This window comes from Scomber japonicus, chromosome 15, assembly GCF_027409825.1.
Source record: "Scomber japonicus isolate fScoJap1 chromosome 15, fScoJap1.pri, whole genome shotgun sequence".
In the NCBI taxonomy this organism is placed as follows: domain Eukaryota; kingdom Metazoa; phylum Chordata; class Actinopteri; order Scombriformes; family Scombridae; genus Scomber; species Scomber japonicus.
In genome coordinates, this window is record NC_070592.1 from 25,937,584 (window position 1) to 26,009,672 (window position 72,089).

Below are 72,089 nucleotides of genomic sequence, written 5' to 3' on the forward strand. Positions count from 1 at the left end.
CTCAAGATTCACTTACTAGCTTTTTTATCTGTATGTTTTGCAGAGCTTTCTACCATATCTCACAGTCTTCTACTATGCATAGAACCTGCTCAGGTGTCATCATGTGACCTAAGTATGGAACTTTGTTAACATAATTGCGTGTCATTGGATGTGTAAACTACATTGAAGAAGGTCATGAAATGTAGTCAAAAGCTCTGGAAAATAGGGATGCAACTAAAAGTTATTTTCATTTTTGATTAATCTGCAAATTTTTATATACTGAGATTATATACTCAGTTTATAGTAGGGTCATTTCCAACTGATTAAAGTTTCCAGTTATAAGAATAAAGGGATATTTACTTTACTTATTTCTTTCAAGGAAATTTCTATTTTCATAAAATATACTCACCACTAGAACTAAAATCAAATATTGTTTTTTAAAGGATTAACAGTTAACAGGATTGGCCGTAAACACATTCTTCAGGATACATTTTAACTTTTACTCTTTTATGATATGATGTTTTATAATCTTGATTGCTCTTTCTGTGTTGGACTGCAAACCCAAGAGAGATGGTCACACTGTACATCTCTTTTATTATCAGCAAATTTGCACACTTTCACATAACTGGGTGACAATTTCATAGAGTTTATCATTCGATTTGATATGTCTCTCTGCTGTCACGATCGTATATATATCCAATCCAGTATGTTAGTACATCTCTCTGTACATTTTCTCTTCCATTTTCAAGTCATTTTTTAGTATTCTGCTTCTTTTAAGACTTTGGAGTCAAACAGCAAAGTTCTTCTTGACCCATTTAGAGAGTGGTTATCTCAGCACTTAGTCCTGGTTTACTGCAAAACAACACCTTTTTTCTAAATGTCTGAGATAAGCACATGTGATTCCAAGAAAGTAAATGCTTGCTTATTTTAAATTAACCACTGACTATAATGGGCATGACATTTTCAAATATCTTTTCTCATGCTTTATCAGGCAGTTGCATCCTTAAAAGCTTCTCTTATGCAACTCGTATCAAGACTTGCAGTTTTGATATTATTCAGAATTATTGACAATATATTTTTAATCCTGGGATTTGAGAACTTTTGCTTCTTTTGTTATAAGAAAAAGGTTTGTCGAATTAAAAAAAAAAGTCCCTTAGGTAAAGTACTAAAAAAGGAAGGTACATATTTGATACTGATGTATGGTCAATGGACTGTACATATCGTATATAGCACTTTTCTAGTCTTTTTGACCACTCAAAATGCCTTTACACTACATGTCACATTCACCCATTCACACACACACATTCATACACCGTTGGCACAGCCATCAGGAGCAATTTGGGGTGAAGTATCTTGCCCAAGGACAAATCGACATGTGGACTGGAGGAGCCGGGAATCGACTGCTTTACCTCCTGAGATACCAAAACTCCAGTATTGTATTGTACTTCCTAGATATTGTGCATACTTGACTGATTTATATATGATAAAGTACCACAAATGAATGCCCTACATGGCTTGTTTTGGTGGCAGCAGACAGTGACCAACCAACCCTAAAAGTCAAAATTTTATTGTTATACATGTGTTTTGGTATCCGGGTGGGCAGTAATGGATCTTTTCTTGAAAGGTCTTCTGTCAGGTTCTACTCCGTGTTCAGGATTTGTCAATAACAAATGTTACACGTTTACTTGACAGGTTCTTGAATAGAGTTCGGTTTTGACATTCTCTACACACAACAGCTAAAGGAAATATGTCAGTGCTGGTTGCCAGGTTATCGAGCTCCCAGCATCTATCTCGTCTGTTTCTCCCATTTTCTTTCTCTTGCTCTGTCCGTGGTGCTGAAAGCCTCCATTCACCATCAGTGCAATGTATGTTGCTTTCTTGTTGCTCAGGGTTCTTGGACCTGTATTCCATTTAACATAACAGGCGCGCTCTCAAAAGCCACCAAGGCTTCTTCTGAATAGAACCACTCTCGCTGCTGTTGAGATTACTGTGCATTTTGATCAGAGACAATACCCTGTGCTGTTATGGTCAAAATTACCCTTCAACATTGAATGTGATGGTTTCAGCGGGGGGCTTTTTAAGTTCAAAGATACAACAGACTCTGCTCTGTTAAACACATAGGGGAAGACATGGATGAAAAGACCTGTTTCCATTTGAACATGTTCAACTGACAAGATATGAGTGAATAATTTTAGCTGCACGATTATTTACACAGTGGACCTGCAAGATAGAAGAGTACATACTGTACAATTTGATTTAAAATTATAGGGGTCACTGTGTTTAGAAATAGCCCAGGTAGCAATTTGCAGCATTAATGAGCTCTTATTTAATTGCAAGGCTGTCACATGCTCACAGGAAAGATAGTCTTTTTGTCTTCTTTCTTTCTTTTTTTTTTTTAACTCAGCATCTTTGGACCCTCTTGGTAGACAATCCTTGACTTCTGACAGTTCTTCCATCAAAAGGCTTTTATAACTTTACCTTGTTGCATAACATACCTGCGGCTTGTTCCTGTGTCTGACTGAGCTAGCACAGACTTCACAGTATCTAGGTCAATTTTCTTGACAAGATAATCCTATCTAAACTGTTGTTGGATTAATGGCTAAAATAAACCTGTTGGTGATGGTGGGTCACTGCCTGTTCAATGTATAATCCCACGGCTTTATGAAAGTTTCCAAACAGATGAACTAATTAGGACTGGACTAATGGTGGTTTTCCAAGGTTGATATTGATACTGTTATTTCTATACTGGAACCAGTGAAAGACTGATTTGTGTTGATGCCCCATTGTGAATATTTACCTAAAAAATACAAAGGGAAAAAACCTTGAAGCTGCACTTAAAACATCATTGGATGCTAAAACACATTCTATACCAGCTTCTTAAACAGGACTGAGCTTCCACTCCAGGTTTTACAGAACAAAACCCCTCAAGCTGCTGAGGAAAATCCTCCCACATCATACAGGACAGATGTCACATCAGTAGTGTGTGACTGTGGCCAGTGTCTAGTATTTATTAAAAGGTCATTCTAGACCTGACATTACAAAAAAACCAATACAAAAAAGGTCTGGTTTTTATTATCCAGATTAACAGACAAATCCTAAATCGGTTTGACAAGACAGTTAAACAGATAGAAGCAGGAAAGAGAGACAAGCTGTGAGCTATGATTACAATCCTATTGTATTTAACTTTTAGTTAAAGCCTCTGATCCAAGACAAAGAGGAGCTTCGACATGTGGGTCCCAAAAAAGAAAACTGGAATGATGCCCTGGCTCACCTGGACGTCTACAGTACAGTCCTGCTGAATGCCATGTTTAATACAGAGCAGACAGGGTCACTATAGAGCACATCAATTTAAAGACCTGAAATTAGAGTGGTTAAAGCTACCACTGAGGACAAGGAGGCCAGGTCAGCTGTACTTTATATTCATTTGGAGAGTTAAGTAACAGAGTGGACTTTACATTCTATAATTAAAGTGTACTCACCCTGGATTATGCTGTCACTTGTTATTTGATATGTGAACCAATATTCGCTTTATACTATCTATTATCATCTATTTGAATTGCAGTGTACTAAATGTATTATTTATTATTTATCGTTATCAAGCAGCTGAAGTTTGTTAAGGGCTTGATAATAATGAGTTAATAATAAGAATCAGGTGTGTTACAGTGGGGAGATAACTAAAGCATGCATGGCAGTGTCTCTATAGGAGCAGGGTTGGTGACCACTGGTGTACATGGACATGACATTTTTTTGTGACACTCAGTACAATTTTCAAACTAACGTATTAAGATTTGAAGTATCTTTCATACCTGCACCACATTTTTGCATCGGTGGGAACATGGGAACCATTACAAATTACTGTTAACAAATAACAATGTTTTACCAACGTTAACCTTAAACCTTGGTCATAGATGCCATCTGTCACTAAAACGTGGCGTAGGCACAAAGTATACTTCCAATTGAAATACATTAAAATTATGTTAAGTGTCACAAAAAATAGATTAAACTTTGTGACTATTACACGGCATGCTGCAAGACTGGGTTGGAAGAAGTAATGCCTGTAAGCCTTTTTGGCTTGACACTACACAAATCAGGGCTAATGGTTAGGTTTATTTTGTCTTAAATGTAAAATGCAGATGTCTTACAATAATGTTAACTTGTCAGTCAAGTAAGGCACATCGAATAAACAAAACAACCTCAATCCAATTAGTGTAGGACTAGGAGTAAGCTACATGGGTTGACTACAGAATTACATGTTAGTCACTTCAAATACATACATACATTTTTGAGAAGCCCTGTGGTAGGTATGTTACAAGCTGTTTCCAGTATTTTCTGATGTAATATATTTAAATTTGACAGGAAAATCATAAACAAATACTGTAAAAGCATCAATATTAAACACCCCCATGATTTTATTCCTGGTTTTGAAAAGGCATTGAGACCATTAAGACCATAAATTATTAAAATATGAAAATCATGATCATTTAACTCTAATTTAACTCTTGTCCTCATTATTAAAATCACAGCCACAGCCCTGGTTGTAGCATTGTAAGGGTGTCCTACAGGGCATGACATTATATGTGCAACAAATTTGCTGCATTTAGACATCAATAAATAATGACTGCATTAATTATTAGTATCTTTGTGTATATTTGTCTTGTTCAGTTAAGCCAAGGATGTTACGTTGGGGGAGGGGCAGCGGGGTAATAGGCTTGAACTGATTTAAAATGAAATGCTATTTATGCTGTCAAATGGAGGCTTCAATCATTAATGGTAATCACGGGTGGCACAATTAATTTGATAATGATGTATTGACGTTTAAAAATGCTACATCTGTCAGCTTAAATCAATCAAAGCCATGCAGAAGCTGCTGTTTTACTGTGTTCACATCTCCCCGCCATTGCAGGCATTCCTCCCTCTATGTGCAGAGTCACAGCCTCAGCCCTCAACGGGTGATGATGTGAACGTGTTGGAGGAAATTATTCTTTTAAAAAATAGGCACTATGTTGCTTCTATGAGCTCAATGGCTAAGCTGCACTAGCTCTTGATGCTTACAGATGGCCAACCTGTGGCCCCCTTTTCTGGATATCTAGATTGTGCATATGTGTGTGACTGTATAGCTGCAAGTACACATGAACTCATATGTCATTCCTTTGTTGTAAGAGAGCAATGGGAAATGGGATTTTGCTCCACAGAATGGTGTGGTTATTTAAAGCGAGGCAACACAACAAAAGGGGGAGATGGGGAGAGAAAGTGAGATAGTGAGAGAATGGATCAGAGTCATATGTTTACCTGCCAGTGGTGCTTTTTCTGTGTTGTTGCCATAGCAACAGCGGCTCGCTGTATTCGTGTGTGTGCTTGGCTTGTTTGTGTGTGTGTGTGTGTGTGTGACAAGGGATGTAATTCTGCCTGTCACCAGTGTAGCCTGGAGCTGACTCCCCAGCTGCTGGTTGCCATGAGACCAGACAGACACATCCTCCGCTTCAGTGATAAATCTTTTCTCTTGATGCTCAAATCACTCCACAGATTAGCTTTTTGTTTTTGAGATGTACATGTCAACATAAATGACCACTGCTGTGCTCTGTATAACTCAAAGTGTGATGTACCAATTATTTCAGAAGTAATCTTAATAGAATATCATTAAAATACCAGTGTTAACATCTTCTTAGGGAAGATAACAGGCAGCATTGTTTAAAATGTACTTGGAGTAGAACTCAGTTATTGTACTAGTAATTTTCTAGTAGCTTTGCAACAGTCCAATAGAGCAATTAGCTTGTTTTGGCTAGTCATTTGGACAAACTCAGCAATCAAAGAATTATTGTTGAGTAAACGTGCTGTTTCATTACGGGTTTGTTACTTTACACAGCTTTGTCCATGAATGCTAACAGGACAAAAGCACCTGCCAGTCAATCTGGGCTTTCTTTAACATTTAACATTACCATTTCTTTTGCTATTAGCCATTTAGCTGCCCAACAAGCTAGTTAGCAAGAGCTAGCGAACTAACAAACCACACAAACAGAATACTTTAACTGGACTGTTATTGTTAATTCAGCTAATACCACTCACAACTGTGAGGATTTACATTGAAAAAAAGCTGAAATTATTGATTGATTATTCATGTTTCCAAAGGACATATTTACTGAACTGAACATGTGATTTATACAATACAACATTGTCTCCTTCATTGTAATTGACGTTCCTCCTCTTTAACTTTCTCTTTCTTTCTTTCTTTAATGTAGAGAACTATTCGGTGGAAATGTGACAATGTGCTCTGTCCTTTTTATTGCAGAGAGGGGTCAGGTCGGAATGACGGAAGTAGAGCCGGTGTTGGACTTTGCCTCCTCGGGCCGCTCGGGGAGGAGAAATGCCCTGCCTGACATCTTGGGCTCTCCGGCAGGTGTAAACCCCGGCGACCTGCCTCTTAAACTGGCTGAGCTGTCCCTCAAAGGTGAAGTGAACTATAATTTTTATCATTACAAAACTGAGAGTAAGGGTAAATTAAAACTGCAATCAACTTGTAAATTGAATTTGTAGTTTGTCAGGTATTAGATTGCTGCTACTTGAGTAGAAGTGGAACACTGCCTGCCAAGAATTTTACTTTTTAAAAAATCGTTTAAGTCTTTCAGACAAAGAAAAGAAGATAGGGCTCACTGGAAAAAAACCCAGGTAGCTGGATGTTTGTGCATTCAGCTGTGACAATTGGTCCCTCGCTCCCAGGCCATGGTCCATATATGGCTTTTAGATATAGCAAAGATTTGGGGGTTAAGATTCAAGATTGCTTTGGTCTGAGAATCAGCTCCAGATATAAGCATTTAGGCCTGCTCTGGGCTAGCATTGCTCCTTACAAACCAGCATCATCCTTCAGTCAGTCTGTTTACCATTGTGCCAAATGTAGTCTTGTGTGCTTCAAAATTTAATGAAATACAACTCTGCTTTGCTCTTATTCTATCTTTAAAAGCCTATCTCTGTGATGCATCAAATCTTGAGACTGTTTGCTGGCCAATTCTGTTTGTGCCTGCTGAATAGTTTTAATGTCAGTTAACTTACATTTGGTACATTGTGTGTATGCAAGTGCAAACAACGCACCTACTTGTTTCCCAATGATCCTAGACTTCTGGAGATCATGAAATAAAGCTAAAGCCCCAAATTAGTCCAAGATGTTTGAGCAACAGACTTCGATTGTTACTGGTAGTTTGATAACTTTTTTGGTGTTTTTTCATACAATAGGACCACAAAATGACATTGTTTTTAACTTCTGACAGTCTACTTATTCCCTTTTTGCCCTTGAAATAACCGCAACACATTTCTTATTGTGTCTTTTATGGGTTTTGTGTGCAGATGGTCCAGGAGGGGCCCAGTCACCCACAGCAGAGGAGCCTCCAGCACCGCCGGAGAGCTCCGAGGGGAAAGAGGGATCGTAGGGACTCGTTTATTTACCTCCCGGGAGGCCTGCAGCGATAACCTGAGAGAAGGGATGGAGAACGAGATAGAGGGTGACCTGTGGGAGAAAGAGTGATGATCTGTGGAGAGTCAGTCTGTTTGTGAAACAGCTGAACCACAGAGGGACAGTGACGGACCAACTCCTCAAGGACTGAAGCCAGGAGCTTAGGACTGTTTGGCACTCGGCACTATCTGAAAAGAGTCAGACGTCACTTAGTCATTGACCAGTGAGTGTGTGTGTGTGTGTTATACACTCACCGCAGACTTTACACTGAGAATCAAAGGGACCATGACAGATTGTAAACTGTACACTACTATTTTTGTATGATTTATTTAAAATCTCTAAAGAAAAAGATCTCAACTGTAATATTTACCATTTCCTTGCATTCCCTGCTGATTACTGTTTTATAGTGATGTGTGTTATTTTACATTGACAGTAGTGGGAGCAGCCAGCAGTGGCTAAAAGCATTTTAATTAAGCTGGATACAAAATCATACATGTGAAATAAGAAGACAGTAGATTTAAGAAAAATCTGGGAACTATCTGTGTTGTCTTGCTCATTTCTGCTTTTGATCTACTGTATGTTTGAAACGCTGAGGCTGTTGTACAGTATATCTACATTATAAATGTGCAGTTTTTACCCCACATCACTAGACATTTTGATCTTAGTAATAACGACCAGGGATGTGATCCTTTTTTTTTTTTTTAGGTGTCCATATGGTGTAAGGTGATAACGTGGAAGAGCTGTCCATATCTCGAGACATTCCTTTAGAGAATAGTGTTCCACTGCCAACAATGTACACACTGCATTCATTATAATATTGGGGGAGAATTCTAAGATTTCCTTTTTGTTCTTTGCTCAAGGCTGCTTTTAAAAGTCTCTTCATTTCCTAAACCTCTGAAAATGTGCCTAGTGGCAGTTTACAACCGAAAATGTGTGTTGTGTTATTTCTCTGTGAAGTACTGTTATAGACTGTTTTTGGGGCTACTGATATTTCCTCAATTTTAATAGGAGTAATCTCAACACATCTTTACTGCTTATACTGTAAATGAAAGAAAAAAAAACACTTTTTTTTAACATTCTGTAAATCTGGATTTGCAGATCTTAATATCTGTCAGGAAAAAAGCTGGCACTGTCAGCGTCACCTCGAGTAGGGCTTCTTTTTTTTTCGCAGAGCAAGACGACTCCTTGCACGTGCTTATAGCATCAGCAGCATATGCCTGGCGAACAGGCATGAGCGCAAGCATCGAACAACACCAACCACCGCAATGTGTTTGGAGTGCAGAGAAAAACGCTGGCGCACTCGCCTTCTGCCGCTCCACACGGAGAAAAAGTCTGTTCGCGCTCATCAACACATAAGCAGAGCTGTGAATAAGACACAAGACGGAGAGCAAGAAACACAGCGAGAGTCCACAGTTTGTCAGCTATTCACTCACTGCTACTGTATATACTATATTGTAGTATAACCCGTGTGTGTCATACATGCTGCCTGTATGATTACCAGACTTTATTCACATACTGTACCCACAAGGAAGTGATGTTGTGTAATTGTCTCTATTTGAAGATGTCTTGCCGGTGGCCGTGTCTTTATGTGGATGTGTTTCACAACATGCAACAAGGAAAGCCTGGCGTGCCGCTGCCCAGCCTCTGTTTTTGATGCTGTACTACTACTAATGCTGATAAGAAAGAGAACGTGTTCATGGTCTATCTGAAGCTGTGTGATCAACACTTTTATTTTCGGGGGTTGATGAATCAGAGGTGTATTTTGTAGTGTCCTGATCTCTAAGTGGTGCATATATTTTACTTAGCTGGATCGAATCCCATGTGTTGATTCTATCTGGTGGTGGAAATTGCCATATTAAACCCACAAGCTTTACATATCTGTGTGTTGAATAGTTTCATTTCTATGCAAGGCCCTCAAGCTTGGTGCTTGACTTTTTTTTACTTTCACATTTTTAGAATGCATGCAGCAAGGTATGTTGGAAATAAGGATGGTCTTTCAACGATTATGATGATTTTAGTATCACTGTTTTTAGTCATACTAGCAGCAGGGCTTTGTGGAGAGAAAGTTCTGTTGGTCCATGCACCACTTTGGTACAAAAATAGACAAACAGCTATTGAATAGACAGAATAGATGAATTTTTGTACAAACATTAATATTCCCTCAAGGATGTAGTTTTAATTTGTGCACTACATTGGCACTGGTGCTATGTCCAAATAGATGCAAAATTATGGTAATTACCTCAGCTGCTCTTCGTCCTTAATGCTAATTAGCAAACATCAGCATGCTAAAATGGCCTTGGTCAATATTACCTGCTAAATATATAGCATTGTCAAGGTATGTGAGCATATGGACATTAGCATTTAGCTTATAGCAATGCTGGTTGTAGATAGTTTTCGTCTACGTGAATTCTGGGTGTCTCCAAACTCATTTTGTTGTAGAGAGAATGATCTGTATGCTTGGAGTGAAAGGGAGAGAAGAACTTTAGAAAACGTTTTAACGTAGCTTGAGTTTTGCTATTAGCTAGCTTTTTGTAGTAATGATAAGAAATGTATGTTAGATGGTAAAGGTGATTTATTATAATTATGATGATAATTACAATAATATTGTTTTAGAACGGCTGCAACCAACAATTATCTTCACTATCAATTCATCTGTTGATTATTTTTTCAGTTAATCGATGGGTTGTTTGGGTGGAGGTGTTTCAGGAGGTGGGTCAGGTTGGCATCTAATCAGAAAGTCAGTGGTTGATCACAAACTTCTCCTGTCCACATGTTGAAGCGTCCTTAAGCAAGTCCACATGTTGAAGCGTCCTTAAGCAAGACACAACCCCAAATTGATGGTTGTGCCAGCACTTTGCATGGTAGCTTGCAACCATCAGTGTGTGAATAGGTGAATTAGCAGCAGAAACATTGTAAAGTGCTTTGGATAAGAGTGCAACATTGATGCAGCCATTTACCAGAAAAATGTTGACCACTGTTCAGAGCTCAAGGTTACCAGAAAATATAGACATTTTAGAAGCTGGAATCAGAGAGTTAGGACATTATTTTCTAAAAAAAATTACTCAAAACGATTGGATTTGACAAATGAAATTATTGTTGCAGCCCTAGTTTTAGCTCTTAGACCTGTGAGGGGGGTCTGTGGATGTCACATTGGTGGACTTAACATTCAACACATGGCAAGTTATCTTGACCTCGACTCGCCAGATTGCCATGAAATTCAATATGGGTAATAATGGAGGTTTGCAAATGCTTTCACTGACCTCACTGCCCTTTCCTCTCTCCTCATATTGCTGTCAGGTCAAAGCACCACCATCAGGCCAAATTTTCAACTTCTACACAACCAAACACAATCTCGCACACTATTCATCATTTGTACTCACTGTATTTGTGATGTTTCAGGTAGAATTCAATCCATTTCATGTTCATTTAACTGATGAATGTCTGATGTGTCATCCTCTGACTTAAACATCATCTTTAAGCATAGACTGTATATAATAATGGACCTAATGAAGACCTTCCAGATAAGGAGTATGGGGTGTTGCCTTTAACACTCTGGAAACCTGCTCGCTCAGACCAAAGCAAACTTTAGAGAGCTCTCTGGGAACACAGAGTTCTGTAAAATTGGGATAAAAACATAAAAGGTATAATAATCCAGTAACATTAAACTTGCCAAAATATTGCGACTATAGTCCAACTCAGTGTGGAGTCCCAGCGAAAGCAGCAGGTGAGCCAACTGTGGATCAATCAAGGAGTGTTGAGAAATAATTTCCAACTCAGCAGAGGGCTTGGATTTAGCAATTGAGACTATAATGATTTGAAAAAAATGATTGATACATTTTGAACTGGAGTCAGTGTGAGGGAGGCTTTTTTTTTAAGACAGCATCTAGTGGCCATCAGTGGTATTGCATCTTATGGACCTTCCACATGTTATCTTGTCCCAATACCTTTTCACAGTTATCACTATGTTCATTATTACGTCCAATAGTTTCATATTGAGGAGTATAATGAACATGCTGGAAGGCCTTTAGATATGTGATAATGCAAAATGACCTATTTTCTAAGTGGTATCTACTGACTTGACCTTATATGTTATCTTTGCTTTAATGCACAACTATACAGCAACAACAATCTTATGCTACCTAAAACTGTTGGATATGGAACATGATGACACAAAATGGCAAATCAAAGCATACAACATGGAGAGCTTGACTGTTTTTTATAATGTAGATCATGTAGCCATAATAACAGAACAATGTATTCACTTTTCTTTCTTCTTACTCTAAGCACTACATGGCTGTGTGCTACTTGATCACAGTCCATTTACAGGTACTTGAAATGGCGCCAATCATTTTTACATCTCCTGAATTGTGAAGCAAGAGCATACAAAGAGCACTTGAAGGGAATGCAAGGCGAGACATGCTTTCTTTCTGCTCCTTCTAGAGTGATCCTCTGAGTACACTCCTATTACATAATGCAGCAGTTCCTCTGACCAAACAGCAGATGGAGACATTCACTAAATTATCATTCACCCCACATCATGCTTCCACACGGGAGGATTTCTTTTGTTATGTCTGGTACAAATAAAATGGCTTTAATGCAATTTTTACAAAAACTTTGATATGAATACACTTTCTTACATATAAATGGTGCCTAAAACCATGATTAGAAGGTGTTACTTTTACATCCCTGTACATGGTTTCAGCATTAAACCCAGTGAGGAGTTTGACTCGGACACACCCAGTGTTGTCTCGACGCTGGTATCAATGGTATCAAGAAAACTTACACCTCTGCTTTTATTTTGGTTTAATCACCTCAAATGCTGCTTTCTAACCAGTGGAGGTGGAGATTGGTAGTAAAGGGGGCGAGGGCGAGTGCGTGTTTGGAAGCCACGATGAGTGAACCTTTGTGATCATATGCAGTCTGGTTGTCTGGCTGCGCCCCAGCATCCCTGCTGACAGGAGATGAGACCATACACCCAAGGGTTCTTTGTCTCTGCAGACACAGTGAAGCACTTGTGTGATTTATATTATGTGACAGCAGCTAATACTTATTTCTTTCTAATATTACGAAACAGAAACATCATTCTTTAACACATAGTGACGGCGCTGCTGCACATGGTGTGGTTACGTATTAATCATCATTTATTCATGCTAAACAGAAACGTGTTATCCATTTGTGACTTATTGTTTTTGCTAAAATATCCCTCTGTTAGTCTCCACCTCTGCTCCAAGGCATCCTCTCCTCTGAGATAGTTCCATTTCCCAGACTGCTGCTACGTAACTTGTTGCTAGGGTAACCTAGCCTTGAGTGAAGCTTGGGCCTTATTACATTGTTTCCTATCAGAGAAAGTGCAAAAATGGATTTGGCTTCACTGAGGAATGCAATGTGCATGGGACATAGAGCATATATGCATGATGTCAGATGAGTATGGTGAGATGTGGGGCTCTCCGCCTCTAAAAACTATTAAAAAAGATTGAATAATAAACCAAGATAATAAGTATTTCATGTGGAAGCAATATCTAAAAGTAGCTATGGATGTGGTGCATTGTCAGGACTAAATGCCACAATCATCCATCAACTCACTGTGAACCTGACTGTACACACTTTTACAAATCAGAAATAACACAACAGTGTTTGCAATTCCACAGAGCAGAAGAGCAGCAGAGAGGAAAGCTCTCTGTCTTCTTACATAATTGAATAGCTCGGTATAAGCGGTCAGCTATTGGTTTCCGTTAAGGAAGTTGTCGGGTGATTGCCTCACAGAAATGCACTGTGGTTCCTTTCTCAAGCTGATTAGAGCTGAACGCTGCGTTATCAATCGAAGCTAAGTGAATGAACTACAGCACGCAGCAGCCTTTCCTTTTCAGTCGCTCTCTGTCTGTCTGTGTATCCCTCATTTCCCCCCACCCCATGAGCAGGCCAGGGATGGAGGAATCCAGCTGCTGTGGAGATAGACAGCCAGTGTAGAGAGACATTTACTGTAGAGAGAAAGAGACATAAAGTGATAGGGAGGGAGGTTGGATGATAAGACTGGCACTGAGGCCATGCAGACATGGGTCACAGAGGATGCCAGGCAGGCAGGCAGCCCAGCGAATAGAAAAGCCTTCACGTGGAAGTCAACGTGCCATTTCCGACACACAGGAGCCTCAGGAGGAAAGATGGAGAGAGGAAGAAAAGATAGTAGACATGGGAGAAAGAAAGAGAGAGAATGAGGATAGAAACATGAGGTAGAGAGGAAGATAAATACTTTGTAAGCTGGATAGCATCAGTTCAATAGATTCCTGAGCTGTGACAATGCAGCTGCAAAATATCCAATACATAATAATAAAGAAGAAAGGTTGGAATTGTTCTACATGTTTTTATTGTCGACAAATATGAAAAGAACAAAGCCGACACTGTGAATCCCTCTTATAATTCTCTCCCACTGGTTCCTGCTGAAGATAGAAATCTTGAAAAATTTGTCACAAACTAGTAGTTTCTTTTTTTTTTTTTTTTTGGAAACACCACTCAAACAAAGCATTTGTTGGGGACTATTTTCAGCTGTGGAGTATTACACATACGGCGCTGTAGTGAGTATTTACTTTACATAGTAGCAGGGTGGTCTACGTGGGACTGACTCAAAATAAACATCAGTGCTTATGTTCATCGTGGCTCATTTATGTGATTTTATTGTAGCTTTGAACAACAATAGACAATTTAAAAAAGGCTATATCAAGTTTTGATAAGGCTGAAATGCTCCTCTGGGCTGCATACAGGTGCACTGAGCCTGCTTCTTTTTTAGTTACATATTGATTTCCTTTCTTGTCTGTGGTTCGAACACAATTTGGGAGAAGTGTGTGTCGCCTCTTCTGCGACCTACATTAACCTATAATACCCTTTTCTGCCCAGGTCTTTTATATTTATCTTTGCAAAAGCATAATTCCAGTTTCAACTGGATTAATTAATTTGCTTATCCTTTAGAGCAGGCATGTCCAAACTATTCCATAAAGGTTCATGTGGCTGAAGGTTTTTATTCCAACCAAGCATGAGCAGACCAGGCTTGACCCATTTAATCAACTGATCTCAGTCTTCAGACAGTTGATTGGTTGAATCATGTGTGCTCTGGTTGGAACAAAAACCTGTAGACACACAGTGGTTTATGGTTAGGATAGTTGGGACATGCCTGCTTTAGAAGGTCGCAAGGGAGCTGGAGCTTATCTCAGCTGACACTTGAGTACATCAGTCCGCCAGTCAATCACAGGGTTAACATATAGTATAGAGACAGACAACCATTCACACTCACAGGCATTTTGAGTCACCAATTAATTGTATGTTTTTAGTCTGTGGGAGGAAGCCAGACTACATGGAGAGAACCCATAAAGACACAGGTAGAACATTCACACAGGGTTCGAACCCAGAACCCTCTTGCAGTGAGGCAACAGTGCTAGAGCCACTGCACCACTGTACCGCCTGGATGAACTCATTGTTAATTGAATTCATCCATCCATTAAGACATGGCTACATAAGTGCCTGCCTTATCCTTTCATATCTGTGGAGCAACACAAAGAAGATGTGTAGTGACTTCATCTGGGTGATTAATTGTTAAACATAGGTCAGCCATCTACTTTGTCTTTGTGTACTCTTTGTGAGTTTTGCCTGATTTTTTAAACTCTCCATTATAATTAGGCCTTTTGTTTGATTGACCCTCAACAGTGTTGAAGGAAAGAAGGTTACAGGGTTTGAATAATAAGACTAGAAACATTCTATATTTTTGTCTTAGTTATCTAATACCATGAAAAGGCCAAAATCAACAATGACCTGATGCTTCCAAGACCTGTACTGTTGTCCAGAAACGATTAAATCACATCAATGAGTGACACTGTTGCACTGGGTTGACACACATACTGTTGTTAATTTTGACTTAGTCCTACATACACTGTCCTGCTGCTAGAAATACCCACTGGAGCTACAAATGTGTATTCATCCACAGCTGAAAATAATCCCCAACAAATTTACTCCTGATTGAGTAACATGTGCTAAAAACGAGAGTGAAGAATCAAACTAAAGATCTGCACACTGTACTGGCAGCTGCGATTCATTAAGAGTCGTCAAATCACCATCACAAAGCAGGATGAGCAATAAGTAGGGGCAAGCAGATTCATCATTCAGGTGATCTGCATAAAGACTCAATCAGCTCTCAAGCTGAACCAATAACAACAGAGCTGGACAAACTGTCTGATACTCTAGCATGGAGGACAGATTGAGCCTATGTGAAAAAGTCAAAAACAACTTGAAACATCAAGATCAGCACTTTACAGAAACAGATCAAAAGTTGAGTCAAATATAGATCACGAGTCACATACATCACCCAAAAAAGAATTAATATAAAAACTGCTGTATTTGTGTCTACATATTTTTTGACAAAGATCGCTGATGAAGATCTCTAGTAGATTGAAACGCTGCCTTTAGTGTGATTTTTGATACAGCACCTAGAAAGGTTGTCCGAAAAACTAGGGTGCCCAGGTGTTTTAAGAAATTACTGAGCTTTTTGAAAAAAGAAAGTATTCATTTGTGACTTGTTGTTGAGTACCATGGGCAGGGTGTTGAAGTCTGGAAGGTAGTTGTAGGTTCTGGTCATTAACAATAAGGTAAATATATAACATTGCCGGCCCTGTCCTTAAGTTGTAAGAACTCTAGATCCCTTTAAAGCATTTAGTGATGGACAATTAATTGATGCCTCTATCAGAGATCACACCTTTTGAGTTGTGTACACTACGAATAGGCTGTTGAACACCAGCCAAGCATCTATCAAGTTAAGTAAGTGTGACTAAAACATCATTCTAATCCTCTGTCTTCAATGTAAGGAAGATACCAAGACTGCCAAGATCTGTGGGGGGGCCAAAACTGAGAATGCGTAAGCCTAAAGAATTGAGGTCAGTTTGTTAATTTACCCATCTGAATTTTGCCTGCCTCCTTCTTTCCTTCCTTCCACTACATCCAAGCTTGGCAGTGACTTCATTCTTTTGTCCAGAGATGGATCACAAGGCTGCAAATACACATGCTCACACACACACACAGACATATGACATCACCCAAGCAGTGACGGGGCGGAGACTGGCAGCGTTAAGCCTGGCATCGCACACCAGCACATACACACACAGTGGAGTAGCACAACTCCTCTCCCTACATAAGCTCTCTGTCGGACAGCTCGGCTTGGCATCACTCTCTCCCAATAAGATGAAACGAGCGTTAGCCCTGACCCCGTTCTCACGGAGACCAAGTCACTTTGCATGGACAGTATGTGGCGGCATTGCCTTGGTCTGACATGTCTGACCTATTCTCAAATCTCCCTCCTCTCATCCAGCATATTCTTGGTAATAATAATAATCATATGAAAGGGGCCCACTCGATTTTGACCTCTTCTCTATCTTTCGACTGACCTCTATTCTTAATTGGCTATCTTAAACCGCAGCCTCTGAGGGAGGAATGCCCCTGTCCCTGTTCTATCTCATCAATATTTTCTCTGCACAATAACGGCCAATGGACTCTCTGTTTGTCAGTATCCTTTTATAGATTTTTAAGGCCAGTGCGTGTGCAGCATGGCTTGAACTAGATATTACTGTGTCTATCTGAAGTCTGATCTGTGTTAGAAACTCGACTGCAGTGCAGAGATGTTCATACTCAGTAGGTTATCATAAGTCTGTGATGTGCCATGTACCCCAGGAGTTATTTTGGAATGAAGCAACTGGCATTAAATTTTCTCTTAACTTGCCTTGCCTATATCTACCCCAGCTAACGAGCTCCTACACCTCCCAGAATACTTTTCGATGTTCAGACTGTGTTCCTGAAGCATGTCAGACGGTTGTTTTCGTCTCTGGATGTAAAGAGTCTCTTTTGGCTGCATCCAGCTGTCTCTTCTGTCATTTGTGTTTTCCGTCTGTATGACTGCTGATGATGATTTAGATTGCTGAATGACAATCAAGCTCTATTGTAACAGCACCGGAAAAACATCATGACTCAGTTTCATTAGTTTTCCACTTCAATAAGAGACTACACACACCCCAGGAATACAAGTCACATTGTTATTAGTTGAATGTAGCAAACTTACATTAACTCAAGGAGACTTTTTCTCTAGCACTATCAAATACCGTAATATTTCTTATAAAGGAATCACTTTGTATATAATTCCGATATTATTTTCATATTCAAATGAGCTAATATTTCACTAAAGTGGATGAATTTGCTCATTATTACGCTTTTTTCTCTTGATTTTTTTTCTCCAGGCTAGCAATAGGTAAAAGTAAGCCAAAGTGTATTCTTAATGTTGGGAACAGAACTTCAGACATGTGATTACAAATGAGCAGTGGAAAAAAGCTAACTAGTGAACCTACAATTATTTTTGTAAAAGTAGTACTGAACTACAGTATTTATAAAGGATCATATAAAAATGTTGACATTGCTGTGCAATTCTCATCTTATTTATCTTAAGTATTTCATATGAGACAGAAGATCCAATCTCATCATAAATTTATGTTTTAACAGCTACATTTTGGTGACAGGCTAACCTTTAATAGCCATACCCATGTAAGTTTAGTTAAAAACAAGACTAAGAGGCTACAGCCATGCTTTGAACTAAATGGTAAAGTTAGCATGCCTATATGTTTAGCAGGTAGAATGTTTATGATGTTAACCATCTTAGTTTAGCATGTTAGCACTGTAGCAGCCTATGTGCTAAATAGCTAAGAGGCTACAGCCATGCTTTGAACTAAATGGTAAAGTTAGCATGCCTATATGTTTAGCAGGTAGAATGTTTATGATATTAACCATCTTAGTTTAGCATGTTAGCACTGTAGCAGCCTATGTGCTAAATAGCTAAGAGGCTACAGCCATGCTTTGAACTAAATGCTAATGTTAGCATGCATACATGTTTACAATGACAATGCTATCATGTTGATGTTTAGCAGGTAGAATGTTTTCCATTTTAACCATCTTAGTTTAGCATGTTAGCATTTTAGTAGTACAACTGAAGCTGAAGGGAATTAATTTTGACCCAGTGGGAAACATAATTGTTTGTCCGAAATTTTATAAAAAATAAAATATTTAGACCAAAGTGGTAGCTGACTGACTTTGCAAAAAGTAATCTGAGAAATGTAAATGTCATTCTCCAGAAAAAAGCAACTAGCAGCTTTAGTTGTGTACTCAGTATACAGTGGCTACAGTGTTATGATGTGTTTCACATATATTGATAGATGATTCTGATCTTATGATAGATAACATGTCTTTCCTGTGAGGCAAAAACCTCATATCTCCGTATTTCGTAGTTTCAATTTTAATTTTATTTCATAACTCAATTGGCTATTGGTCACCTTTCACGTCCATGTGGGTTTTCAAATGTTCAAATGAAAAGAATTAAGACGAGCTTGTCACGAAATCTTGTTATTCCATTGGAGCCATTGGATATTTTCATTTCCTGAAATTAACAATTTTGGACATGCACCCATGTCCAAAATTGATTTGCACCCAAAAGCAACAATATCTAACATTTGATTAATTAACAATAAATCTGATCAGTTATTGGCATTTTCACCTATGGTGCCTTGGTGGAATGCTCCCTAATTAATACCAAATATCTGCAAGTAGGAACAAAAGTCGACTGTAAATTCTAATACTTAGAGTCAGCAGTCAAAGCTATCTGTTGAGATTGAGATAATAGTTTTTCCCCACACATCTTTACTTAATTTCCTTCGTCAGTTACAATTGTGCGAGATTTGCTTTGTCCCTCAACATGACTAAAGAGATCAGTGTTGATGTCTAAGACCCGAAAGCTGACGGCCACTAAAAAGCTTGCGGTCCGAGATAATACTTCCAAATGAACGGAGCCGAGCCTCACATCAGGACATCTGGCTTGTATGAGTGGATGTTGGTATGATAATATGATAATATCAGGATAACACTAATCTCCCAGACTGGGATTATGATTATCACTCGCCGGCACACAAACAATCTTTCTTCTGTACCTCAGGCCTCATCTAAGAAAGCAACAGTAACCAAAGCAGAGGAAAGTTTGAGCCAATCAATTAAATCAAGGTTGTACCATCTAATTATGCCAATCAGTGTAATTCAGAGGACACCAATATGCATCATTCTAGTATTAAAACCAATTTCATCAAGGGGGATAAAAATCTGATTTGAAGCTCTGTAATATGTCTCCATTGACGTCTTGTGTTTTCCTGCAGCTTTCATCAGCCATCTGTGGATCATCTCTGCAGGTCTTTGTCAATCCCCCCGTGGATTCCCTCTGCCTTCTCATCTCTTTGTTTGTCTCCCTTGCTCTCTCTGTCCCGGGGCTGACATCACTGTCCCAGAGGAGCCCTGTGATGGTAACAAGCCCTGATTCAGCACCAAGTAGTCCCATCTATGCCTCCCATCCTGCATCACTTTTTAGTCAGCAGTGGCTCCCTATGTATATTGCATTTCTTTCCTCATTTCTCCTTTTCTCTCTCTAATCCTCCTCCCTTTAACATGCATATCTACCCCTCAACCCCTCCAGCCTTAAGGAGGTTCTGGCATTCAGACTGCTTTTACTGTGCTGAAAACAAGCTCTCCCATGTGGGCAGTGCTCTTATTTCACTAAAGGCTGTGCCTGGGGTGTCTACAGTGCATTACTGGGAAACATCAGGGCAACACCAAAATTAAATATTCATCTTAAAGCATGAATATGAAAGAGAACATCAAAGTATTACCTCCTACACTTTGCCGTCTTTTTGGACAAGATTGATTTCCATTTTCAAGAAAGAGCATTTTGTGTCTCACTTGCAGTAAAGAAATGTCAACCGAAGAAAAGAACTCGAAGGTACCAGGTCTGAGGGCTTGAGATTAATTTTTAAAAACGTTGCTTAAAAGCACCGTTAAAATGGAGGAGGAGGCTGAAAACACGCCAGACTACGCAGCAGTTTGCCAAACATTCAAAGTTTCTTGCTGTGATGATGCAAAAAACTAAGATTATATACCAAGCTAGAGCCAGAAGGCAATTAGCCTAGCTTAGCATAAAAACTGGACTATTTCTTGGTAGACTGGGTGCAGTGACTTGTTTTTGTCTAGTCATCACAGTGAGATTGCCAGGTTTTTCACTCTCATACCTTAAATAGACTCACCCTGAAACCACAAATTCATTTCTGTACATGCAAAAATGATGGACAAAAAGATGCAAAATATGAATTTATTTGGTTTAGAGGTATTGGTAAGCTTTGTCCCCTTGTTTCCTAATGTCATGCTAAACTAGGCTCTACTACAGCTCTTAACATACACTGTACAGTAGTTTGTCCAGCTATCATTTACCAGGAACAAAACATTGAGCATGCATGCTGGAAACAGATGAAGATAATGTCATTTTGTTAGCTTTGCCACATCAGCAACATTTTTGAAGACATTCAAGTGTCAATGTAATAACTTCACCTTGAAATACTTCATTGTCATTGTTTTTAAGCAATCAAATGTAACTCTTTTCTGTTTTTTGATTAATAGTCAAATGTGTATCTAGAAAACATTACAACATTTTATTTGGGATTTTGACCCCTATTCTGAGTAATATATCCAGTCCTTTAGTTCAGTTTAATCCAAAATTGGAATCAAATAACCATGCATCTTTAAGTAAATGTCCAACATTTTGGAAAATACACATATTCCCTTTGTTTGGGGGCGTTAAATGAGAAGATTGATACAGTATCACTCTCATGTCTGTGTCACGCGCTGTTGTTCTCAGACAACCAGCGGAACAAACAGAATTATCTCTCAGCTCTGTCCCTGCCTGCTGTTTCAGTGGGTGTGAGTCCCATCTGTTGGGCCTCATTAGGGATAAAAAAACAAAACAAAACCCCAAAACAGGACTATTGTGTGCAGACTGAGGAGACTGGACAGTGGGAGGCCGAGGACAAGGTGGAGGGATGGGTGAGTTGGTGGGAGGGGACGTAGATCAGGAGCGAGCTGATAGGACAAATGGGCTTTACCGGAGTAGTAGTGGTTATGGTTGGGGATCTGGATGTTGACAGGGGAAATTGCTTTGACCTCAAGGGTCAGCAGGTGGTGCAGGCAAGACCACCACCGCAACACTTTCTGTCAAATTGTATTCATTTTTTACTATTACAGAATACTGGGCCAAAACATAGCTCAGTCCTTGCTGTCATCATAAATTGACATGAAGCTTTTCATATGTATTATTTAAAAAAGACCACTCTATCGACTCCATTATTATTTATTGATTATGAATAAAATATAATGATTCCAATATAAAAATCAATTAACTATATGAAGATGAAATTTGAACTCCAGACAGGTGATACATTAAAGGAAAAACCAATGGCTTCAATGCAACTTGGCTTTGATTCTACAGTCTGTGATGGAAACCATTCTTCCAGAAGATATTCCCTAATTTGATGTTTTGGTGATGGTCGTCCAAAATCTCCCAAAGGAGTTCAGTTGTGTTGGGGTGTGGTGATTGTGAAGGCATATTATTCACACCATTTCCATACTCATCCAACCATTCAGTGACCTCTCAATGCCCTATGGATCATCAAGATCGAAATGTTTCATCATAGGATAAAGGTGTCAGAACAACTTTGCATTGATTTGTAGTAACCTTTCTCTCTAAGGGGACAACCATGTCAGTAAAATGCCCCCCCCACAGTATAACAGAGCCACTGGATCCCCTCACAGTATAGGTCAAACATTCAGACTGGTGCCAGTTTTTCCTTTAATTTGTCACCCGTCTGTATATCTCTGTCAGTTTTATGTTTGGCCTGCTGCTTTCTTGGCTCTGGTTAGTATTCTAAATGTGCAATATACAGTCTACTTTTTATCTGCATTTCTTTGGTTTTAAAATATTTTGTTGGCATTCATTATGTGCCGTCACCTGCTGTGGCCTCCAACAGCTTTCCGACTCGACAATGCTGCCTGCACATAGATATAATAAGCTATAAACCACATCACTAAGTTTGTATTGTAACAACTTATATACTGTTATTAGCAGACCAAGCACATCATTTCTCAAGGAAGTCTGAACAAACAGTCAGACAAACCTTTGAATACATAAATGTTTATATTATCTGATTTGCATAAGATTTATAACCTGTGCACATGAGATTATAATGTATGCATACACATGAATATCTTGTTAGCGCAAGATCATCATGGTTTAGCGCTTTGGGAGCTCTGTAAATTACTGATGTCAGTGTACCATCATTACATAAACACCATGGGACAGTGCATCAGTTGTATTTGTTTCATGACACTTGATTCTGGCAATCACATTGGTATTCATCCCATTGGCCTCACAGTAACAATAAAAAAAATGATTCAAATTGACATAAAACTAAAACTATAGAGAAACTGAAACTAGCTTTTCACAAGTTTAACTTGATGTATGTATGTGTATAAATATCTTCAACAATAAGGTGGCTCCAGTTCACCAAAGTCCTCCATTTCTGCTATAGTTCAGTCATCGTTACTGATTAGTAATGTGTGTGACTTCACGATTATTTCATATTATCTTTTTCTTCCTGTTTGATGTATATAAGAACAATAATATTAAATATAATCCATTGTTTGATCTCTTATTTGAGGGATCACACACATCTGCCAATATAGTCTCCAATGACTTCTGTGACCCAGCTTTAAAATCACAACCTATTCAGAATGAACAACACAACACAGCTCTATAATACACTGTACATTGAGCACATGTAGGAGCCATCATTCAGACATACACACATGCAGAGCAAATGTGGGGTGGGGGCAGGGATGCTGAAGCCACTTCTAGACAGCCTGCAGCCTCCCAGCGAGGAGAGCAGCTGACTTGGCGATTATGTAACCTGCAGTTACATAAAAGTTATCACTATACTTTAAGATGATTGTCCTATAGGTTTGGTTAAATGGTAACAGTGGACATACTGTGTCACTTTGTTTTGTGATCCCCTCTGCTATCACTTAAACCTCTTTGGGATATGTCTAATTGCTGTGTTCTGGCTACCTGCACATGTAATAGCCCCAGAGACAAGCATTACGCCTGCAGGCTTCCTATCTGGACAATTACCAACAGAGGCGCAGCCCAAAAACACAGTGGACTCCCTGGTCCCTGTATTCCTGATCTGTTCACTCCTGAATCCTGCAGCTTGTGGACGGGGAGGGGAATGGGCGGGGTGGAGTTGGGGAGGGGTGCATGCTGTATTTGTGTGGACTAAAAATGGGTCAGGCATCCAGCTCCAGCCACACAGCACACACACACACACACCAGCATGGCTGAGTGCTTCTGAAAGGAGTGTCCCACTCCTTTGCCGTCTTAGTAGGAATGCACCTCCTGCGGAATCAGCTGCTGATATGTTGTGTGTGACACAGTGGCAGCCCAGTAGGAGACACATAGATTATTAGTAACCCCCTGTCATCCCTCATCATGAAACCACTTGCCCTCTCTTTTATCACAAAGCTTTGAAATCTCTAAGCAGTTAACCCCAGACAGCATCCGCCTTCACCGTGAAAATGTTTCCAGCACTTTCACAATGCAGGAAACTCATTTCTAAGCCAGGAAAGCATGAATAAATCAAAGCGGATCTCCCTTATAAACATAAAATCTGAACCTTAATATCAGAGGAAACCTCTGAGCAAGCAGAATTTACTCCCCGATGATCTAATTGAACTGTATGAATCATTTTCTGCCAAAGCTGTTTTTGGAAAAGTGAGGCACGGAAGAATATTCAGGCCCTGTTTGGCTGTCGAAAACTCATCTAAAAATGCAAATGAGTGAAAAAAAAAGTCCTGTTTCAAAGCAATGACCTGAATACCCAAAATGACTTTTCAAATCTTAGCCACGAGGCTGAATGAATGAAAAGATAATCAGCAGCACAAACACACACGCAGAAGTCCAAAACACTCGCTCCTCCAGACACAACAGATACTTTTCCCAGACCCAAATCCTCTTCCCCACACACACACATCTGCGGATTTTGGCTGGTTCCACCACCAGGCTGCACCGCCTCCCACCCGGCCCCCGCCCTGCCCATCTCTCTCTCTTTGCCCCTCTCTCATTTGCCCGTCTTTGTCCTGTGAAGCACCACAGATCCAGTAAGTGAGGGAGACTGATGCTGGCAGGCCGTGAACACCATCTGCTCCTCTTCACTCAGACAGAGCAGCTCAGAGCACTGAACACACAAAACCTGACAGGCTCCTATTGATAGGTGACAAATACTACAGGAAGACTGTGTGACGCCTGTTAGGTTTGGGTTTACATCATTAAGAACAGTAAGATGGGTCAAACTCGACCAGCGTAACTCTGTCTGTAAGTGCTTGAATGATTCATCAGTCTATAGTATAGATTGACTTGAGTGGATTTTTATTGTGTGTATATTTATTTAATGTACTAATGATTATCTTTGTATTTTGTACATGTGGATGCACCATAAGTGATACATAAGGTGCTTCCATAAGCTATTACATTCATAAATCTTATTGTTATTGTTAGTTTAAGGACTAAAATCTCTATCTCATTATCTTCAATGAAATACTCCTACTGTATATACAGTACAGAGTGTTTCTCTCTTTAAAAAGGAGAAACATGGTGATGTTAAAGGTTCAATTCACACAAACTCAAAATATATTTTCTCATTTATCTGTAATGTTGCCATCAGTGGTGGAAGAAGAACACGCATGTTTTAATTAAATAGAAGTAAAAGTATTAATAGTATCACATACAGATACTTAACTACAAGTAAAAGTCCTGCCTTTAAAATGTGTAAATGTGTACATGTAGTATTATCAGCTAGATGTACTTATTTTACTTAATCATGTGACTATGATATATTAAATACACTGATTGACACGCAGCATTTTACAGTTGTAGCTGCCTGAGGTGGAACTAGTTTAAACTGCTTTAAAAGGGTGATGAGATGATTGATTGGGTAGAAAAGAAGACATTTTGGATTCATTATTCAGAAGTTTTCTTTAACATTCATATTTTAGTGAACTATTGAGGAGTTTTACTTCAAACCGTCATCTAAGTGAAACCATATGAGGAGGAATTTAGAGAGAAAATGTCTCGTCGGTGCTCGTGAGTTCTTTACATCTGAATCACGACAAGGAGACAAAAATACACCATTGGTTAATCTTTAACAATGTTGTGTATTTCATAATCTCATCATTATATTATTTCATATGAAGTCTTAATTGGAAAAATAACTGAAGCTGTCAAATAAATGTGGTGTAGTGTAAGTTTGATATTTCCTTCTCATATGTAGTGGAGTGAAAGTATAAAGAGGATAAAAGTACACTACTTGAGTTAATGTACTTAGTAACATTCCACCACTGGTTGCCATGCAGATAGATTTGGTTTCATGTTACATGGTTTTGATATAAACTGCTGACTCATCGTGTCTACACAACACACCCACTTGGTCAGGTTCAGGCATGAAGAGTGGGATGGGTAGGGTTATGGTTGGGGGTCGGGGGGGGGGGGGGGGGGGGGGGGGGCATGCTGTTATGTTGACCTCTTCGATTAATCAGCCTATCATCCTATGAGTTACTGCTGGTATCTATATGGGCGTGGTTTAGGTGTGACAACAGGTGCAGCATCCTTTGATAGACGGTGATAGACAGATGGTTCATCCAATCACTTGCCAAGTCTTTTTTTAAATGTTCCTGCCCTTTTCCAAACAGTTTCCTGGGATACCCTCTCAGATAGCTCAGAGTAATAAATTCTATTACATTCTACACAGTGCTCCTTTAAAAGAAACATTATGCTGCCTGCAGACATATTCACTAACAGTTATTTCTCAGTGTAGGAAGCATTACATTCTTGATGCACAGGCCTTTGTGTGTGGTCGGGTTTAGACAACAAAAAGATGGTGGTTAGGTTAGAAGAAGATGGTGTTTGTCAAGAAGTTACCAAGACCACGATCCTACCCTTAACATCAATCAACTGTGAGTGCTTGAACAGAATCATACTAACACTAATAATGCTTTAGTTGCTGTAATGTATTTAGCAAATGAACATAATCTCTGAGATCTCTAATGCTTCAGACTTTGATGGATGTGAACTGAATTTTCTTTCTATGCAAGATCTAAAAAAACTCTGCAGCTGAAACACTGTCCTCCATGCCCTGAATAATCCACAGTACTGACATATGAGGATCTTTCTTTTCTACATTTCATATCATTATAAACTCAAAGCACTGTTGGTCAGAAACATGTTAACGAACTCATTTAAGCTGTGACAAGTAGATGACATCATGTATGTAGATTTTATAGACAGAAAAATAGTAGAAAATAATTAGATTTTTAAAATGTATTAAGGTAATGCATTGACACTGCTCAATTATTATTAATATTATTATTACTATTATTACGGTTACTTTAATAGGGACAGATACAATATACATAGACAGGCTGGAATAATGACAATGTTTATTATAAATGCTAATTTGAAACACTGTCTGTAGAAGGGATTTTGTGAAAGTAAAAGATTAAAATTGTAAAAAAAAAAAAAAAAAAAGTAAAAATGTATAATAAATACAATACAGCACAGGATAAAAAGAAGATTAGTAAAGTAAAACACTGTATGCTCTACCATTGCTGACCACTGTGTGGTAACAGTGGGTTCAATGGGTTCATTGGGTTCATTGGGTTCATTGCTCAAAGGCACCTTGACTCTTGTCTGTTTGAGTGTCTCCGTCTTTCAGTTTTCCCGCCCAGACTCTGGGGGATTTGGTCTGGTGACCTCAGGGGAATGTAGAAGGATGCTCAAGTGCTGATGTGAGTAATTATAGTTCACTTCAGACCATGAGACAGGTAGGCCCCGAGTTGGTGACTCAGCTACTGTAAAGTGTGAGACTGAGTCAAGCTGAATGTCCGCAGGCTATCTGTGACCATCTGATCAGTCCAGCCAGACCATGGAGGAGTGTGCAGCATGGATTGATTTTTCCCTGCCTGTGCTCACACATCCAAATGATAGTGTCTCCAATAAAAAAAGAAATTAAAAGTGGCCTAAATCAGAAGATGAAATGACATCCAAGTGGCAACAGTAAAAATAGATCTAATAGTAGGTGCTGTGGTTACAAATATTTTCAGCTTCACAGTGACTGAACAAACAAGTGATCTGCTCCTCCTGTCATCAGAATAATGTTAGGCTAAAAATAGAAGATAAAAAAAAATCTAATAGCCTAGGTTGGGTCGATTGAAGCTGAATTCAGTCCAAGTATTGGCATTTACATAATGCCTGGCAGGTTCGTCGGAAATTGGTTGGCAGCTGCCACAAAGATTGTGAGATATCACTTTAAAACCTACAGTTTGAACACTAGATTGGAACAGAACATGAATAAATGAAGGAGGAAGCAGAGCGCGAGGTACTTCAACTTCTGGGGGACACAGACGAATAACAGCATCGATAATTCATCAGATGAAAAGAGACAGAACATTTGAATTGAGGAGGAGTTAGATTGGGTTTTGGAGGTTGAAAATGGCAACATAAGGTTGAATCAGCTTATGAGCAATGATTATTCAGAGGATAGGTAGTTGAAGACGGCCTGGTGAGCATTTACACACTCAAAAGACATTAAAGTGATGGTAAAAGTAAGAAAATGTGATATAAGATATAACTGTGATCTGGTATTTTTGTGACATTAGCTTATAGATCATCAGGGTGAAAAGATAAATTAGCTTTCATATTTCATCTTCAGGGCTTAATTTCATCTTTTTTTTAAACAATGTGTCCTTTAAAGGGCGACTGTCAGCTCACTTGAAAATTATATTAAGCCTGTTTTCTCCAAGGATGCAATTTTTGACTGTCACGTCAAACGTCTTGTAAACACTAGAGGTGAAAAACACACAATGGACTGAGTTTATATCACACCACAACAGCAGCACCGTCCTCTGATTCCTTTACAGTTCTGGCTGGTGTGCCGGCCCTCAAAATGCAGCATTACAGCCCTGAAATCATGCACCAGTTGTTATTGCTAAATCAGCTTTGTTAAGTTAGACAGTAAAGGCTATGTGTGCTGATGTCACTGATCAGCAGAATAAGAACACTGGGCTGCAGATTCAGTTTGCTTTAAGGGTATCTGGTGTCCACATGTCTCACTTAAACATGGTGCCAGGAGACAGGACTCAATCTTACCAGTACAGCAGCACAGTCATCCTTCTCATACATCCTTATGAATTTACAGTATCACCTGTGTTACAAGATTTCCCAATAAGAATCTCATGCATCTGTATGTCAAATTACATTTACCTCACTACTGTTTCTGCTCCTTTTTCTTTTCCTCACAGAGGGGGTCAAAGGTCAGGGTCAGAGCTGATAGAGCTCAAAGACACAGTGGGGATACAGGGATCTGCGTGAAACTGCATGGCCTGTCTAAAGACTAGCCTCTTTTAGTCTTGTTCTCCTCTTATGTGGACATTATACTCCACACTATTATACATAGTCTCATTACACTGTGGGTGTGAATGGCCCTAAATCTAAAATTACCAAACATATCAAAATGTGTATTTCTAGCTATCATAATGGTGATTTGGTTTAGATTTTGTGGCTAAGAGTCTCCTGTGCTTCTATTTAATCAGATAGTCTCTACAACATATCATCTAGTGCTGTATGTATACTATAACCCTGAAATCATGTAATTTTTCACTCATGGACATGAACTAAACCTTTTATTTCAAACTCATAACGTTTCAAACACAAAAAAATAAAGCATTTGAGACAATGAACCTTTCTAAACCCCCTCATATTAATTATTGGGTGGGGCAATAATCACTTTGAGGGGAATAATAAACTCCAAAACTACAATAATGCATGATTTTCTTACATAAGCTTTTACAGTAGGCTATAATAAATTCTAACTTCACATCATTTGCTATTTTTGTCACGATACACTCTATTAAACACATGTTTTTGTAGCAGAGTAACTGAAGCTCATTGTCTCCACATAAAGTCACAAAAAACTACACTTCCCAGAAGCACGTGGGAATTGGGGGAGCTAACCAATAGCTGGCTGCAAACGACGTGACGCCACTCACATTGGTCCATTTATGTGCGAGCTTTTTCCAGCTCGAGCAGAGAGCTCGCGGCAAACGGTGTGAGAGAGGAGCACAGCATCCACAGCTTGTTGAAGGTGGGTGTGACACACAGCATCTTTATTAAGATCAGAAAAGTCACTAGGGAATGTTTTTAAAGTCTAGAAATACGAACAAAGCTAAATGAATTATGTTGTAAAGAAATGCAGCGGAGAAATGTTTAATATTTAATGTTAAATTGAGTTAATTGCTTGAATTTTTGTTCATGCTCTTATCTTGTGAATTGCGTGTTTGTTAGTTAGTTAGCTCGTGTGCTACGCTAACACCGTAGCTAATAAGTTGTTTTCGACCTTTTTTTAAGGCTTTTAAAAATATGTTGAATTATTTCAATTGAAGAAAAAAGAGGCAGTAACGCTGACTGGTAGTGTGCTTCATGGCGGGTGGTTGGGTCTCTATTGTATGGTGAAGGAGACACTGGCACAGCACCGACAGACAGGCAGGCAGGCAGACAGACAGGAGGAGACTTTTTTTTTCACGTCGGTTGAAATTTGTAGGCTGCTGGCACATTTTCCCAATTCTTACACACACCCTCCATCTCACCACTGTGTGTGTGTGTGTGTGTGTGTGAAAAGCTTTATTATTCGACATTTTCTGTGCAAGCAACCTGCCGTCAGCTCGTCTTTGTTCGGAGCTGTCGGTCACGTCGCTGTCAAAAGCGCCTTTGTTTGATGCTGCTTGTTATGCTTCGAGCTAATGACACCAGCAAACTCACTGAGACCTGTGTCCAAAAACCAGAGGAGACGCATCGTCATTGTCAAGAGAGAGGAGGACATTGTTGAAGAAGAAGAAAAGGAAAAAGCCAACCGAACCGTGGGTGGTGTTTTTTTTTTGTTTTTTTTTGGTGCGAGGTGTGGACACCAGCCAAATCTTAATTTTAATTGGGTCATAATGAGATTTTTTAAATCATTTTTTCCATCTCATATTGGACCCCAACACCAATTAGAGCCACATTTTGCTAGTTTGATGCCTTTTTTTAATGCAATATCAGGGGAGGGGTCTTTCCTTTTCAATGAACCCAGCTGGTTTTTGCTGGTCGTTTTCTCACTCACATTGACCACATGACAGCTGTTGGTCACGTTTCCTAAAATATATAAAATAAAATAATTAAAAAAAATGGATGGCTTTTTAAAAAAAATTTGACTCTACATTAGACTAGGATTAGTCTACACCAGCTCCCCCTCCCTGCATGGTTAGTCGGCTGTTGTTGTACACTTGTATTACCACCCCACCTCCTCCTCTCTCTCCTGTGGCTCAAACACATGGTGTAAGGAACAGGTGCTCCCTGGTGATGATTATGATTTCCCCAAGATATGATCACCGTTCTCTAATTTGATTTCATATTAACTGGTAGTTGGAGGCTGGAGGGTGTAGTAGGCCTGTCTGCACCTGGCACTGCCTGCTGTGCCCACCCCTCATCACAGCCTTTTGTTTCACACAGAACGTGGCTTGTGTGGTTGATTAACAATTAAAGTGCGCCTCTTTTTCTTTTCTAAATCCCTTCTCTCCTAACGGATCGGTTTGATTGCACTCAGATTGATTTGAATGTCACTGCTGCCACAAGTTAGTAGATAAACAATGGGCTGTGTGTCCTGCAGGCGTTTGAATGCCTGAGCCGTTGTGTGAGGATTGATGGGCGGTGGTTGGTTGCAGTGCTGGAGATGGCCAGAGGGTGTCGGCTGTGTTTTAGTCTGGCTTTTTTTTTTTTTTTTTTTTTAAGGAGGTGGTTGCTAGGAAAAGTTGTGAAAGAGCCGCTAGAGGTCACTCATTTAAGAGGATATGAATTAATCACTGTCACAATCTGACTGTTTTTCTGTATCTGCTCCCCTTTTCTAGGTAAATTGACCTGCATCGCACTCTTAAGATGTCTGAAGGTGAATTATATGTACTTTTTTTTTTTTAAATAATGGAAATCATATTCTAATGGTTTAGTGTCTGAATGCGTCATCTTTCTTTTTTCTTTCCTACCCTTGCAGCAGAGATCCAGGTCAAAGAGCTCGATAAGCGGGCTTCCGGCCAGGCCTTCGAGGTCATCCTGGCTGCTCCTGCCCCAGACGCCAAGGGCGATTTCCCCCTGTCTCCTCCCAAGAAGAAGGACGTCTCGCTGGAGGAGATTCAGAGGAAGCTGGACGCTGCAGAGGAGAGACGCAAGGTACAAAAATATCTTCAATATAACAAACTTTGAACCCAGATAGCCCCATCAATACTTACAACAGTCTATCACACATTAGAATACAAATGGTGGGTGTTGGGTAGGAAAACTAAAATATGACTGGCTTTTTTCTTTGTTCAGAATCATGAAGCCGAGGTTCTGAAGCACTTAGCTGAGAAGCGCGAGCATGAAAAGGAAGTGCTACAGAAAGCCATGGAGGAGAACAACAACTTCAGCAAGATGGCAGAGGAGAAGCTCAATCAGAAGATGGAGGCCAACAAAGGGAACCGCACAGCAATCATGGCAGCGATGAATGAGAAATTCAAGGAAAAGGTCAGAGCTTTCACACCATGATCATGATAAATGAAGCATTTTGCTTTGCAGGATGTTGGAACTTGACTTTGCTTTTTTCTTTTTCCTATCTATTGTTACACAGGACAAAAAGTTAGAAGAGGTGCGCAAGAACAAGGAAACCAAAGAGAACTCGGAAGAAGGCACTTCGGAAGACTGAGAGTCACCAACGGGGGATTGTATAGGGTTTTTTACGTATCCAAAGATTGATTTATTTTTTGTTTGGCCAGTATTTTTGTTGTGTTCACTATCCACCTTTTTGAAAAAGAAACAAGTTCCACTTTGTGAATTTTTTCAATTTTCCTGCTATAAGTGTACTTGCGCTGGTTTTACATGTGGACCCCCCCCACCCCCTTCTCTTCTTGTCAAGTCTAATCCATTTGATATGTAGCTTGTCAGTGCAGCTTCTGCCCTTTTTGAAAATTAGCAGTGTGTACTTAACCTTTTTTGAGGAAAAGCATGTTTCTATGCATAGGTCTCTTTTCCCTGCCTATTTCATAGTGCATTTTGAAACCGTCCTTGTGAACCACACCTGTTCTCTGCACTTAACTGTATATTAAAATAAAATAAAGTAGCACAAGGATCGATCAAGGCATCTTGGCTGTTATACATACAGGTGTTTTAGTGCAGCTTTGCTACCCAGACTCTGCTAGTCTTGCTCCTGCAGATCATGTTTTTGTGCCACTGCTGATTCTTAGCTTTTTGTAAAAATATGATGGGAGGGTTGTTTTAAAGCACATGACTTCTTGCTGTACAGCTGTGAATTAACATGCCAGACAGGTGAATAATGGATGCCATCTGGAACATCACTGAACAGGGGTCTACACATGGAATGCATATGAGCAATACACTTCGGCATCTCAATAGATTCAGTGGCTAGTTGACTTGAACTGTTGTACTAAAACAAATAAAACGTGCAAACATACTTTTGTCTGGTGTTGAAATTGCTGTCTGTGTGTCTTACAGTGGAAAGTGATAAACAAATGTCAATATAAATGACTAAGCAGATCTGCACTTGTAACTGAAATGTCAACTTCTTGGATATTAGCATCTCAAATAATTATACATTGGCTATATAAACATAATGGAATACAGTGAATGATACACAATGTATGTTGCTCCCTGCTGGAGGAAAGGTGTAAAAACTGGCCAAGTACCTCAAGTGTTCATTACATGTTCTATAGTCAATATTAAAAAGTGGATCATTATCAAAGACAGTTAATACATCTAGAAAGATCATTTTGCTGATTACACATGACACCACAACTAGTCGTTTCTATGGGCCTTCTTCATTAAAACTGCAGTCTTTGCCTCCATCTAGTGGTAGTTTGATGAAAGTGCCGCATATATCAGACATTCTTCACAGTTCAGTCAAATTAAAAGAGACGCCATATTTAGGATTCATGCATGTAGATAGATGTTTGAATATGGAATGAATTGTATTCTGGGTGAATAATAAGCAAATCTTGAAATAACTTGTAATGTTTAGCTTTATGTGAAGTTGGACATAGTAATTAAACACAGAGGCAACACAGAGCTATCAGGATGATGTGCTCTCACATGCCCGGCGTTTACAGCCACACACACAGGCACGCACAGTCACTCACTAGTGCACACTCTTACTTGCTCACTCCAGCTTCTGGGAGATTGTAGCTTATTTTACAGGTGTCAGAGAGCCGCTATCACAATATGCAGGAGACTCCCAGAACTTCTGGGAGAGTTGGGATGTTTGCAGTTTGTTCAGAAAAAGTGACTTCATCCAGAATTTTCTTTCTTTTAAATAGATTTGAGGCTTTTGAGAAAACATTAAGGGCTTCATCCCCAGGAGCCACCCCTTAGCTCTGCCCCTGGTCTGGTGTCTATGAGATACATACAGTACAGTATGACTGTAAGGTGTATTTAAGTACAAATAAGATGGAAATAACTAGTACCTATAAGCTATAGATTCACTTACAAAAAGTAAATGCAATCTTGGTATCCATCATGTCACACTGATGTGGCTCAATCACAAATTTGTGATATGGCGCACTCCATCTTTAGAGCCTTCATTTGGGTAAAGAAAAACTCCCAACGATGATGATCGAATGATTCAGCAGTGGTGGAAGAAGATATTCAGATTATTTAATTTTTGAGTAAAAGTAAAATGCAACACTATAAATACTCACTTATAAGTAAAGGTCCTGCTTCAAAATCTAAAAATGCACAAGTATTAGTAACAAAATGTACTGAAGCATTAAAAACAGCAGCAGTTATTATGCATAATGGCTCCTGTGAGGGTTGGATCATTATTATTGATGCACTGACATGTAAGCAGTAGTTAAATGTTGTAATCAGTTGAGGTAGAGCTCAGTGTATCTTCTTTATGTACTACTGGGTAGTTTATTATCATCAAAGTATCTTAAGTAAATGTAATTCATTACTGTCCTCTATAGTGTTTTAGATAGGCACATAGACACTATGACACAATCTGAATACTGCTTTTTGTTTATACTTTTTATTCTCATTATATCTGACCTCAAAGTTCCAGTTCTGTTTTTATATAACAGACTAAGTGAAATTGGGTGTGCTTTTTTCTAGCAATCAGTCTAAGAGACCAGAAGAGGGCAATGTTGTTCTTTTACTACCTCTCTTCCTGCCTCTCTCCAAATATCAGTGAAATGACTATCTTTAAATCTTGAATTAAGCACATTTCCCCCCACAAAAAGCCGACTTGAAGCAAGAAGTTTTCCAAGCTCCCCACTAAACTGTAATCAGTGCTGTTTTGTTGCATCACTCAGTGACTGTGTGAGTAATTGACTCGATTTCTCAAAAAGCGGGGTCACGTAGCCTCATTGCATATGGCTTGCCTCCAGGAATCCATATGGCAAGAAACTAAAGTTGCTGATGTAGTCTTGAATGGTGGCTACGCAGTATGCTGAATGTGATGCAAGACATACTCCCATCCCTTTCTTAAGTAGCAAGACCACAATTTATTTGGAGTACTCAGTAGACATAACATTTCTGTTTTCAAACTTTTATTTACATAAAACAATAAAAGTATAATCAACTAAATGTGTGTTATAAAACTTTGAGTACGTATTATGCAGAAGGCCCTGAAGCATTTTCCATAAGCATGTTTAATACATTCATTATTGGATTGTGACTACAGTTGCCGTAAGCATCATTTTATTGTTGCAGCTGCTCAACAAAACTGAAAATTTCTAATTGTTTGACAAAGAATTCTTACCTCCAGGTGCACTTAGTCTCTTTTTCAAGGCCTTTCAACTGCATTTCTTACTGTTTTTCTAAATGGATGCTCATTCCAGTCACTCAGTTGCCATGGAGATCAGTTGTCATCATTTGACCAAATTTCAGACATCAGATAATATGTAGCTGTATGCAACTAGTTCATATGATGATAACTGGGCAAACTACATATGCAGAGGAAGACCTTGAGTGGCAGTTGAAAGCTTGGGAAAAAAACAAGTAAAGGAACTTTGAGTTCAGGGTTTTTTTTTTTTTTTTTTTAGCAAGGTACTGTTTCCAATGTGAAGAATGAAGGTTCATGCTGAGTTGTAGGTCATTTATGTATTGTTAGTTGATTGAATCTAAATATATTCTATTTCATTCTATAAAACAGCCAGCCAACAGCTGTGAAATACACCAATCAGCCATAACATTAAAATCACTTGCCAAATATTGTGTAGGTCCCCCTCTGAAGGTGTCCTCTTGTGTGTGGCACTAAGACGCCAGCAGCAGATTAAGTCCTGTAAATTGTGAGGTGGGGTCTCCATGGATGTTTATTTTTCCAGCACATCTAACAGATGCTCATTCAGATTGAGATCTGGGGTGTTTAGAGGCCGAGGTCAAACTACAGATCAGGCCACCTTCTTCCATTGCTGCATGGTTCAGCTCTGATGCTCATAAGCCTTCTGTAGGTGCAGTGGTCAGAATGGACACTCTGGTCTGTGGCTACACAGCCCCATACGCAGCAAGCTTTGATGCACTGTGTTCTTGTTCTTCTGGACACAATATGCTTAGAGCTACGGCTCTTCCCAAATCCAAGAACGACGCCCGACAGCCACCAGAGCTCACAATGTAGCAGTTTATTTTCAGAAACTTCAGAGTTGAGCAATGCTCAAAACTACTAACAAAACTAACCCCAACCATAAATGTTCCTGACAAAAAAGACATTGAAACAAAAGACAGAGCTCTCACCTAACTAAAAATAGTTTGCACAAAGAAAAGTCTTCTCACTCCCACTGATTGTGACTGCTACTTTTTAGCTATTTACAGTGTACAATGATCTACCATCTGCTAGCAGGAAAGATGCTTAACAAACTTGGCTTACAACTCAACTCCAAAAAAAAAACCTCCCAAACTAAACCACTCAAGTACTCTCAGCTAACACACAACTCTAGGTTCAGCAAGAGGGCCTCCATTGTTGGGGAGGAGAGAGGGGAGAGAGGTTGGAGCAGGCATCAGCTGGTGTTTAAATCATCTGCATTAGCCAACCAGCCAGCAGCTAACCCATCACCTGAGCCAATCAGGGAACACCACCTGTAACTCATCAACACATACAGTACAGAGGGGATTGTTGGATTTAACAGAATGTCGATAAAGCATCGGCCATCATGTTCTCCAAACCCTTCTTGTAATGAATACTGATATTAAAAAAAGAGACCGGTGCAGTCAGAAACATGAGTGGGTTGTGGTCAAAAACAACAGACAGGAAATGGACCGAAGATACACAGCAAAATGTTGTCAAGCTAATAGCAAGCATGGTCTCTTTTTCAGTAGTTCAATAGTGCAGCTGGGGTTTTTTAAAAGGCTTTTTGGAGAAGTATCTGACCACATGATCAATGCCATAGTCATCCCACTCCAGGAGCACTGGTATCAATTACCAGTGTAAATGGATGGCAGAAGTTTGGCATTCCTCTGACCACCTGAATGGTTTCAACTTCGTCAACTTCAAGACCTGACTGGTCACTTGCTGCCTAATATCCCTTGACAGTTGCCATTTTAACAAGATAACCAATGCTATTCATTTCGCCTGTAGGTGGTTATTAATGTTTTGGCTGATCAGTGTAAATGCATTGAGGTAAAAAGTAAAATATGTCCCTCTGAATTGCAGTGAAGTAAATGTATAAAGTTAGATCAAATGCGAATACTCAAGTTCAATTACCTCAAATTGCACTTAAACACAGTACTTATATTAGTAACTTTCCACCATAGTGAGGAGATAATAACAGAAAGTAGAAAGCAGATATGTGGGTCCATAACACCTCAAACACCCTCAAGAACCCCTGGGACTCCTAGACTGGGAGCTGCTGTCTCAGCCTACCTATTAACTGTGAAATATCATTTTAAGTCCTGCTGAAGTACTCTCAAACCACATAAACCCACATTAGAGCCCTGCTGTCGGCTTCTCACAGAGACTACCTGGCTGAAGATTTTAGTTCCACAAGATTTGATGTAAAACCAGCTTTACTAGACACAACACTGCAGGTCCCATTTTATTCAGCTGAGCACAGTATTAACTGTGTAGACTGGGCACTCATTATGACATACAACTTTTGGGAACACAGCCTGCAGAGAACTAATAGCATGCATTTACTGCAATCAACCCTTGTTTTGTTTGGCTAGGCTCATTTACTTAGGAAATGAAAAGATACTCACTCTCTGAAGATGATCCAGATGATTTAAGTTGCTTTTAGGCATTTTTGGCTTCTCACCCCCATTAAAGATGCAGTAATTTTACTCATAAAGAATAGTTTACTCATCATGTGCTACTGCTACTACAACTATTCTAGCTGTTGGTGATGTCCTTGTTGCCCAAGGAGGAGAGTTAAGTCTAAGAAAATAACTCCAGATGATGCCAGTTTGGATTTGGAGATTATATATTTTTAAAACAAACAATACATGTGATGCTTGAAAGACAAGGACATCTGTTATTACATCCATGGTGGGTCTTAAAAGGGTCTAACAAAAAGATGCCATTGGTTGTATTATAGGGATTGTAGGATTCAGTGTTTCAGGGGCATGGTCAATACAAAAGATTAAAAATTCTTACCCTCTGCTGTTTCCATTTTGACCACTCTTGTTTCGAGTACCTCTGTGGATGGTATTGTTAACGTTCAGCACTTTGGCTCAGACTGAAATATGTCAATGACAATAGACCCTTTTCATGGCTGACATTTTAACTTGTCAAAGCAGGAACAGCACAGGTGGAAATAAGAACATTAATGATGGCTGAATTCCATTTAGGTGAGCCAATTTCAGCGTCCTGGAATAATGCACACTCACTCACTGTAGGCTTACTTGGACAGTTATGGAATGGAGCCATCATTAATGGGATCATTTATACCTTTGCTTTTACTGATGAGAAAAAAAGATCCATTGGATGGACAAATCTAAATTATTTTGGTGATCCCCTGATCATTCCTTGTACACCTATGAGATTGACATTTGTGGTTTTAGCAAATTGTCCTGACAAGTATTGGATAGATTATTATGACATGTTAATTCAAAGTACCACTGTGTTGAAGTAGAGCCTTCACAGACTAGCTAGCATGGTTGTAGACTCATGCCTGGTCTTGTTAATCTGTCATCTGTGGGAACTACAGCTTTATAGAGGTGCCATAACACCACCCCCAGTGCCCCCTTTTATTATGAACCAGTGTCTACTTGTGACTCATCATTACAGATGATAGTCGTAATGTGGACATAAATTATGAGCAGTTTAAACAAGGACTGATTGTTTTATTAGATGTATTTTTTAGAATCCAAGAGATATGCAATTATCTGGTATTACACAAGCAAAAAAGACGTACAACTACAGAAACAGTACCTATCAAAGACTTCAACACACCTACTCTTTCAAGGGTTTTTCTTTATTTTTTACTATTTTCTACATTGTTGAACAACACTAAAGACATTGCCTAGATGACAGCTTTACACACTATTGTCAGTATCTTAACCAGCATCACGAAGTAGTCCTTGTATGTCAGAAAAACACAAAACAATATTAGATAACTTTGTATAATCTTTGAACCTCTAAGATGTATCACGTCTAACTGCTGCTTTGAGTTTTTTCAGTATCTTACAAACAATAAAACTATAAATCCATACTGTATAGAAAAGGAACATCCTTACGCCGCCACATGCTCATCTTATCTTCTTCCTTTTGAATTTTGTTTCATTATTTTTGTTTATTTAAAGAGAAACATGTTGAGCCTGGTGAGATCACAACAAAGGAGAAGGACGTTCCTCCCTGTATCTCCTTGAGTAAACATTAATGCAGAATGAGTTGAGTCTATCTGACATAATCTTAATGAAAATGTCTGTGGGGAAACAACAAATAGGGCCAAGCTAAGGCCGGGACAACAGGGAGCGTAAAAGGTGTGGAGAGATAGACTAGAGGCGTAGGGAGGGATAAGGGGAGCGGTGTTGAGCAGGGTCAGCGGTGTAACAGGCATATTAAGACTGAGAAACACAGATCACGAAAGATGATGAGTAAGAGTGAGATAAATCCAGGATGGGGAGACACGGGAGGAAGAATGATGATTTCGGTCGTGAAAACACTATTACAGGGTTGACTGAGTTTTTAATGTAGCGAAGAGACGCTGTTAATATTAAAAGGAGCAGGTGGTTGAACATGTGTAGTGATAAGGGAGGGGGACGATATCAGCCGGGGCTTGACCGATGTTGCTTTTTAGGACAGATACTGATCCAGAGTGGAAAGACTGTGGCTGTAATTCAACATCTAGAATTTTGTCCTCAGAGTACTTAACTGCATAGTTTAGGCTTCAACTGATGCAATTTTGTTAAGGCTAATATATAACACATAACTGATAAGATATGGATATTTTAAGGTAAGCATGCATTGACCCTACGGTTGGAAGAACCGACTAGGGGGCCCCAGTGCAAAAATGAGCTGCTAGGCTCCTATTAAACCACATTGTCGTCTTAGGTCAGTGTGTACAATTATTCTAATCTACCTGGCCTCAAGTTTGCCTCCAGATTAGATAGCAAAGCAGAACCCACTTGAAGATCCTATTAAGGATAAACGATATTGTGCTATCGTGGTGCAAATGCAAATTCAATTTAATTAGCAACATCCAGTAAAACACCAGTAACCTTGGAGTTTCTCCATCTTTTACTCTGATTCTGATATCTAATATTCAGGATTTAGGCTAATATGAAGGCAGATGAGCACCTGCTGCCACTTTACAATGGTCAGAATTCAGATAGACGTCTAATGTATTTGTTGAGCAAAGTTCTACCTGAAGCAAAACTCATTTGCTGTGAATTCCAGGTAAATTAAGACTTTTGTTAAACTAACGCATTATCATGCACATAAAGATAGCGTTTCTAGGCTCTGGTAAAGTAGAATAAAACATCTTTATGGATTAAAAATTCATGATAGAAAGAATTGACCTTGTTTGCAGTTGGAGGTGTCCTACCTATCGCAGTCTTGGTCTATGGGGAAAATGCTTTTTGGGTTGCAGAGGTCTTTTTACAGTATTGCATGTGGCAGCAACATATCCAGCTCCCTTAATACATCTATGCATATGAAGGTGAGGTTATACTTGAACCATTTTCAAACAGTAATTCTCATTTTTGCAATAGAGGAGACTTTGGCTTCCCTGAGCTTTTCATAGTTTCAAAAACACAGAGCTGATTGCACCAGCTGTTTGCAACTTTACCACACAAACTAGTTCTTATGTAGAGATTTATTTTTACTTAACATCTGCTGCATTGCTAACTGAAGTAACTGAACAAAACAAAAAAATCTAATTTAAGCATTCAAATAAAACCCATTCAGAGTTAATGATGTGAAGGATGTGTACTGGAAAGATTTGAAATAGCTTCTTTAGAAAAAAACAACAAATGCCTAAAATGTCATCCCAATAACTTCAGACAGAATGACCAAATAATGTGTTGAGTTATAAAAATCTGATATTTCTCCACTCATATGAAACTGTATGAATTATTAACTCTGAGACCCAAGTTTATCCATGTGTGCATGTATATAGATGTATATGTATGCAAATGTATAAAGGTATTAGGTTTGATCTACTTTATTGTTTGCCCCCAAAACTGCTACTTTTGGAGGTTTCACTACTATACACAGTTGATTACTAGCTAATGCTGCATTCATGTCACTCATGACTGATGCATTCACATAGGTATATTGTCACTACACACTATTTTTAACCCTCATTTGACTAACTTTGTAATCTTGTAATCATCTTTGTCCTGTGTGAACACTCACAAGTTATAAACACTGGAATATTCACCATCTATCCCATCTATCCCATCTCATGAGCATCAGACAAGGCTTTAAATTGTACAATCAAGTAAATCATCCAGTCACTGAAATCAGTACGCTTCCCCATAACTCAGCCATAGGCAACTTATTTACAGATTCATGGGCAAAGGGACAGACATTTGATTGGAGTGACTTTTCATCAAGAAACTCTATGCAAACAGTGAGGTTTGGTGATCGGGCCTTGTTTTTGGAATGAGACATTACTATTGAGTCAGAGCTGTCAGGATTTCATAACTACTGAAGTCATGAGTCAAAGTCCCTGAATGTAATCTTGCCCTGAGCCTTCCAAAAATATGATTTTTTTCATATTTTATGTGTTAAATTGTTCAATTATATCTTCAGTGGATGTTTTCTCTCTACAGGGTCTGACTGCAGTTTAGTAGCTGTCTCCAGAAAAATATTAAATTAATTCATTTTATTACTTTATTATTATTATTATTATTAACATTTGAAATAGCCTGAGTAAAAAAAGCCTTGTGTTGTGTTGTGTATTCATACATTTAGAATGTAAACTCTCTTCTTCAGATTCAAAGCCCCCGCATTGTCAGAATCAATACAAAGGACATGCCTTTTGTTTCTTCAATAGCAGCTACAGCATTGCTTTGAGCTACATAATGCAGAAACACATTAACTCTCATTGTAATGGGCAACAACTTTCAGACACATATCTTAAAGAGGAACTCCAAACTTTTTCTTTATTGTTGCTCTTTATAACAGCATAGACTTTTCTCTTTTCTGCATGAATAGTGAAAGACTGGTTGACCATAGCTCCAGTTTGTGCCTCATTCCTCTTCAATATCAGTACAAACAACACATTACCCTGACATATATTGCTTTATCCAGAGCTTAACATGACACAGCAGGGCTAAGACTATGTACTGGCAGACACACACACACACACACACACACACACAAGCACACACACAAGCTTTATCTCAATTCAGCGGTCCCTATCCATATGCCATGAAGCACCGCTCCTGTCGCCTAGCAACCTTGACAGCTGCAGTTGACAATCATGACACAGCTAGTAGACATGGGGCCAGAACTTTTAATTTCATCACTGTGGCAGCTGAGGTCCAGCAGCACCACCAGAGACTCCCTGGTCAGCTGAACCAACATATACATAAACACATTTTCTAAGGCTGAATATGTATTATTAACACTGGGCAAGCAGACACCATGTTATTCACCTTCCTATCATTTATTTATGTTGTAAATCTTTATAAAGGCTGCTGTAAATGAAATAAACAATTTATTTAACGATGACTTTTATTAATTCATGCAATATTTTTGCATTTTTCAACTAATCTGTGGAGTAGAGAGAAGTGTGATGTTCTGTCTCTGTCTCTCTGCAGCAGCAGCGTACCTGCTGACAGCAGCAGCTCAGCTTCAACACACCTACCTGACTGTACTGTGACAAAATCATCTCAACTCAAAGCTCCACTAACACTTTTTTCTCTATAAAAATTAAACCCCCATTGGCAGACAGATGCTGTAAATGTAGTTCTTCAGTCTGTGATGTAGCTAGAATAAAAATCCAAACTGGTATGTAGCTTAATAAAATCAATAAAATCAATTAATCAATTAAACAACATTTAACAAAGACTAATCAGGTCATTTTAATACATTTATATTCATTGAAATGTGGTGAGGCAGCTCTGTCGTTCTGTCCAGTAAAAACATGAGCCTTCACTTTACATTCAAACTAATGTGGCAGCTACAGTTGTTAGATTTCATCTGTGAGACCAACATCTATCTTCCAGAAGGAATTACATCATATATCAAAATGCTGCAGAGGCATTAGAGGCAGCAGTATATCACCAAAGAGCTGCAGATCAGTTCATTAGATCATGTTCCCCCCTCGCCCTGGGATGATGGACATTGACCGGCTGAGTCAGGAATGAGGCTCCTAGCTGCTGACACGTCACATGTCCGAAAACACACATTCTCTCTCTCTCTCTGAGCTGGTCTCCTAGTTCTGATTGTGCAGTGTATTTGTCTATATTTACATTTGTGTCATGGTGTGGAGTTCGGACACATGTCTATGATCATCACTTTACTTTGGACATTTGTAACACAGACTTTTGCTTTGAGAAATATACTGCCTGGAAGAGCTAAATCAGCTCTGCTACAACCCAGTGGACCCAAAGGAGACCATGTCCTTGTGCCTGTGCCTGAGAGGAAATGTCAAAAGCAGTGTGACAGGACACAGAAGCAGGGCAAACTCAGCTAAATACTAACCCAAACAAACCAGAAGTTCCAACCAATCATGCTGGCTAATATTCCTTCTCTGGACTGCAAATTGGATATATGCTATATAAATAAAGTTGAAAGTTGAAATTATGTAACACCCAATCAGAGCTGGTCACTTATTAACTGAGGCATGCATTTCCTCTGTAATAACACTGTGCTGCTAACTGTTTTGGTAAAAGTTTGTTATAATTGTTTCCACAGGAACTTTTAGATATACATATTTATCCTTTCTGCTGTTGTTGTTGTTGCACGGCTGTGGGCTGGTAGGAACACACATTAAAGCTGCATTGTTGCCATGGTTATGTGCCGTTTAGTGTACCTTGTGCACTGGCAGTGGTAAATCTTTGGACCACAACAACTGTTTGTTTGATTTTTTCCCGAATGGACAGCTATCAGTCATACACTGCAGTAAAACATCATAACAAATATCTACAAAATAACAAACCTCAGAAAGCCTTTGGTACGCTCCATCATCAGCGGTTGGTATAGTGTGGATATAAATGGTAAATAAGTGGTGTCAAGCGGAGGAGGATGTTTTAGTGTCACGTCTCTGTGAGCATCAGTTTTTTGTGTAGGTGTCAGCGAGGCAAGTATCTCTTCACTTGAAGCTGCCTCACACGTATCGATCAACAACGCAGCGTATTCAAACAGGCCTGCTGCGTGGTGACTTCGTGCATCACCATCACCATCGCCTAGTCATGCATACTTTTCTCACGTGGAGCGGTCCCACGGTAAAGCAGTGTAGGAGTAGCTCATCCAAACGCCTCAGTGATTAGAAGAGATGACCCACTGTTAAGCAGCTAAAAAAATCTCACCCAGTTTCCGGGGCACAGTGAGCCGTGACTACAATTTGCTCCCGCTATTGTGAGGAATAATAACTGATTGTTTGGTTTTTATCGCCCCTGTGATGTACCCCTCCCCTCCTCTCCCCCCGCCTCCCTTCCCTTTAGGGATCACTTCCAAAGTTGATTTATGCAAAGCCACTGTGAAAAAGTCATCTAAATCCTGACTGGTGAATGTGGAGTTGTTTTTCTAAGAGGTAAAGTACGCTCCTGGAAGCGGTGGCAAGTCGAAGCGACTCTGAGCTGCAATGATAGAGGGAGTTTTTGCAATGAGGAGCAGATAAACAGAAATGTGAATAGAAAAGAGGAACTTTACAGTCAGAGAACGCCGCTCGACGTCTCTGAAAATTGAGTTCTTTTCAAACAGTGAGGAACGTGTCTGGCGTCGGGGTAACTTGATTAAACTGGAAGAGTGCCTAATTACATCAAGCGCGCCTTGCTTGGGTGATTATTTGTGTATCCAAATACACTGAGGCAACATCTGCAAGTTTTAGATAAAGATTTATCAGAGGAAATATGAAAAGTAAATGAGATTCCAATTACCATCCGGTAGTGAGTCCCACATTGAGCCAGCAGTCGAGCCATCTTGGACACTGTTCTTGTGACATGTTGCAATACAGTAGATGCAGTTTAATTTAACGTTTAGGTGTCTGGCACTCCACAGTTCTAAGTTTTTGTCATCAAGTAAAAGGAGCAACAGGATGGAGGCTCTGAGTGACTCAGCTGCATCTAAATGTAATTTCTTTCTTATTAAAAAAAAGTAGCACTGCTATCTAGTTTTTCTTATTAATGCAACACAATGGTTGCTTAAACTACATCCGGTAAAAGCTTTTATATTCACAGCTACCAACACTAGCTGCTATTTATTCAGAAAAATTTCGGTCTTGGGGAAAAAGCACCCAATATAGAGCCCTTTATGTAGCGAAGTGGAAAGGTTAGGGTGATGGATGCAGGCTTTAGTTTGCGTCCTGTCATAGACCTGTAATTAACATTTGCCTTTTTATTAACCGTCACCGCAATCTTTCCCCTAACCTTAACCGTAAAGGTCCTCCCAAAAACACAACGTGATCAGTTGTTTAAACAAGCGATGCCGTACAACATATGTTTATGTTGGAGCGTCGAGTGACTGTTGTAATTATGACTGGAGCAAAAAAAAAAAGAAAGCAGACGACGTTGTTAGATGACTGTGAAGTTGGTGTAGGGAGGATTTTGGAGTGGATGGACGGGTCAACAAAACATCAGATCACCGTTTGAACTATTGAAACTATTTTTAGGGTTAGTAATTTTAACCCGAACTAAAATGTTTCTACAATCTTAACAGTATACTTATTCTAACCCATTCCTGATCTTTACATAAACCTAACCAAGTAGTTTCAGTAAATAAATCTAACCAAACCACCATACTGTAAGGACATCAACAGTGATTTCAAATCATGTCGTCCTGATGATAGGAATGTCAAATCCGACAATATTCATTAGCATAATGGAAGGTGGTGTTGGAAGTTTGTTCACAGTCACTACTTGTGGGTTGTTCTGTGGCAATTGATCATTGTTCATTGTGGCTAGTTTTGTTTGTGGCTAAATTGACACAACAAGTAAAGTTCTACTGGTGTTGCTTCTCCTTCAAAAGAATATTGGCTTGAATAAACTTTGATGGTGTAACAGCTAATGTGATAGCTTCAGCTGTAGTCCAACTAGAGTACACTCTGTTCCGTCAAAGGTCACATTACTCAGACTGGTGCACTGAAGCAGATTTTGGTCACAGTTATTGTTCTACCCTTCATATTGACTTCCTTACACAACTCTACAAGGACAATTCCACAGTTCTCATTCTACATATGGGCATGTGAGGATTGTTTAAGGACAGGCTTGAAAAAAGGTAAACTTATCCTTTTAAGGTGAACATTTTTTCCACAAATTTGACTGTTAATGTGTTTTGGAGAGTGTTTTCTTCCCCAAACAGTAAATATACTGCCTGCATAAACTTTAGCTGTAGCTACATACTGTAGCACCATACACACCAGTCATATGTGCCAAGTGTGTCTATGTGTATGTGTGTGTTCCTGTTTAGATTCATCTGACTCATCTCAGTGCTCAAAAAAGGACCTCCGGTTATTTTTATTTTCCTCACGTTCCACTCCTTTTTTTTTAACCTATGTCTCTGTACATTTATGATGTGGAGTCATAAAGCCAGGGGGTAAACGTAAACTATTCACTTAAGTTTACACACGTTTCACTCGTGTCTTTGCCTCGAGCTAATTTGTGTCTGTTCTCGAACATCATTCCATTTTCTAGCATGCAGTCGCTCCACCTTTAATATTCAGATTGCGTTCAGCCTCGACGCACCTTCAGACACAACAAACATACACACTTTTGCTGTTTTTGACAAATATACCTTTAGTGGTGCTAACAATGTATCGTCTGGCAGCAGAGGACCAGTGTTTGGATCATTTAAATTGTTTTCTGGGAAACGTGAATGTTTTGGTAATTCTTGTTTATTTTAAGATTCATTTCAGATTTTGATGTTTTGTGTGTGTGTACAAGTCAGACCCGCCCCCCCCCCCCCCCCCCCATACTGAAACTTTGTCCCCTAAAAGTAATATACTGTATATTCAAGGTTATTTGAATGTCTGATATGAAATACTTATCTGTGGTCCTGACTCCTGCCAACATTACCAAATTACAGCTCAAGTTATTTTGAATAAATTACATATATGGAGTCTATGCACATCATATTTTGTCAGCCTGTCCTCCGGGAAGAGATTACCACAGGATCTGTGAGAGAATCAAGGGTCACAGCTGCCCGACAGAATGGATTTTCCTTCTTATCATCTGTGTTTACATTCATTCTTGTAGATATTCAAGGTCTTAAATCCCATCACAAACACAGAATCAGTACCATGAGAGCCAGTGAGGTATAGAAAGAATGTTTTTTTTTTTTAATCAGGCAGCACTTCAGTCAATGCGTGTGTTTGATGTCACATATCATGTTTCATTGTTATGCAAATGGACCCAGTTTGAAACACAATGAAAGGTATTTATCGGTTCGGATCTGCATGCTAGCGGCGAATAGGTGAAAAGAGAAGGATTAAGAGGAAAATAAATAAATAAAAAAAGGCAGGAGGTGTGAAAGTGAGAGATTGAGGAGGGGGATAAATTTAGGAGAAATAAGGCGGCGTATTCTCTCGAAAAAAAGGAAAGCTGTGAAATGCTCCACAACTGACTGAACAAAACACTGAAATGATTTCCACTTCTCCTGGATACGGTCCCGGTTAGCCAGTGATACCCCCGCACAATGGGATAAATTGGTGGAAGGAGATATTCTTTATATATATTCTATCTATTCTTATCCTCTTAAGAAAGTGTGGGAAATTGAAAAATGAAGTCGAGATGTCACAGATCACCAAGAAAGACATGATCAGCTGGCTGAATGGGACCTCACATGCTTTGAATTCTATAACAAGACGGATAGATTTGCTCAGGCAGCCATTCAGGTTTTCTGAGCGCCAAGAAGTGGAACTGAAGGCCGGATATGTAGCATGGTGACAAAGCTCCTGAACCCATCGGACATTTTTTCTTTATAGTGATGAGGAACAGTCGTGTTACCATTTTGAAACACTCCACCAAAGCTTTTTTGACTCTTGTTAAAGAGCAGGAACAAGATGACTGTTACCCAACCGTAACCAACTGTTACTTGTAATGACGACAAAGGTACATTTTAACCCAAACCATGATCTGTCCCTAACCCTATCCGAAGCTAAAAGGGTATGTAATAGATTTCTTGTGATCTTCTGCCACTTATATACTATTATAATGTCCGATGTCTATGTTAATCATGGTCCTAGTCCCAAAAGGTTCCATGCCTGCTTCCCCTCTGAACTGATGTCTTGATCATTTGTGCATGGCCAAAAACAGCTGTGACCAATGTGTTGATTGTGTAGTCTTCATATTTTGGATCAAACATGTATGTATTTGAGACATTTTCATTCAAAGTAAAGAACAAGAAACAGTGAAATTCTACCACTCTAGTTTGATTACATAGCCTCCAGCTGCCAGAAGTCTGCCGAGGGCGAGTTTCCAGAAGCATAAAGAGTCTGTATAAGATAAATAAAGAGGTTTTTCTTTCTTTAACAGGAAGTCAAAAATATTCCAGTCGAGTACCAGATTATAAATATATACCTGGAAATGTGCATGAAACATCACCTTCAAAGATCTTCAGACATATTTTAAGGCATATAGAGACGCTTCTAAATCCATAATTTATTATTATGCAAATATTTTGATTTCAAAAGTTTCACGGCTGGACATGAGATGTCTCAGTGTGCCCTGGAGGCTTCAAGTTTCCATATCACACTTGTGTACGTTGCATACTGGACCATGATTTGCTCTAAACTAGTTGTGACATCAGAAAATGATCTTGCTCAAGTGCTTCTTAAACCTCAGATTTAAGGTGAGCACAGAGGGAAACAAATCCTTCCCTTCAGTGGAATGATGTGAAAACAGCTTTGTATCTCTCATGCATCATTCTGCACAGTCTCGCTCAAATAACAAGAGGAAAACACATTATTTGAGTGGAGGGGAATTTTAACCATAGCGGTGAAAATAAAAGCTAATGTTGCTCCAATGTCTGCTGGAACAGGGAAGCACTTGCTAACACGTTCGCCACATCAACTTCATAAGGCGACAAGCAGAAGATAAGATAAGAAATGATCATCTTCTTCTAATAAATGTCTTGGTGGTTGAATGTTCTGTTGAGGAAGGCTTCACAGCTTTAAGAGAAGTGTGTATTCTTGTTGTTTCAGCCTATTAGCCAATAATCTGTGATGCTTTCCATTTGTCCTACCTGAGCATCAAAATATCCCCTCAAAAAACTCTTGTCTGTGTTTTTCACAGTGTGTGTGCAAAGCTGCTAAGTATCTGTGATAATAAGAGGTGTAGAACAGATGCTGCCACTCATAAATGTTGCAGGTAGGGCTGAAACGGACAGACAGAATTCATCTCTGGAGAATGTTCCTGTTTCCCTGCAGGTAGAATACTGACTCTGAAAAGAAGAGGTGTCAACTCAACAGGTTCAAATTTTTTTCCCTCCACAGTCTATCCTTCTTTCTGTGAGGCGGTGAACAATCTACAACTTACCCACTGTGGGACATACTATATAGGTTGGAAACACTAGAGGATAATCTATTCTGGTCTTTTCCAAATGCTGTATTCACTGGGTTATCACCCATCACCATTAGCACAGATGTTTCATCAGCTAGGGGCTCTGCACACCATAAACAAAATATTCATTTTACTAGAGCGAGCCGTATGTTATGTTAACACATGCCATGAAACATATGGTGCACCAGGCATTCCAGCAACTTCTACTTCACTCTGTGGACTCTCTCGTTGCATATTTGACTTTAAATCACCCAGCAGCTCCTTCTCCCTATTCCCTTTTTATTTTCTGACTCTGAACTTTCGAGTTGTGACAAATTGATGGGGTTGCGGCGAAAGGCTTTCACAATGCTATAAGTTATACCGGGCGAAGGCCTTAAAACAATAGGCCATTAGCATACTTCCCCCCCCATCCATCAGCAGGCAGTGCCAGCCGCTGGCAGCCATTCATCACATCCGTGCCACCGAGCGAGCAGGCCTCAGGCCCACACTGCACTGCTTATAAAGAGATGTATGAATACAGCATGAACACGGCGGGCTGAGATAAAGACTAATATAACCCAATTCAACTGTGACCATGAAGATGAATGTGTTAAAAGAAAACAGCGACAACATGACTGATAGTTTTAATACAAGTGGTGAATCAGCAATCTGTGTTGAGGTTAGCTTAGCGTGTTTATTTTCATGTGCTGGGACTATAATGTGAGCTACTGTAAAGCCACTAAAAGCAGTGCCCTGTCTTCCCCCGGGGTAGAAAGTCTTGTGAGGCTCCTCCAGGCTGCTTTAATGCACACACTGTTTGATGCAGATTAGGTTCTCACACAGTTGCGTGTTTGTGTCAGAGCTCAGTTCAGTGCGGGACTCTGAGCTGGCGGCTGCTTGAGCTCCTGTCCATTAAGCTTTCTCTGGGGAGAGACAAAAAAATTAACTTTAATGGACACTTTTCTCTCGGAATACTAACTAGGGGCTCTTTACTAAGCACTGCCGTGTCTCTCAAAGTGTGTTTGGCTATTCTTGTTTATTTATTTCACTATGGAGGAGTTAATGCGGCAGCGTCACTGAACTGACAGACAGCCTCTACGAGCGCAGCGACCCCACCGAGGCCGCTCTCTCGCCACCCTGCCTCTCCTCACTATCCCCGTTTCCTGCTGAGCAGCTCTCTGTAACTGCCAATTAGCTAAAATTTAAAACCAATTAGAGCTGCTTTGTGCTCAGTAAATCTGATTATTAAAAGCCATGTACATCTTCTGTGCAATCAGCACCCAATGCTGTACTACAGACAGACTCCCATGCCAAACTTATCAGTCTGCTATCCAAGCCAGTGACTGCTTCACTACCCTCGGTCCCCCTCGCCTCCTAATATGACTATAATGACATTTGCGTAAGGCAATGAACAGTGTTGTGCCACGCTTTTTCAAGACTCCGCCACCCACCACACACATCACAGACGTTTTTATGACTCCTGGGTGTAATATTTCCTACATTTGCATAATGATGTCCCCTGTTTATTATAAACCTGTGCATCCATCTCACTAGGGCCCATTGAACAAGCAGTGGATTTGTACAAAATTAGAATGCAAATGGAATGTAATACTGTTGCACTACCAGTGATGGGCCAATAAACTACCTGACCCCTCCCCCCTCTCCTCTTTCCTCAGCACCTAAAAAGCAATATGCACCACAGTCACACAACTATGCACCACTTTAAACAACAAAGATGTCGTCAATCACACTTGTGGAGTAAAGTTTTCAGCAGGGCGGCTGTAAACAGGTAACATTAAAAATGCAATTCAATATTCTGACATTGTCGAACTGCTGACGTGACCCCTAAGTTAAGGCTGACTTGCTTCAAGGGATAAAAACATCTACTGTGTATCTATGGAACTCTTTCATAGTTAAATCAATAGATGAATTTATCATGTGTATGAATAATCCATCTTGAGTTTGAAATCTTTCTCTCAAAGGAGCAGTGAAGCCCTTGACCATGCAAGGACATTCTTTTTTTTTTTGGGGGGGGGGCAATCTATTCCCAGAATATTTCAAACATCATAACATATATATCTACACACTAATTAAGATGGGAGCTAGAAACCTATCTTTTTCATGCATGGCAGCTACAGTTTTGATAATGCTTTATCAAATACCACTGCAAACTAAGAAAACTTTTGATTATACAAAGAAAATGGCATTCCCTCATGAAATATTAATGCCCGTGTTCTATCTTTGTCCCTTTAGCTGGGTCTGAATATCAACTTTTTGGCACTCGGGCCATGATAGCATGCTCCACAGGGCTCTCTCACCCCTCCCAGAGCATTTAAATTAGATTAGTGGCAAGATAAATTCGACTGAGTCCGTAACGAAATGCGCTGTGACAAACGCTGACTCAGGTGGCCACAAGCAAATCAAGACAAAAATCACCATTGCGGTTCAAACCCAATACCCCGCCCCCACACGCACTTTTTTATTTTTTATTTTCCTCTCTGTGCCAGCAGAGTGTGAATCTGGCTTCTTACAGGAATGAAAACCCAGCATTTGTGATTGCAGTGAGATGACTCTGCACTGGTCATTTAACATTCTCACTACCTAGAAGTTTTTTCTTCACAATGAGACTCTCAACTTCTGCCTTCCCAGGGGGTGGAATACCTCAGGGATAGCATTTCATGGTTGGAATACATTACAATTTGGTACACTGTACCTGGAAAATATCCCCAATGCAAAGTAATGTTATTAAAATTTGAGGCGTAGAAGGAAAATGTTCCCCAGGTATTCTGTTTTACAGTGAATCTACAAGCCAAGGTAGATTCTCAGCAGTGATATTTTACTGTCCCGCTGTGAAAGACATCAACCGTGCCCATAATCTCAAGATTCTCAGGCCGTGAAAGGACGAACATTTCAAGTAGCAGGAGACTCATTTACCCAGGAAACACATTAACAGCAGCAGTCAGTGGAGCTGATGAAGGCCTGTAGTCTCGAAAGAATACTCCACTGATTTAGCATTGCAGTCCTGATGGACACATGATGGACAGCTGGAGAAAAAAAGATTGAAATCAATACTGCAGGACCAGAGATATCCTTATTTTTATTCACATGCATTTTCCTTCCTTGTCAAAACCTAGCATCCACATTACCCATGGTGCAATTTGATGAAATTCAATTGACTGTACAGATTCTGATGTTTTATGCTTGTAGTGTCTAATGTAACCTTGAGCAGAGATGAGGAGGTAACTCAACCACCTTCCCCAACCCAATTTCATTGACTGGTAAGATCAGTATTGGAACCCCAACACTTTTTCCAATGATGGACTATGTAACTTTCCAAAACTGACTTTGACTGTAAAAATGTCTTACATTTATTTTGGAAAACTATTTAAAAAAATTTGGTTCCATATAGTGACATTTTCTACTTTTCTTGTTTTCGTGGTAAAATAGTCAAACTTTTGGATTGTTAGTCTTTTAAATGTTCTCTCAAACTTTCCAGTACTTTTTGGATGTAGTGCAACACCATGAACAACATCAAGAAGAGACTGTCTGGAAGTTAGGGTCATCTCTTTTCGTATCAATTACTGCATCTCTCCATCCTCTCTCAAGACAAAAACTTGCCATTTGTTTGGACAACTCTTACTCGTTTGAAGCATTCTGAGACCCAATGTCACAAGACTGACATTTTGGAAGAGGAAACATTTGCTGCTGAATTTTTATATTCTTATTTTTTGTAAACTAAGGAATAGTTTTTACTCTCAAGGCCAAAGAAACAAAAGGGTTGTACAAAATACGATGGTATTTTGTACAACCCCTTTGTCTCTTTGGCCAGACTAAAGAAGAATTTTAAGGCACACAAGCAAAAAAGTCTACTTTGTACAGAAACTGAACTGAAATGAAATCTAGTTATCAATATCTAAATGTCTGAACTAACCGCAACAGCTTGAATCATGGTCTCGCTTCATCTGTTGAACTGCAATATTTATCCTGCAATGCTCTGGCAGAAAGACCTGAAATATTAAATAAACAACCCTATTAGACTGCTTTTGAAAAAATAATTACCATCCTAATCTAGACATATGTACTGTTGAGAAAGGTTGTGTTCCAAAGCTGGATTTTTAGTTATTTGTGTTATTACAAATACCAATAAATGAATAAGGTTTTTTTAATTACTTTTGGGACAGAAATAGTAAGTTCTGGTCTCACTCCAGCTTGTTATACGACTGATATGAGTTAATGACTGCAAGATTAACTTGTGGCTCTCATAACTTGAGATGGGAATTTATCATTATTTTTGACATTTTATAGACAGTCCTACCTTGTCATGCAGCAGTGACTGTACAAGCATCTATGGTATGAAAGTGCTCTTTTAAAATAGCTGCTGCCTTAATCTGCTCTACAAAATGTGGCATTTTTGGTGTCTTAATGGGGAAACAATCCATACAGAAATCTAATACTCTTTCTAATATGATATTAGACATTTTGTTACCAAGTGTTCCTCTGTGTGTCAGCCATGCTCAGCCCTATCAAATCAAATACCAAGAAACATGCTGTCATAATATAAGAAATTCCTTTTAAATGCTGCAGGGGGCAGTAGTTGGTCATACAAACAGCCCTGTTGTTAATCTCTAGTACACTCCAGCTGCAGAAGAGTCAAACCTACACAGCTCTCTCGTTGGAAGGTAAGACGAGATCTCATGATTCAACCACAGCACATTAATATCCACCGCAAACTCATTATTTTGGCTTGGTGCAAGTGTTCTCACTTGTTTTCATGTCACAGGCACATAAAGCAATAATTGTCGCAGTGTCATCTCTGTATGGCACCAATTCAGTCCCAGACACCCGTATAAGAAGATTTTTGTGACTGATTGATTTATTTAGACTGTTATAGGATTACAGAACTGCAGGGGGATGATGGTGACGAGAGAAAACTATGATTAGGATGCTGTAGTCATTCTTCCAGACTGTTACTCAAGATCATTTATTTTGAATTAAATTGCATTCAAAAGATGTGTCAATGGGCTGAGGGTCCCTGTAGAGACCCCTCAAAGAACCACTGATTTGATGATTAAATCATTCATAGCAAGGTACCATGGGAACAGTTTAAACTGTTCTTTTACAGATGGCAGTATAGTATGCTGCAGATACAACTTCAGCAGGTTTTTAAGGAACAATTGTGTCACACTGGCTTGATATTCTGCTGTGAGAAAGGTTCACTCACTGAAATAATCTAATTCTTCACACACCAGTATCCACAAGTGACCATCTGCAACCGGTCGAAAATAACACACAAATTGTTGTGTTGGCACGTAGGAAAGGCATCTCTATTTATTTTTCCAGTTCATCGCCTTTTGCTTCCATCTGCACGCTAACGTCCAGTGATCGGCTCGTTCAATATGAATGGTCCGGGGGGCTCGGCTCGCCGGGCTTGTTAGAGGATTTCTGCAACTTTGTGGCCGATCAAACGGCATCTGAATCCTCACAGTCCCTCGACTGCCTTTGCTCTTTCACCACAGCCGCTGCAGCAGTTTTTTTTATGATTTTTTTGTCAACCCTTCCTCCTGTTTCCCCAACTGTTCCGAGTTACCGCTTTAATCTTTGTGCCTCCTTTCTGGTGTGGCCATATAAATAAAGAAAAGTTACAGCACTTTATAAAAGTAGCAACAATGTGCTGTACGTGTGTTGAACTGTGTTTCTATTTCGGGCAGTTGTGAGTATACCTTTTGCACTGAGCTGTACAGCAGTGTTGCGCTGCCTCCGCCAGCTAGTCAACACCACCCACTGAGGTGTAACTTGAGTGCTTGAGGGAGCTCATCCTATCAGTCATCTCGCAACCACAGCCCTGCCATCTCATCATGAGACTCTCAGCTCTGCTCCATGCTTGGCTCCCCCATCAATGCAAAGTTGCCCATGTAGAAAAGTCTACTGATAGAGGGGACTTGCAGGGCGACTTCTGATTTATTACCTCGTCCTATAAGAAGTCTACGAGTTGCTGTCAGATATTCTTCAGAAATACAAGCTTGTGTTTCCCCTCATCTCTGTGCTCCCATTCCATCTCATCTTTTCCCATATACTTGATAGCATTTCAGCTTATTCATTTAATCCTCCCATTATTCCTCCCCTCTGTCCCCTTTTTTCTTTTCATCACATGATGCTCCCTCACTGCTGCCTGATTAGGAAATCTGATCCCACATCCTACACAATATTTCTCTTAAGCACACATCTTCTCTCTCCACAGAAATAAGACCATGTACACACTCTGCATAACCCGCCTTTGACAGCGTTGTCTGCTGGATAAGTGCATGCCGGCTGGAGTAACTCGCACTTAGCCTTGTAATTATGCAATGGACAGTAATAATTTACTGTTTGGGAGCAGAGAGAGGGATAGGGGTCACTACACCGGGTGCTTTCACTGGCCTAAGATGAATGTAGTACACCGAACTGTGAGCGCAGATAAAATGTTAAAAAGATTCATGCTTGTATTCACCTCACCTATTTCACTGCTTTTATTTCGGTCAGCATACCATACAACATACAGGTTGTAGGTACAAGACTCTCTCACTCTCTCTCTCTCTCTCTGTGTCGCTCTCCTTTACATATATACATTTTTCATGTGGGTATTGCACATTGCCTAAATGGACAATATGCAGACTTTGGCACCCACTGGTCATAGTTTTAAAATAAACACTGTGGCAGATGGTAGCACTCACTCAGTGATATGGAGATGAATGGTCTGAAAACACTGCTACACACAGACTGCACCCATTTTAACATGAATTGTCCTTTTTTTTAAACAAACATTTTAAAAATAAGTTGAAAGATGATATGATCACATAAATCCACACATATTGGTTTTATTTGAAGCTGACTTTCAATTTAGCACCAATGCAGGTGGTAGTGTGCCTTTCATGTAGATAGAGAAAACAGTTTAGGTGGTGGACATGTGTGTATCCAGTCTGACTTCCATGTAGTAGATAACAGTTTACCCCACATCACTGACTTTCAGTTGCTTTCCTCATTATTAACAGTAATGACAATTTATCCCTTTAACCATAGCTGAAAGTGGCAAATAGATCATATGGCAACCTGTATATAAAAAGAGTCGCTTGTAGTGATAAACCTATAGAGCAGTTCAGACTTTCATTCCACTGCTTTCCTTTTTAGACCCACAACTTTACTGTCATGGTTCACTCTGACCGATCTCATTAGCATGGGTTTTGGCCACAGCAGGCAAGCTGTTTCAGAAGCTCTTATAATCTCACTTCTTGCTACCTGCTCAGCATACTCTAATACTACAACTGACACAACTTCTACTAGAACTAATCATGAACATGGAATGTGTCACTGCAATCATCTCTGGTTGTGAGTGTTTTCCAGAGAAAATTAGTCGAGTCTACGGTGATTACAATGAGTGCGTAATCAAACATATCATTGTACTGTAGACATTAGCAGATATCTGATTGGGCCACGCTGCAGAGCCAAAAAGAGCTAATTTTATTATGTATTGTGCATGTATCTGATTTTCCCTCTGATTTCTGATTTGATAGCAGAAGTCCAGTATGTGTTGTGTTCAGTTACAGCATATTAACAAACCCAACTGTTCATGAGGGTATTTATTATATATTCCTCTGAACACAACTTGTTTTTCCTCACATTATCTTCAATGGAGTCTTGCAAACATTCAAAAACAAATTCTGTCTTTGAAGAGCAGCTTACTCAGTTTACGTAACCCACTTGAGGACTAAGAGTGGATTTTTATTCAGATTTTGAAGCAGCAGGCACCTGTGCTGGTGATCAGGCAGTGCTAATATGTACCAGACAGTGACCAGTGGGCCGAGAGCCGAGGATTAACTTCACTTTGGAGAGGAGGAGTAACCGTCATTTAAGGATTTGCAGAGGGATATCTCTGTTTCCGCTGCTAAGCTCTCAGTGAAGTGCCAAAGGGAAAAATATTCTACCTTCTTGGATGAGTCTGGGCTGTGTTCATGACAAAGCAAAGTCTATTTCCTCCTCTGAAAACAGTGGAGGTCAAACCGAAATCAGTCATTCCGCCCACACAGCGTCCAAGGACAGATCCGCTGTTTTGAGGAGTCCGCACTCTTCCTGCAGCACTCATCCAGCAGCTCGGTGGCAATCGATCACATATGGATCGGACGGCATTTGATTGACACCCTCAATTCATTATTTTTGGTCCAAGTTCAAGCTCATCTTTGGGTGGACATAAGGTGCTAAAACAAAACATTCAGTGCAATGAGGCGCTGTTTATGGCTTTCCTTGACAGTTTTCTTTGGTCATAAAGCGCTGCTTCCAAATTGAAAAGCAGAAAATGATGTTGTTAAGACTGCAGAGCACCGCGAGGCCTATTCTGAATTGACAATTACTTAATGTTTCCTTTGAGGCAAGCAGATGACTTCACAGAATGACAGAGTAGTGCGGTGTCACTTAAGAGTGTCAGCTTTCGATTTATACTTTACCAAAGCTAATGAGGGCTGCCATCGTTTATGTGTGTGTGTATGTGGGTTTGTTGTTGGGGGAGGTTGGGGGAAGGTGGGTGGATGGGTATGAACACAGCGTACAGCCATCCAATAACTCCAACAAACCCATATAAACCATAATAACAAATAGTCACTCCCCTTGTCAGGAAAACAATTTCTCCGGGGCTCAACAGATCATTTGCTTGTTCCTCTCTGCGGGCAAACATGTACATATGAAATGGGTCTAATTATAGTCATCAGCGTCATCATCATTTGTAGTTCATTAACAGGGTGCTAATGCCTTCGAATGTCTGTCATGCACATCTGTGATAGCAGCTATTTTATGTGGTCCGGTACGCTCCATCAGGTCCACTGGCTGCGCTGCCTGCCGCTCGATGAATACCATAATGAGCTAATCAGAGAGCAAATGCCAACTGACCAGAAAATGAAGTGCGAACAATGGACTCTGCTCTTCTGCCTAGCGTCCCTCTCTCAGAGCCTCAGCCACAGTAACCTGTGTGACTCCCGCTTGGCAGCCTCCAACAGGTTGGTGTGTCGCTTCTATCAGAGGCTCAGCTCTGTTCATGCATGCGGGCTAAAGGTCGCTGATGAATTAGAGAGCAGCGGCAGGTTTTTCATGTTGCATCTTGCTGTGCCGGCGCTGGGTCATGGAGGATATGTGGCGGCTGCCAGCACGCTCAGATGAGCTTGAAAAGCCCCGGCGGTCGCTGTAATCAGTCTCAGCTGTCCTCTGGAGCCTCTCCATGTTTTGAGTACTCTACAGTGCTTTTCTCACCACCTCATCAAGGGTGTCAAGGGTTCAGGCTGTCTATATCCTCTTAGGTTTTTTTTTTTGATGAAACTATCCATGAAGTTGTACAGGTGGCAGAGTCATATGCTTTTTCCAGGTCAAAGGTTTTTACTCATTTCCTGCGTAACTCTGGGGGTCAAGACATTGAGGATCAGCAAAGTTTACCATCCAACCAGCGAGCCACATCGTTAAGTCCGTTAAGAGGCCTCACACTTCTAAATGTCCTGTGTTTTCCTGCAGCCTTTGGCCTTATAGAGTTTATGGGGCTTGTGTTCAAGTCATAGATCAGTAGATTAATACTGTAGAAAACAGCTTTTCTCCACAGCATGGAGATGATCCCCGGGGAGACTTTGCTTGATCCTCGTCTGTGTCATTGCCAGCAAATGAAACCCCCTCAGAGCCAATGGAGCTGTGCGACTGTCAAAACTCTCCCCTGTGCAACACATGATCTTCTCCAGCCATTGCTCTGCCATATGTTAAAGCAAAATGGAGGCAACACGCTGCTGAGTCTGGCATGATTTGAGCCCTGGGGAAGGGGAGGCAGTGGAGATGGTGTCCTGTTGTCACCGACATATGGCTCCTGTGGCTTTGTCTAATGGCTTCCATTGTTGTGGAGTTTTATTGTACAACACTAGACTCCAAAGGATGCAGCATTGGTTTGTTTTGAGGCCCAGTAGCTTTTTAGTGAAAGTGAAACTGATTAAAAAGACCTAATGATCCCTTCCAGCGTAATCCCTTTATCTCCACTGTGCTTGAAGTAAGTCTCATGTGATCGCTATGGAGATGTGTGTGGTTTTAGACTTCAAACGGACACTATATATCAAAGGATTAGTAAATAACTTCTGCCAGATAAACTCGCCATTTTGTGTAATGCAGAAATAGGACATGCAAAGCTGTGATAGAGCGTACAGGCTCGCCACTTCTGTTTTATTCCTGACAACACAAGGATGATTGTTAGCATGCTAACGCCCGGCTCGCTTTATATTCCTCTGCGCGCCCCATTTTGCAGAGAGGAGTGTTGCTGGGTAATGCAATCCTGGATGGCCACTCCAATTAATCACTTCCTTCTAAAGGAGGAGGGTTCATTAGGAAGCGATTCTCTTAATGGAGACTAGAATGGTCCATAGTTTAAGTGGTGCAGAGTCAAGGGCAGGGGGAGCTAAATCCGTCTGCCCGATGTCAAGCCTGAACAGGATTGGAGAGGTCGCTCTCTGGGGGACGGTGGGGGTCCTGTTAAATGACGTTATCTACGGGTGCAGGGACCACTCACATAAATAAGCCAGGAGGTGGTCCACTCTGCAGAAAGCACTGCAGATCGGAAGGTGAAGGAAGGCCCCCGTGCTGCCATACTCTGCTGAGTTGTGCGGATTAGATCAGTTACAGGAAGAGAAAAATATTCAACAGAAGAAATATGACAAATTAATCTCATTGGGTAATGCGGGTATCTCAGTGACAAATGTCGACAGAATACCTGAGCGCGGCAAGTAATTATACCCAAATGAACTTGTCAGAGCTTGTAGGGAGACTATCACTTGAGTTACTATCAGCTTTACAGAACTCGTCTGCGGTAAGATGACGGCTCCCAGCCCGAAGACAAACGAGTTCCTGGAGTGCTCGTATGCTGACAAAATGATAATATGTTACCTCTGCTGCAGCGTGGCTTTCTGTTGTGCCACTTGGCCCTGACACCACTTCAAATAACACTCAGTGAAGTCTTGTGGAGGTGAAAAAGAAACATTCTGCTGCTTAACGGTGATGGAAAGTTGAGAAAAGTGCGGTTAGAGCTTTGATCCATCTCATTTCAAAGCGAGCGGCGGTAATCGCGGTGGCTTAAGTTGCACCTCTGACTGTTTTTCCTCACAGCTGCCAAATAATCCGTGATTATCAACCTGAGCACTTAATTCTCAGTAAGGGTTACAGCCTTGTGTGCATGCAATGTAATATCAGCCCTTAATTATGATGATACACTTCATTGGATGTGGAAATGTTTGTTTGATTGCTTTAAGCCGTGTTATTAATGTTAAACTTTTTATTTGATTGTTTAAACATTTGATCCCTGCCACAACATCCTATTTTAAATAGAGATGTATCATATTAAGAAAACAGTGATAGCATTTCATGGGTACTTTAAGATATTTTAGGATTAGCTACACTTCATTGGCTCCCAGTATCTTTTAGAACAGATTATTTTAATGTTCTTTTACTTGTTTTTAAAGCTCTAAATGGTTTGGGACAGGCCTACAACACATACTCACAATGCTTCATAAACTCTCACATCATCATCTGCTGGCTTTTTAAATAGGAAGTGAGGCTTCCTTTAATTATGCTTAAAAATGATGGAAAAAATCTACCTAAAGCTATAAGACTGGACTCTGAGAAGAACAGCTGAAATGTATTTATTCAATCTGGCTTTTAATTAATGTAATTTCAATTTATTTTTACTTCTCATTTATTTTTGAATATTTGCTGTTGTTTGGTTGTGTTGTATTTTTATTTTTCCCTATAAAGCACTGAGCTACATCCCTTGTATAAATTAATTGTATTATTATTATTATTACAAATAAATTACCAACCCAGCATAAAAATACTTTACATTACAAATCCTGCACTTCAAATTTTACTTTACTTTTTAAGTATCAAAAGTCAGGCAGTATGACTCTATCTAGTGTTATATGTATACAGTTTATATCATTGCAGTTATTAGTGCTACATTAACACATTAGCAACAGTTTAATGTTGTATGTTGCTGGTTCAGGTGAAGCAAATTTTCAATGTGTTTGTCCCATCAATAAGAAAATTAAATATGTAGAAGTATAAAATAGAAGAAAAGAAAAAGAAAAAGTAAAAAAGTATAGTAACATTTGTACTCAAGTACAGTGCGAGAATAAGTGTGCATAATTACTTTCTAACAAAGGACTTTCTCACAGAAGACAATTTGATCACTTTAGGAAAATCACAGATGTAAATAATAAAATGAATGATGGTTGAATTCCTTAAAGGGGAACTATTGTGCTTATTTCAAAGCTCTACGTTTTTATTCTGTGACTCTACTATACTGGCTCTTATGTAGCACCTCAGTTCACCGTCTGTCACTACCTCCAACAGGTTATGTACTTATTTTACTTTGCCTTAATGTGTAATGGAAAAACACTTACAGCGTGCCAGCTCAACTCATGTTATGGCTTGGCGTAACTACCCTCAAAACAATTGAAAAATGCTATAACGTTAATGGCGTGGATCAGATGACCATATAAAGAAATCTGTCACGAGCCGATGTCGAGTCGGGCTGAAAGTAGTAAAAAACAGAGGCAGAGTGTTCAGAAAGCCATAACGTAAGGTATACATACACTTACCTGGCAGTGTTTAATATGAACATCTGACATTGTATCCATGTATTATATATATATGAGTGAAAATAAGGTGAAGCATAACAGTTCCCCTTTAAGCTCCCACAGTTATAGGGTCATGTACTGTGCATGCTGTATCACTGTCACGCTGTAATGTAATGGAACTCATCCATAGTTAATGTTATTAGTTATACATGTGCTTTTCCTATGACATGTCCAAATGTTTGCTGTGGAAAAAAAGCCTACTGCTCTCCACCATGTGCAGGAAGCATTTATCACCGTGGATACTGCCGAGACAGTTTGCACATTCAGTTGAATTAGTCGAAAGCACATAATTACATTATTCAATTGGAAACGTAAAACATCCTCGGCACCATCAGCATGTACTATAAAATAGATGGTTAAATAATTGTGTGAATATATGGGTGCGAGACAAATCAAATACATTTAGCTGGCGACACAGATAGTTCCCTATATCTTACTTTAGCCTGATAATTAGACTGAATTGCCATTTTGGTTAACTTGATTCGTTTAGCCTGAAACCGTGCTCATGTTGGCCCATTTCTGAGTGCAGAGTGGAGGGGGAGGTGCAGTACTGGTCACTAGAAGGAGACTTTTCACTGTGTTTAAAAAAATATACTGCACATAGTGTCTGGTTTAGGGTTCGTTTTCTGTCACTACATGTTTGTGGATGTAGCGAAGTAGCTAGCTACGTTGGTAGATGATGTCCTCATTCTTAATACCATGTAGCAAAGCTCTGATTGGTTGACTGTTTCTCCATCTGACAGAAACAGCCATCACTGAGCAAAAAAATTGAATAAATCTTTTTCATAGCAGGCATCTTGATTTGTCATAACAGGAAAAACACAGGTGTTACGAATAACATTGACACTCTCTTCCATTTAGTGCCTGTCATGACAGCGAGTCTGCACCCACTAAACATCCTGAAACCGAAGCAGCTCCAGTATGTGAAGTATAACAAACATTGACATAATTGTTCACACCTGTGCTTCTATTGTCTAACGTCTGTTTAAGACACAGGGAGTCATACAGAGAAGTGGAAACAGGCTAATTTTACTTTACTGCACATGGTTTAATAACAGTCACATGATGCTTGTGGTAAACCATGCAGAATAGGGTTTTGTTTATTGCATCAGTTTTGTTTCTCTTCTCTTGTTGTTTATTCTTACATAAACGTTGACAAAAAAATTAATGTGCTTCATCCATTATCCATCATATGCTGATCTGGTTAGTGGTGTAAAATGTGTTATTGCAGGGTTTATTGTCCACTTCAACACACAGTGTAGCAGCCAGATTGGAAAGGAGCCATAGTGTTGTACAGTATGCTGGTCTAAATACAGTTTTATAGGGTTCCCTTGTGAATGAATTTAAATTATAAAATTAAAATGTTTAATTTTGGGAACACTGGTATAAAAACAGTCTTATAAAATGTATCTATCTCTGATACCAGTATTCATTTCAGAGACACATGTAGTGGCATTCAAAACATTCTGAGATACAGTATTCAGACATATGATTTAGAAATCTGATATATTGTGGGAAATATACCCAACTGTGAGTAAAACCACAATATCAAATACAAAACAAACCACTAGATACCGGTGAAGCTTAATGATAAATATTTGTGAAGCTTGTAAATGTTAATATTCTCACTAATTTGTCCACAGGATAAACTAAGCAGAGTTATTCACCTGTGAGAAACACCATCACCGCTTCTATCCCTCTGTGTGTTAGGTGATGTTTATGTGCTCAGGTGTGCAATTAGACTAGATGGCAAAGCCTATTTAGCTCAAATCTTCCCTCAGTCAATACCAGCAAATATTAATGATGTTTTTTCTCATAGGTGTTCACGGGGAGTTCAGGGGGCTTGTGACAGAATAAACAACTAATGCTGGAACAAAACCACTCCTGGGCTGCACAGCACACAAACGCTCCCTCTGTACTTCCAAAACACTGAACACTTTCCATGTGTCCTCTACTTTGTCCATAACCTCATCAGACTGAATAATTGTTGCAGTGCAAAAGAGAAGATTACCTGGAGGTGAAAGACGTCCTTTCTCTTCCTGTACTCTCCCTTCAGTCTTTCACTTCTTTTCTGAAAAGGAATGTGACTGGTGCCACGTCCTTTCCCAACTAATAAGACAAGGCTGAAACACAAACTTTCCTATTTGACTGTCTCACACCCCAGAGGCCTCCTTCTTTTAAAGTGACAGAAGCTATTATTACAAATGGAAATTACTGCAGGCCAATAAAAATGGATTAATGCTGGCTGATTTCACTTCGGAATAGCTGCTTTTCTTGCATAGTTCACTCTATTTCATCAGATTGCTCTGCCATGATTATTGATAGTGTTTTGCATCTCTAAAGTAACTGTTATTTTAGTTAATGCAATGAGATTTTCATTGGACTTCCCCTTTCAAACCACAGTGATGTTGATTTATTTATGCAGTTTCCATGAATGGCTGGAAGGCTTAATTGTGAGGGGAAAAAATGAACATATTAAAAAAGGCGATCTTGCCTGTTGCAATTCTCTCATTCAGAATATTGATTAAGATTTAGACATCTGTCTATTAGATTATGAAATATTATGTGTGCATAGTTCATATTTTACCCTGAGGATGGCAGTATGACAAAACTCACAATGTCCAAAATGGAAATAATTAATTCTCTGTGGAGCATAAATGTCTGCAGCAAATTATATGGAAATCTGCCAGTTTGCCTGTTGGTGGTGTGATGAAGATCCGGGAGCTAAAGGTCACCAGAAATATTAGGGTTCATCCTCTGGGGACCTTAAACCGTCTCTAGATAGTTTGTGACATAGTATCGAAAAGTCACAAAAATTCATGGCATTCAGCTTTCAAACTAAATTGGAAGTTTCTATCAGTTGGGACTTGGAAACAAATCCCTGCTAAAGAACAATGACGTTTTATGCTGTGACAACACTGTTATTGAGGTCTGGTTGAGGTTAAGTTTAGACACAAAAACCACTAATGTTATGTATTTTAAGTATAAGACTGGGTATACTTAATACTTTTTGTATTGTCAGTGAAGACCAAAATCAATAATACATTGACCCTTCTAACAAATATCTCCTGGATAGTCAAACCTGTATTAATCCGCTTCTGAAAATAGTCCCCAGCAAATGTACTATTTACTTGTTTAAAGTAATGTTTACAACAGTGCATGACCATTTTAGGAGAAAAAAATGTAAAGTGTACTGTGTTTTCTGTTTTGAACGATTTACAGTTTGAGCGTGGGATGTGGAGTGATACTGACAGGGTCAAACATTCAGAATATACTGAGGACTACACATTGTCAGTTTTAGTCTTTTTAAGTGAATTGTTGACAAGAAAAACTAGAATAATCCCAGCTTATCCTTTGATGTTTAAATTTAACCACTAGATTTATAGCCAATTGTTTTATTACAAATGAAACTTGAATTAAGTTAAAAGGGGGCATGGTTTAAGTTCTGTGGTATAGCAGAAGAACTTGTAAACATATCCATTCCTCATCAAGTCATTATAGTGAATGTGACAGTTGGACACTCTTTATTGAGAGGCCCATAATATACTTTAAAGGACTATTATACATCATACTGAGGTGAATTACAGTTTTCAACGTATCTCTAAATACCATATTTGCAGCTTTGATATTATACCACTGTAGAGATGATTGCTGCTTCTGTACTTTCCTCAAGTGTGGATGTGTGTGTGTCCTAAGACAATAAAGAAAAGTTTGAACAACAATCATCCTGACACCACAGGGGTTTATCTATCAGTGACAACCTGCCCTTTCCCACAAACAGCCAGCAGATAAATTACCAGCCTAGCACTTGTTGTCATAGAAACCCTTAACATGTTTTAGCTTGCCCTTGATGCACCTTGCCTCAGTCCACAACAAAGCAAACTCAGAAGAAGTTGAAAATCAATACCAGAGACAGACAGCGGGCGTAGCCTCACTGCATTGGGCGGCTGTGTTCTCTGTTGGAATTCACCGGCGGGTTTCCCACGTGGCTGTTTGAAAATGCATAGAATAATGGGAATTAGGGAAGTGACAATCAGTCCGGCTTAGCGGAGTGCCTAAAAAGAGATTGGGGGAGTGAGAGAAGTGACACGTCGACAATTTTCAAATGCAGCTCTCTCCAGTCAATCAGTCCAGGGCCAAACTTTGATGCGGTTATACTTTAGGGATGGCATGCCGGACAAATTTCGGTGTTGCTTAAAAGAAGGATTCAGTGGCTCTTTGTTTCGCTGGCACTAACACCTTTAAAGATCTGCTCTAAAGCATCCATCTCCCTCTGTCTCTCACTATCTCTAACCTTGACATGAGAGGACTTCCTATCTCCCCACATCACACCTGATTGAATCTCAAAGTGAAAGAGTTAGCTAAAGCACAGACTTTGTATCCTGCATGTGGACTCTTGATTGGCTCTCCGGAGACTCTCGCCGTTTCTCATCCCAAGGGCTCAATCACCGTTCTCTGATTGGTGATCTTAACCTCCTTGACCTTGTGGAGATGGACTGTACCACCATGGCGCGTGGGCAGCTTCACATTTTCTATTTTTTTTCTCCCTCTTGCGTAAAATCACCTTTCCACAAAGTAAAGTTTGAAGGACCTGAAGAGAAGACTGTAAAGAGACCTGTACTCTGTGCTTTCAGGTAGCCTTGCAATACACATTTGTTCCATAGACAAACATGCACATACTCTGATGGCAACTCGCCGGGATTGGGGGGGGGGGGTTCACCAGGGGAGGAATTTTGATTATCTGCCAGTGGATTGTTGATGCTCTGGGAGCTTTGTAAGAAGTCATCTACACAAGCCAGAATATGAATGGCGCTCCTGCAGCCCTTCCTTCATCAGAAGCAGAGGAAGGTAAAACACTGCTCTTCAACAGATCAATCAACTACAATTAAGTGCAACATCTGATGAAAACAAGCAGAGGAATAAGAGACAGGTTCATTTCCTCTGAGATGTGCCCGACAAAAAAAAGAAGACGTGGTGTAAAAATCTGAATGTGCAAACTCTTTCTTTTATTGTTATGGATTATATGTGCTGGAAAGTACAGTGGGTGAGGCAAGTTTAAGCAATTCACAGCAGGGGCTGAAAAATGCCACCTGTGTGGTTTGACAGAGGACGAGAGAGACGTAACAACAGAGATTTGCAGAGGGAGATAAACAACTTTGTTGAAAGGAGGAAAGACTCGGCAGGAGAGGATGAAAACAGCCCTCAGGTGCTGTTTGACCAGGTGCAGCGGTGCACTGTGTTCAGAAAAAAAGATGCCGTGTTTACTTCTCCATGGAAGCGTTTTTGAGTCCTCGCCTCCACATACTGTATCCTTTTTTAAAGCGGAGTGCTCATAGAGGTGCATTCAGGTCAGGCACCAAGAAAAAGAAAGAAATACACACATTTGACTACCAGAGCAACTGAAAAATACCCATTTACATTTAGACTGTTGCATACATGGAGATAATATTATATGGAGGTTTTTTCAATCAGCATTTTGTTCACATTATTTTTTTTGTTATATGGTCATATAGATTTTTATATGTTCTTATTTATTAAAATATACATTGTTTTTAACTATTTATTATGGACTAGATATTTGGGTATTAAGGCTTTATAGAGTGTTTTTCAGAAAATGTATCCTTCCTTAAACATGACAGATGCTTCGCCTGTATAGTTTGTGACGTCAAGTTGAACCACTTACCTTCTGTAAAAGGGTGAATGACTATTTGGACCAACATCCATTGAGGATAATGTATTGTATGAGGATATGCTTCCTAACCTTTTTGGCTTGTGGCCCCTTAAAGTCTTCCCAAGAACCCCAGGTCACATGTTGCATTGTCTGCCTGCTAAATGATTGAGCTATTTTGTTTTGAATATGTTTCAGGAGATACCATAGAGTTATTCACAATAAATAAAGCAAAAAATAGAGGAATGTTTGCAAAAAAACTACAATTTTGATAGTCAAAAATATGTTTTTGTTGTATATTGTCCAATCATGACTGTTTAAACGCCTTAGATGAATCCAGCGACCACTTGTCCGGGTTGGGAACAAATGTACTAGACTAGACGATACTATTATACTACTATCATGTGTAAGAATTATTGCTTTTAACATTCATTTGTCACTCTATCACCTATTTAGCTATTAGAGTTATTAACAGGCACGTTACATGTTTTGTTGACATGTATATTTTATACTTCTTGACATTGTAGCAATAAGCATGTTTTTATGAATGTTTGGTTGTTTTCTTTATCAGGTACTATTCATTGTGTCTACAAATATAAGCTTCACCTTATTCAATTTAAGTGCTGGTCTTAAGTCGAGGCCATCATCTATTCAGTGTACAGCTGCCTGCCTTTGTCTTTGGATTATGTCTTTCTTTATGCAACAATTCCTTACAGGACGATTCTGTCTTTTGGGAGAGGACAAAAAACATCGATCTTGTTCTTTTTAATGGATTGAAAATGGCTTTAAATGTTTTATTAACTGATAATAAAGACCGTAATAATAGACAATAGGGTTTTTTAAAGATATCTTATACAAGATATATATTTTTAAAGGTTTCAAATTCAAAAGTTATTAAGTTGTAATTACCATAAATATTAAAGACACAGTTTTTACAGCAGGTTCACAAAACGTTCATAGATATCAATAGCATTCAGTCCTCTACATCAGTCCGACCATGCAGAGCCTCCACAGTGGTGCAGCATCAACAAGAACATTGAATCAATTGTCCTTTCACTTGTTATCACTGTATCCATTTTCCATACTGCTCCCTCACTCTTTCCATCACAAAACTACAGAGCTCCTGAATTCAACTCAGCCAGAGCTCCAGAGTGAATATTACTTCACATTGTGACATAAAAATGAATCAAACCTCATCTGATTGGTAGTAAAGTTAGCTGGCTTGTACAGTGAATAAGCTGATATCACCAATATCTGCCCCTTTTCTACCCTACAATATGAATAGAACCACTACAACTACTACTACTTACCTTTTGCATTCTTCTCTTGAGAGACTTATTGTATAAAACACACAAACGTCACAAAGAAGTCATAAATCTTTAACTGTGCATGTTTTATTTTCACTTATTCAGAGACCGAATGGTTCATTTAACAGCACGTTTCTCAAAAATAGTGATCCACTTGTTTTTTGTACCATTTTTTTTAAATGTTTTTAATGAATATATTATCTTGAAATATTGAAAATATATAAAAAGAAGTTATCATTACTGACAAATGCATCAATACACACTTGAAAATGTATTTATATCTGCTTATAATTACATTACTGCGTGTTATAAACCATTTATTAACTGTCTATACCTTAAAGTGTCACTATAAAGGGTTGTAACAAGAACTACTTGCTTTTTAATGAAATACAATACAAGTTTCAGCCTGCAGCACTACTGTGTTTTATACATTTCTTAACATAACAAGCAATGATATGTCACTGTATTTTAACCTGCTGTCAAAGTAAAAACTGACATAGGGCGAGAGTAACAGCCTCTGGTTCAAAAGGTTAATTCAATGACTGTCAGCTGTTGGGGTCGTGACTGCAGCATTGTTCATTTGTCATGAAACACCAGCTCTTCCTTTCTGACGGGACTGCAGGGTTTCGGAGCAGACTAGGCGATGTCGGTCTTCATGAACCTCCGACTCCGGGAGGTGGAAATAAAGGAGACGTCTGACAGAAAACTGTGGCGGAGAGGCCATATATCACACTTCTAAAATTAAAGAGAGGGAGGATGGGGTGAAATGTGTAATTGCACTCATTAATTGCTGAGTCATTGTTGCTGCAGATACATTATGATGATCATTCATTATATCATTATGAGTATGTAAAGGTCTCATTTGTCATTTTGAATCATATTTAGAGGGGTTTTTTCTCAGTTTACTTCCTCATATGACTTTTAAGATAATATAAAACAACGCATTGATCTCATCTTACAATAAATACACACAGCAGGCACTTTACCTGTCAGTAGTGCTGGTCAGAGATGGAAGGTGCGACGATGGAGCGTTTTGCTTGTCTGGACGAATTATTGGGCGTCGTTTTCCAGGCAAATCTCGCCCCGGGTATGATTAAATACAATCGCCTTCCCTTCCTCCAAATCTCAAGTATGTGTGGCTAAACACACCACCAGGCAATGAAAGCTGGCAGTATGAATGATGGTCATTACTCTCACTACTGAAGCTGCAAATGCCTCATTCCAGGAAGGAGCCGTATGGTGAGCATCCTTAATGAGTGTTCAGAAGCAGGAATTCATATATTTACTCTTGGTGTGATTAAATTGCAGTGCTGGCATGATGTCAGACAGAGCGGTTGTTTACCTAACAATGCATTATGCCTTATATATGTACGATCAATCTACCCAATTCTGTAACACAGGAAAAAGCAGGGTTTTTTTGGTTGGGTTTCCAAATGCAAAAACCCTTTTCTGACTGTTGTGGGTAGCAGAGCAGATGCACCCAAACGCAGGAGAGTGCAGGCAACAAGAACTCGAAGGGTATATATCTTTATTGAGGTCTAAGTGCAGGCTGAGCAGAACAGAAGACTGAAATAAAACTCAGGAATAAAATACTCACCGGATTCATGAGGAGACGGATGAGGTGCAGGTGAGAGAGATGTGTGGAGAAGCTCAGGTGATGGAGAGGAGGTGAAGAAACAGGAAAAGGAGCTGATTGGCTTGGGGGAAACAGCGGGAAGTGAGAAGGGGTAATGATGCTGATGCAGGGCAGGTTTGGGAGGAGTATGGCATGCTAGGGAAAACAGGAAAAAGGCAATAAATGCTGGGCTGAGGACAAAAAAACTTAATCCATGAGTAAAATTTAAACCTTTTATATGATCTGTAACCTCTCTCCTCATCTGTCCAGTCTTCACTAACAAGGAAAGACTGAGGACACCTAGTGGACTGTTGGAGAATGGCAACTAAGAGCTATGAGGACTAGTTGTTCTAAAACACTCGAGTAGAGGCAGAGGGAATAAGCATGAATATATTTTGCATTTTGGCATTGAGATGATTTTCTTCTTTCTTTTCTTTTTTTCTTTCTTACATTAAATTGATGCTGAAAAGGCAATAATAGCTGAGTATTTTTCCCATAGAGTGAATCTGACAGACGTGTGAAAGATTGGAGAATAGTTCGGCTGCTGGCTGTAAAGATCTGAGCTGCTGCTTTTTCTTTTTCTTTTTTCCTCCCCATGAGATTTAACAGGAAGTTCAATTGTTCTCAGCAAATACCACACCATTTGTCATCACTTATCAAACCAATTACCATCAGTGCAAGGGAAAAGCTGTACACACGGCTTGGGGGAATGAAAGTGAAAATGACATGCAGCATTTCTCCTGTTTTTCTTGTTATGGGATTTGTTCTTTAGTTATCTTTTTTAAAACAGGTTTAGACTTGAGAGACATTTCGACTTAAATTACTTTTATAAATGTTTTTTTTAGAGACTTTAAACCAACTTTTCAATAAAAAGTTCAGTAATGGTGGTGTTAAATGTGTAACTTGGCCTTTGCTTACATTTGAATGAGAAGCGTCCTCATGTGGTCATGCGACAAATGATCTTTCCTCAGTGGTTAATATTTAGTCATTTGGTCTTCGATGCAGATTCTCACGGCCACACAGATGCAGGTAGTTACATTTAAGCTTTATAGGCAAATGTGTTACTGTTAGTATCAGAATGTTGTTATAATGCCAGTACAAAGTCCAACTACCAGAAATGAGATTATTCCATTATTCCAGGTTTGGCACTTCAAAAAGCACTGCAATAACATTGTTGGTCCAGTGATGAACATTTTTTTTTAAGAAAAGGTATACAAATCAATACAGTAGATCTAGAGATATCGTCTTTGCTATTCCACATATTCT

The 72,089-nt window shown here is 39.5% G+C and overlaps 2 protein-coding genes across 3 annotated transcripts; both read left to right on the forward strand.

The window, feature by feature from the left end:
* The first annotated feature begins 6,282 nt into the window (after positions 1-6,282).
* pkib (protein kinase (cAMP-dependent, catalytic) inhibitor beta) lies at positions 6,283-7,397 on the forward strand. The gene is made up of 2 exons (XM_053334632.1): positions 6,283-6,424; positions 7,315-7,397. Exons 1-2 carry the CDS (start codon positions 6,283-6,285, stop codon positions 7,395-7,397), a joined length of 225 nt encoding a protein of 74 aa, XP_053190607.1.
* Positions 7,398-29,490: 22,093 nt separating this feature from the next.
* stmn1a (stathmin 1a) lies at positions 29,491-32,934 on the forward strand. Of its 2 annotated transcripts, none has more exons than XM_053334239.1 (5): positions 29,491-29,547; positions 31,343-31,380; positions 31,486-31,658; positions 31,800-31,991; positions 32,095-32,934. In XM_053334239.1, the coding sequence occupies exons 2-5, from the start codon at positions 31,371-31,373 to the stop codon at positions 32,167-32,169; spliced, it is 450 nt and encodes a 149-aa protein (XP_053190214.1). In that variant the 5' UTR covers positions 29,491-29,547; positions 31,343-31,370; the 3' UTR covers positions 32,170-32,934. The 2 variants fall into 2 exon arrangements, with proteins under 2 accessions (XP_053190214.1, XP_053190213.1); XM_053334238.1 differs by having other exon boundaries at positions 29,514-29,547; positions 31,483-31,658.
* Positions 32,935-72,089: the final 39,155 nt, after the last annotated feature.

Excerpts from the sequence above, each read along its gene's own strand:
- pkib (XM_053334632.1), top strand. The coding sequence starts at position 6,283 with ATGACGGAAGTAGAGCCGGTGTTGGACTTTGCCTCCTCGGGCCGCTCG. Across the intron at positions 6,425-7,314 it reads GGCTGAGCTGTCCCTCAAAG|ATGGTCCAGGAGGGGCCCAG; the intron begins GTGAAGTGAACT and ends TTTTGTGTGCAG.
- stmn1a (XM_053334238.1), top strand. Across the intron at positions 31,659-31,799 it reads CTGCAGAGGAGAGACGCAAG|AATCATGAAGCCGAGGTTCT; the intron begins GTACAAAAATAT and ends TTCTTTGTTCAG. Across the intron at positions 31,992-32,094 it reads ATGAGAAATTCAAGGAAAAG|GACAAAAAGTTAGAAGAGGT; the intron begins GTCAGAGCTTTC and ends ATTGTTACACAG.